Source organism: Nyctereutes procyonoides, unplaced genomic scaffold, assembly GCF_905146905.1.
Source record: "Nyctereutes procyonoides isolate TBG_1078 unplaced genomic scaffold, NYPRO_anot_genome, whole genome shotgun sequence".
NCBI lineage: Eukaryota > Metazoa > Chordata > Mammalia > Carnivora > Canidae > Nyctereutes > Nyctereutes procyonoides.
The window spans coordinates 11,190,154-11,262,242 of record NW_026575121.1 but is presented as its reverse complement, the minus strand read 5'-3'; the positions used below and the strand labels follow the sequence as shown (position 1 = coordinate 11,262,242).

Below are 72,089 nucleotides of genomic sequence, written 5' to 3'. Positions count from 1 at the left end.
GAGCATATCATTGTTGTAATATGTTCACTCATAATCAAATCAATCAACAGCAACTATAAAATAAAGTGTTCTCTCTTGTAGGAATTATAAACAATGTACATTTTCAATTTTGGCACCTTTGTGTTTTCTGAATACCAAAACACATTTTTCAGGGACAGGTAAACATTTATTTGTGTTTTTTATCTATACATATGCATCTTTGGACACATACTAAAAGGGAATGTATCTTTTTACTTATTTTTGTCATTTCATCATTGCTTGATGGAATTTGCACACTACTTTATTATAAAAGTTCATGCTTAGGCTAATGTTCTAAGACAGCTCTTCTTTTTTTTTTTTTTAAGATTTTATTTATCCATTCATAGAGACAGAGAGAGGCAGAGACACAGGCAGAAGGAGAGGCAGGCTCCACATGCAGGGAGGCCAACGTGGGACTCTGGGACTCAGTCCCAGGTCTCCAGGATCAGGCCGCGGGCTGCAGGCGGCGCTAAACCGCTGAGCCATCAGGGCTGCCCTTAGGGTGATGTTCTGATCCGGCATTCAAAGACAACATGTGTAAGTGGCTCAATTCATTAGAAGAACTGAAAAACACATTGAGGTGGAACTTGGAGAAACCAGTTTCTCTAGATGGTGTCCATTCTTCAAAATATGAAATCCCAGTAGATGGAAGCAACAGGAAGCGCTGTAAATGCTTAGGAAAATGATGCATTCCTAAAATGATTCCTAACTGGAAGGAAAATGATGAGAGTAAAGAAAAGTTTGAATGGAAAAATGTACATACACTATTGTTTTTACCAATGTCAAGGACTGTTTCAACCTTTGACTCTTAAAAACAGCAGTATTACAAGGGATTTTGGGAAAATGTTTTGCATTTTGGAAAAAAAAAAAACTCAGTTTGGCAAATAAAGGAGACATAAACTAAAAAATTCATATCTAAATACCCTGAAGTCTTGCTATAACATGACCTTCTATAAGATGAATTTCTGTGTGAGGTATTTCTAGCTCATACTTGCTCCAAGGGAATTCATTAGAGTAAGAAGAAAAAGAACCTAGTGGTAACATTTTTTAACCTATAACAGAGTAATGTGGTGTTGACCATGTTGTAAACTCCAGCATCCTTTTTTAAAAAGAGAATAAGATCCAGGGACTTTTTTTTTTTTTTTTTACAATATAGTCAAAAAAGGTATTTATAAGATGACCAGATAAGGTTTATTTGTTCATTTATTTGTTCCTTATCAATTAGTCATGTCAAACATTTTTAGTCATGACAGGGGATTTACAAAACATAAAAAATAAAATTCTAATGGAAATACTTAAGAAAGCCATCTTTAAATCTTTATTTTTTTAAGATTTTATTTATTTATTTATTTAATCTTTATTTTTTTTAAGATTTTATTTATTTATGAAAGCCATCTTTAGAAACAAAGCAAAATAGAAAATAAAGAAAACAACCTACCTTTTATGGGCACAGACCTAATGTTCTCAATTATGCTCAAATCTTCAATGAATAAGATGAATTCAGCATGTGTAGGTGGGCTCCCATCCCAGAAATATGAGGAATGAACAAAAATCTTTCCTTAAAGAAAAATCCTCATACTGAGTTCTTAATACCTGAAATAGTTACAGGAATGGAACACAAGGAGAAAAGTGTCATTATCACATAGGATTAGGCTTTCTTTTCTGTAAAGGAAAATAAACTTATTTACATTGCTAAATAATAAACAGACAAAGGCACATGTAGATTATGTAGGCGACTTGCCTAAATCCATAAGCAAATACACTAAATAATTTTGTAGGAAAAATGTTATTTTTCCATTGTCTTATTATGTAACCAAAATCAGAGATCATGAGTTCTTTCCTGACGACAATTTCTTAGATTCGCCATCATCTGGGCCCAGTGATGCCCTCCTCTCTTTTACTGTACTCTCTTTACATTTGTAACTAGTTCAGGTCATCTCTGTATCCAAAATTATGTGACTATTTTCAAATTTCTCACTACATGAAAAAAGTCACTTTTTCTGTGCCTGTACCCTAGTTTTTATATTTTTTCATTCTTCTACAGAAATTGAGTGAAATGTTATCTACTTTATTTATCTGCAAGAGTCTCCATTACTGGGGAAAAAAGTGTCATACCATGGTTTGTATTATTATTCTTTCAGGATGAGATGCATAAATTGGGAGTTTTTTTTTTTTTTTTTAAATGTATTTCCTACCTGAGACACTACCAGATGGTACTGTGCTAGTCTCAGGTTGATCATTATGTGAGAGACCTGGGCTCACAGCCAGACCAACACACCATTGACTGAGAGAAAACAATGTAATGCTGAACTGTACATAAAAATCACAAGTGAAGCTTTTGTAATTTAAACAGACATCTGCCTTCACATGTCATGTTTATCTGAAATATATACACATTTCTGATTTGATCTTGTTATGAAAGTGAACTTAAGAGGATAATTTAAAAAAATTTAAAAAGAGGGTTTTAAAAAATACGTGTATTTGAGATACAGATACATCATATATATATATATACATGTATTTGAGATACAGATATATCTTATATCTTTTTTTTTGTACAGTGGGTGAGTACCTGTTGATACCTATATATTTATCTCAAATCTTTACTGTAAAATCATTTTTAATTTAGATTCTCCCCAAACAGAGCCTGAAATACAGACTTGGATTCAAGTAGTTTATTTGGGAGGTGATCCCAGGGAGCAGGAGGGAGGGGGTCTGAGAAAAAAAAGGTCAACATGAGCATGTGTTGTCAATATCACCATTCTGGATAATGGGGCTCAATTCCTTATATATTCTATATATATATAGAGAGAATATATATTCATATATATATATGAATACCTGTAGGATACAGATATCTGCCAACGTAGGTATCATCTGCTCCTTTATATGTGCATATGTTGTATGCAAATATACACATACATATACAGTAGAATAATAAAATTTTACTCATTTCTCTGAGCTCTCCCTGATGTTATGTGAAAGTTAGGTTAGTTAGGTTATTGCATTTACCTAGTAAGATCCTTACATAGCAAAGTCATCAATGAGACACAGAGCATGAGTGGATACCCTGTTTTCTGATTGGGAGTGCTTTAATTGCTCTGGCAACAAATTTTCCAAAGAAGCTCTTCGTATGAAATTTTATAAAAGTCTAAATATTTGTATTTTAGTAAGCAAAATGAAAACTTGTTTTCTTTCCTTTTCTTTCTTTCTTTCTTTCTTTTTCTCTTTCTTTTTTCTTTCTTTCTTCTTTCTTTCTTTCTTTCTTTCTTTCTTTCTTTCTTTCTTTTTTCTTTCTTTCTTTCTTCTCCCTTCTTCTTCTTCTTCTTCTTCTTCTTCTTCTTCTTCTTCTTCTTTCTTTCTTCTTCTTCCTTCTTCTTTTGGTTTGGCAATAGGCTCAATAGCATCTTTGATTCTTCCCTTGTACATATAGTTGTGTGATTACCCCATTCATCATAATCATTATCCAAACCTCGAGAGAGACAAACCTTGGGGATTTTGGGTTGCATCTTCCTCTTCTTCCATCACTTCCTTTTTCAGTCACTTTTGAATTTTTGACCACCAATAATATAGCTGTGAGAACACTGTTAATGTTTTACACAACAACTGCTAGCAGATTTAATAGCTCATGGAAGATATTTAACGAGAACAAAAGCATCACAGGAGAATTTTAGCTTTATGTTGACTAGTTCATTAAGTAGAGTTCCTTGACTTTGAAAATCTCACATAAATGATTTATTTAACCCGGTAAAACCTACCTCTTTCAAGTATACATATTTTTAATTACCCTCCTAAATTCACTTTCATGACTAGATCAAATCAGGAAAAATGTATTGCTGAAGCTTTGCAGAGGGCACAAAATCATTTGCAGTAATAACGACTTAATATTTACATGGTAATAAAAATGCAACTTAACAAGGTAATGAATCTTTAGGTAAGCACAATCCATTCCAAAGACTTCTAGCTTACAAAGGCTGATTGCAAGACAGATACGCTGGGCTTCTTTTTTAGAACCACTTCTATTACCAGTTGCAGCTTGTGATAGGTTAAATTAATAGGTGTTTTATATATAAACACATATCCCATCATACATATTATATCATACATATTGTATGCACTGAATTATCTATGGATCTGTATACTTATGTGTGAGGTGTATACAGTGAGTCACAACTCAGCTCCCAGTCATGTGATCATGAGTGTAAGCAACCAACGCACGAACTGCCATTCTGTACCCATACAACTACTCTATTCTTCACTTTCAGTACACTATTCAACATATTACATGAGATATTCAATGCTTCACTATAAAACAAAACTTATGTTAGATTATTTTGCCCAAGTGCAGGCTAATGTAAGTGTTCTGATCATGTTTTTGGTAGGTTGAACTTTAATACTCGATGAGTGAGGTGTATGCATTTTTAAATTATGATATTTTCAATTCTCAATGGATTTATCAGATGTAACCCCATCATAAGTTAGAAAAGATTTATCTGTATAATCTTGCTTCTTACTTTGCTCCAGTTCCTTGAAGTTTTAGGTTATATGATAGAGAGAAAGCATAGTATTATATATTAAAATATCTTTATACTTTTAACTAGATTAATTTTTATGTAGGTAGGTTTTTTTAAGAGTCTTTAAAAAGTGCACATTGTATAAAGCACTTTCATGTATTATAGTTAAGGTTTAAGGTTATATAATAAACTAATGAGTTTCTTTATAGTAAATGAAAGATTATATGACCTTCAGGATATAAAATTGGAATAGTAAACCCTATAATACAGAAACAAATGAAATATACTCATATTTTTGTTAAATATTAGTTAATAGCTTCATTATCTGCTACTTGAAAGACCTGGCATGCATTTTCTAGGATTATTGTTTCCATGTATTCTTTTATTTTATTTTTTAAATTTTATTTACTTATTCATGTGAGACACAGAGAGAGAGGCAGAGACATGGGCAGAGAGAGAAGCAGGATCCATGCAGGGAGCCGGATGTGGGACTTGATCTCTGGACTTGATCTCTGAACTCCAGGATCACGGCCTAGGCTGAAGGCAGATGCTCAACTGCTGAGCCACCCAGGTGTCCCTCCATGATTCCTTTAAAAGCATGCATTACTATAAAGCAGAAAAAGCTATTTTGGAAATATTATTTTGACATATTGAAACTGATTAACAGGAAATTGAGATATGGTGAGAAATTACTTTTGCTCTTTCATTTCTGTTTAAGAGAAAAACAAGGCCCAAACGTAGTTGTCCAATAAATATTCCAAGCAGACAAATAGAAAAATCCAGCATTGTTATCTTAGACAAGGCCACGAAGGTATGTTCATGCTTATTTATGTTAATTTATGCAATAAAAAACCCTCCACAAAGGCTACAATACACTATGGAAGAAGAACATTAAAAAAACAACAACAACAACAACAACAACAAAAAACTGACTTGGGCCTTTTGGGAAATTAGAAGAACATCATATTAACTTCTACTATGACATGTTTTCTCATGGCTTGGGTAACTGATATATGAATATAACTAGTATCCCAAAGTAAAATACTGTGTGGTTGGTAAAGTTATTGTTATCAGAATTTAATGGATGAGAAAACCTGAAATTGAAAGGTCATAATTCTCAGAATCCTTTAGCTAGGCAACTGATATAGCCATAATGAGAACATGGTTTATTTTTTCCTTATTCAAAAACCCAACATTCTTTCACTCTTCAATAAGGCATTTACAGCTTTCACTTGAATTTATAAATAATCTTAAATATTTATTTTGTTTTTAAAACAGCATGGCAAATATGTTATAAATGAAGATGTAAAACTACTTAAATATTGGCTTATCTCTAAGTTCTCCTAAATACTGTATATAGATGCTCAATTTTTGCATGATCAATTCTTTATTTGATGCTATTTTATTTGACTAAAATCTCCATGAAGGAAATTATTAGGTTTAATCTTTATTAGATACTCTTTAAAAAATATTTTATTTATGTATTAGAGAGAGAGCACACAGGCAAGGGAGGCAGCAGAGGAAGAGGGAGAAGAAGACAGGGAGCCTGACAAGGGACTATACCCCAGGACTCTGGGATCATGAGCTGAGCTGAAGGCAGATGCTCAACCAACTGAGCCACCCGGGTGCCCTTTTATTAGATACTCTTAAGTATTTAAAATATTTATCTTTTTAATAGTAACCAATAAATATATTTGAATGAATATGAATGGTAAAAAGCATAAAACATTTTATAATCCCCTTTTATCTATTAGAATTGATACTGTAATAATCCATAATAGTGTATATGTGTGTGTGTGTGTATATATATATCTCCTATATAGAGCATATATATATATATATATATATATATATATATTAGTTGGTTTCTCAGAAATATAAGTACTATTTTATAATATATAATGACCAAACCAAAGAAGATAAACAATAATAACAAAAATCTTAAATTTATTTTGATCATAAAGACAAAGAACAAAATAAAACAAGTTTCACCACAATTATCATAGAACTATGAGCTTTTTCACTGTGCAGAAATTTGGTCTTCGGTGATAAAATTGGTCAGCATTCCCAGACCTCTTTTACTGTTCTTTCTATAAAATCTGAAAAGTACTTCCTAATTATTTAGATTAGGAAGTGAAGGAATAAGAGTAGAATTTAATAACTAGTAATAAAAGAAATATGTTACATTTTGTTAAGAGGACTGCAAATCTCTCAAAGGTAGCATAATACCCTTACCACCAACCAGAGCACTCAAAATGACAGGGATCCACTGTCTTGACAATCAGAACCGGACATGCATGATTCTATCCAGGGCAACTTTCCTCCATAGGTTACCAACTCTTCTGATTCTAAGACACTCATCCCTTACCCACTTTTCCCAGTTTCAGCTGAATTTTCTTTTCTTTTCTTTTTTCTTTTCTTTTCTTTTCTTTTCTTTTCTTTTCTTTTCTTTTCTTTTCTTTTCTTTCTTTCTTTTCTTTTCTTTTCTTTTTTTAGCTGAATTTCCAATGTCTTTTCATAGCTGCTTTCTTTCTTCTCACTACTTCCTATACTAATAAATGAGGTTCCTACTTCCTAAACTAATAAATGAGGTTACTACTGCTGGACTTTACATATGCACATCATGTATTTGGGTTAGTTCTTATACTCAGTTGATCTACGTGTGGTTATTTCTGCAACAATAACTCATTTCCTAAACAAATATCGAGCTGGATGTTTCCAGCATAGTTGTTTCTGAGGAAACACTCAAAATTCAACTTCAGGTGACATACCCTTTTCAGACTCTTAATATACATATATTTATGTATATTATGTATATATACATATTTATGCATATATAAATATATAAGAATATACATATATTTATGTATTATATATATAAAACAAGAAAAAAGAATGATCATAATGATAGAAAAGAAATGCATATTAAAGTAACAGTTACACATTTTAGGAATTAGTTTCCCTGAAAATCATCTATTAGAGTTTGTGGTAAATTGTTTTCCCATCAGTTTATAGTAACTGCTAAAAAATGAGTATTTGATAGTGACTCATAGCTATGAGAAAGGGAGTTATCTTAGTAATTCTATCACTATTATATAATTGTGGGAATACAACAGTGAAATGATTTTGCATTTATTTTATGGTGAGATGGTGAAGAAAATTCATGTAGAATCATAAGTGTTATTGGGTACAGGAAAATGGACAAGTTGATCCCTAATGGAAAATAACAGAAATATAAGGGCAACTTGAGAATCTAATCGGCAAGTATCATTGAAGAAAGGTACTTACAAAAATGCATAGCTTAAAAAAAAAAGAGTACTATTCAGCTGGATCTCTTGGGCATATAATCAAGTTTTCATTCACATATTGAATTTGATATCAAATTACTTATAACAGACTTTGAAGATGGTATATTTATCTAATTTTTCTGTTGATCATCTGTGCATTGTTTAAAGAGGGTAAATATTCACTTGCATTTGCAAGGAAAAGATTTGTGTGAAATTTTAAAAGGTAAACCAGAAAAGCTTATCTTTAAGTATTTAGACAATGAGAAATTTTGCCACCCATACCCTAAATCAGTCACAAATTATTATATTATTTTCCATTCCAATCTGACATTTACCAAAAATCCAATATTCTAAGATCAAACATTTATTTTAGTATACTTGATGTATATAGCATTTTACAAAGCAATATCACAAAAGTCCATCTCTATGCTGAAAGAAATTTACCTGTGCCCAATGAAAGAAAATACTCATCTCTAATGGACATAGTTGTTTGCAGGCAATAAGCTTTGGTTTCAACTTTTGGAAAGTAAATGAAAGATTTAAAACTTAGAAATACTTGATGGAGAATAAAAGAAAATAACGCAGAAAACTTATATTACTCTAAATACCAAGGAATAAATTTACAGAGGAATTATGGGTGGTATTAAATATAATTAATGGAAAATTGAGAAACACGTGATGAGAAGACATGAAAAAATCTCTTGGAAATAAAATCTGAGAATTTTAGTTAACTATGAATAGTGTAATATGAACTAAAAAAAATATTAAAAAGTTAGGTGGGTTAGAAGATGGTACAGTAGGAGGACCATATGCTTGACTCATCCCTCAAACACATCTGGGTAAATATCAAGTCATTCTGAACACCCAAGAAATCGATCTGAAGACTGAGGGAACAAACTGCATAACTAGTAGAAGAGAAGAGGCCACGTGGTGGAAGGTAGGAGGTGCAGAGACATGATTTGGGGGAGGAAAGGATCATGAGTGTTGCAGAGGGAAGGATGCCTGGATCATGCAGAGAGGAGAGAGAGAGAGGGAGGGGAGAGGGAGGGAGCAAGTGCACAGTACACAGGGATCGCACAAGAAAAACACTTCCCTGAAATCATTTACTGAGAAAATGAAAAGGGCTGATTATTGTGTTTACAACCAACAGAGCTCAAAGACTGAAGTTTTAGAAGTCTGTGGGGTCATTTGGTGTGGATCCTGGTGTAGCTGTGCTCCCGGTTGAGGGCAGGACACAGGGGGGCAGATTGTGGTGTAAGTGGTTCAGGCCTCCGTTGTTGGTGCTGTTCTGCTCACTGAAGTCAGTAGATCCTGATGAACGGGGGAGGAAAAAAAATGGTGCCAGTACTCTCCCTTTTCCCTGGAGAGGGGAGTTCATGCCCGCTGCTCCCAGGAAGCCCTCACAGAAAAGCAAACAATCTCCCCTTGTGTCCCAGGCATCCCTCAATCCTTCACTCTGTCTGTGTCTGGGCTGTTTGCCTAGCAGTGCAGTGCACCTGTGTTTTATCTCTAGCAACCAGCTGAGATTCAAAACTTCAGACTTTAGGGACCTGGAGTGGAATGGACCCGTGCTGTTCATCTGGTAAATGGTCTTACTGCACTGGGACTGGGGCTGGTTTTTCCCAGAAGGGAAGTCACTCTTACGCATAGGAGCTTGGGGTTTAAAGTAAAGCACAGCAAAAGTCTGACTTCAGATTAGCCTCATTCAGCCCTTTATCCAATGGAAAAAATATAGTCTCTTCATCAAATGGTGTTAGGAAAATTGGACAGCAGGATACAGAAGAATGAAACTGGACCACTCTCTTAACATCATATACAAAAAAAAAAAAATCAAAATGGATGAAAGACCTAAATATGGTACAGGAAACCATCAAAATCCTAGAGAACACAGGGAGAAACCTCTTTGACTTTGGCCATAGCAACTTCTTACTAGGCATGTCTCCAAAGACAAAGGAAACAAAAGCAAAACTGAATTACTGGTGTGCAGAAGTTTTATCAAATAAACAAAGGAAATAAAGGAAAGCAAAAGAAGCAAAGGAAACAACAAAACTAAAAGGTAGCGTAAAGAATGAGAGAAAATATTTGTTAATAATATATCTGATAAAGGGTTAGTATCCAAAATCTCTAAAGAATTTACCAAACTCAACACTCAAAAACAAATAGTGCATTGAAAAAATGTGCAAAGACACGAATAGACATTTTTCCAAAGAAGGCATCCAAATGGCTAACCGACACATGAAAAGATGCTCAACATTACTCATTATCAGGGAAATACAAATTAAAACCACAATGACATTTCCTCACACCTGTTGGAAATGGCTAAATTTAATAACACATGAAGCAACAGATATTGGTGAGGATGTGAAGAAAGTGGAATCCTCCCGCACTGTTGGTGGGAATGCAAACTGGTATAGCCACTCTGGTTAACAGTATGACCCAGCAATCACAGTACTGGGTATTTACCCAAAGGATATAAAAATATTGATTTTGATTTGAAGGGGCACATTGCACCCTGATATTCATAGCAGCATTATCAACAACAGTCAGATTATGGAAAGACCCCGAATGTCCATCAACTGATGAATTCACAAAAAGAAGTGGTATATATCTACAATGGAATATTACTTAGCCATACAATGACATGGATGGAGCTAAAGAGTATTATGCTAAGTGAAATAAGCCTGTCAGAGAAAGACAAATACCAACGATTTCATTCATATGTGGAATTTAACAAACAAAACATATGAACATAGGGGAAAGAAAGAGAGAAAGAGAGAGAGTGAGGCAAACTATAAAAGAGACTTTTAACTATATATAGAGAACAAACTGAGGGTTGCTTCAGGGGAAGTCGGTGGGGATGGGCTAAACAGGTGATGGGTGTTAAGAAAGGCACTTTTGTCATGAACTCTGGATGTTAGACGTAGATGATGACCCACTAGGTTCTACTCCTGAAACTAACATTATAAAATATGGTAACTAGTTAGAATTTAAATGAAAATTTGAAATATTAAAAAAAAATAATAAAAAGAAAATACTGAAAATACTATACATGGATATTACTCTTATGACAGTGAAACAAAATATGTATTTGAGGTTTTTAAAGGGAGAAAATGATCCAATAATATCATGTAGTGGTCAGATCTCACATGAAGTTATATGTCCACTTCTGGGCAACAGACTTTTAAAATGACTTTAAGTAATACAAAAGCATTAAAAAATTAAATGCAATAATTTGATTTAAAATTACTGCTTTTCAAAAAAATAAACATAAAAAAAATAAAATTACTGCTTTTCACTTAGCTAGAGTCACTTGACTAGTTACAAAGATATATGAAATAGAATCTTTATCCTTAAGGAACTTTGATAATGTAGGATAACAGATCCATAGACAAACAACTCTCAAGCATGTGACAAATGGTATAAAGGACACATATACCAAGAATGAATGCAGTTGACTCGGGGAAACATACTAACATAGGGTAACTGAAAGTATTATTATTATCTGGACTCATCCCTCAATCCACTATATTCTTGACTTCCCTAACGTCCTGGGGTAATGCAGTGAGGACAAAGGTCAGTCAGTACTACAATCTTAGTAATTGCAGTGATTCCAGAATGCTCATAGCATCAAGCGAGCAGACAATGCCAGCACCTACTTACTCAAAGTAATAACTTTCACAGACAACTAGCTCGTATATTGGTTTTATGAGCACACTGCATTATTCCCAATTTAAAACAACTTTTCTTCAGTCAAAAGGAAAACCCACTTATTTTTAAAAAAATCATCAAAGTGATTAGAAGTATGGTCCTACAAATGCAACCTTTTCCCCAGTTTGGAACAGTTTATTTTCAATCATTTCATCCAGTCAGTACTGTATAATCTGTGGGATCTTAATATCTGAGGCATACTGCCTCAACTTAATCAGCCTGGCCCTAACTCTTGGTTGCCTCTCAAACCTTTGTGATTGTCCAAGCAGCCTTCTTTACTTTTAGTGGCTCCCAGTAATCGAGAATGTGTCAAGACCCATTCTGCTGTTTTTTGTTTTGTTTTGTTTTTTCTTGTACATTCACCTGATGTATAGGAGTTTCTCAGCTAGTTTCTGGATTTATTTCAAAGGAAATTGTTCCATACACAGCTGTAGATTCAATTTGTCCATGAAAACTCCTATGTTATAATCTTGAATGGGAACTCCTGTGTCCCTGCATTCTTTGATTTGTGGCCTCTTCACTCCACCTTCAAGGCCATTAGCAGTGGGCTGGGTTCTTCTCACGCTTTAAGTATCTCTGACTTCTCATTCTGCCACATATCTCTAACTCATGGGTAATCTACAAGGCCTCACTTTTCAAATCTTATCATGAAAAATATTGCCTCCCTAATGTACAATTTCAGCAAAATATAACCCTTTCTAAAAATATATAAATCTCAGTTTTATAGACCTATATGCAAAGTATAAAGGCATATAAAATCTTTAAAAATAAATATAAGTGATAAAAGCATTCTGTTAGAGGAATAGGGAGACCTAGAGTAGAGGTGAAATAGATGTAATTCATAATGCTGTCCTCTTAGTCGGATGCCCAGCATAGTTTAATCACCATCCCCATTTGCATATATTCTATTTTAGAATCTTTACCAATGGAGAGAATGGTGTATTTAAATTATGAAACAGTCACAACTTGATGCTTTTCTTCAAATATTTGAAGATGTTCATCTTAGAAGAAAATGGTGACATATTCTGTGATGGCATATAGACCAAACCAAACCAGACCAAATCTTATCTTTAATAATACATATATACATATATTGTTGGAGACAGTCCTTTAAAACGTAGTATATAATAATGTCTATAATTATCATACCAAAATTCTCTCTTTTCTTCTTAAAAATAATGAGCACCTATCACTAGAAGTATTCAAACACAATGTATTTCAGAATGGTTCACAAGATACTTATAAATTGGGACAAAAGTACAGATAAGCTTTATGATAGCTCCTTATGCAGAAAATCCATGACTCCTTAGATACTGGATGAAATAACAGTAGACACTTTTTTTCTTTACCGGCGCCTCATTACTTCTAGAGACATGTATATATATTTACATCATCTATTATTCTTTTTAAAATATGTCAAAACAGTAAATGTTTATTAATTCAGTCTGATTAGAATTTGTTTCAACTCAGTAAGGTTGATCTAAACATTATGTACAACAGATAAAGAAAGAGGTGTTAAAGAAAAATAACTGCAAAGGAATAGTATCATTTGAGAGGCTTATTTCTCTCAAGGGCACTGTTGTCACTATTGGCATCATGGTCATAGGAAAAGCCCTTGACTCTACCCATTAACCAGCTAAGAGACCTTAGACAAGCTTCATAGTCCCTCCAGGGCTTGGTTCTTTCATCTGTGGCTGAAAAGATTTAGTCAAGATGATCTCTAAGATTACTCCCATTTCTATGGCTTTATTATTTCAGGTACCACACAGAACCATATCAAGAAGAGAGTATCATTTATTGATTTGGATAACTTTATCCTAAGTAACAAATTGCATTTAAAACTTCCCTGGCAATAATCTTTTACATATTATCAAAATAGCTGAAAATACAACTTTAAGAATGAAATGTTTTGATTTTGTTTATAGGCTTTAGTGGAGAAAACCATTTCATGACAAGAGGTAATAAGCAATGTAGCCGTTTTTTATAGAAACATAGATATAAAGTTATATATTTTTAGATATTTTCCATCCAATCTCAGCTATAAATGTCTTTATCACCTACAGTTATCTTTGGAATTAAATCTTTTGAGAGATGAATGCTGTAGACTATTTAATGCTTCAGCAGGTTTAGATGCTTATAACTTGTGAAAAGTTAAAATGTTTTCCCTTTTATTTCAGATCTATTCTAAACTTTTATTGTTGCTTTTGAAACAAATATTTTAGAAACGAAAAGGATGTGAGTGATCATCTTGCCTAATATTGGCATTTTTAAACCAGGACCACACATTCTTTTCACTCTTCCCATCAAGAGGTGGTAGCTAGAGCCCTTGCTGTTGAAGCTCTGAGATACTCCCCGTGAGAAGCTCCACACACTGAGGTGGTTGCATGCTGGAGAAGCCACCATTGGAGGCTGAGTTTAGCCTCCTGCCATTCCCAATGAAGCATCACATGACCAGAATTGTTTTGGATCCTCCACTCCAGCACATCTGCCAACTGAGTGACTTCCATCAAAACTTCATGCAAGAGGAGACTCGTCCAGTTCAGTGCAGGTGCATTACCAATTCATAAAATTATGAGATATAATAAAATAATTATTGGTTTAAGCAACTAACTTTTTAAAAGATTTTATTTTTATTCATTTGACAGAGAAAGAAAAAGAGCACAAGGCAGGAGGGGTGGCAGGCAGAGGGAGAGGGAGAAGCAGACTCCCTACCGAGCTGTGAGACTGATGTGGGGCTTGATTCCAGAATGCTCAGATCATGACCTAAGTCAGAGGCAGATGCTTAACTGATTGAGCCACTCAGGTGCCCCAAACAACTAACTTTTGGATAGGTTTTTTTGTCTTGTTTTGATTTTTACGACACTAGTAGGTAAAGAGAATTTGGTCCATGGAAGCACTGTGCTAACATTACAAAATCTAAAATATGTGGCTTTTGTCTGGGGGCCAGCAACAGGCAAAAGTCTGACAAGCCTTAAAAGGATTAGAGGACTTAAAGGAGATTGAAAAAAAAATTTAAAAACTACTAAGAGGTGGTAGAAAGTTTGGCACTACTTCTACCCAGGTAATCTAGAAAATATATAATATACTTAATAAACTAGATAATCTAGTTAAGATGATCTCTGGACTAAGTGTTGAAAGTGCTACCTTTTTTCTTCCAGTTGTCTTTTTAAAAATGAGAGAAAAGAGAGATGAAATAATCTACTACTAATTGAACATGGAGGGGATGTAAAGGGCTTAGGACAACTGTTCCAACCAGCGAGTGGTCCTCTAAGAGATGGTCTTAGGGTAGAGTTAAAAGCTAATGCACTGTCAGTAGAACACACCCTGTGGTTGTAAGATCCTTTAAGACTTTCAGAAGGATTTAAGGCCGCATCAAATGTACCCTCTCAGAAATAAAAAGAAATAGGGCATACCATATTATATACTCTAAGACAGACCACAGTGCTTAGTGCACCAACAACAGCTTTACAGGGAAATCAAGATAGAGAAAGATTTACCTCAAAAAGATTTATGTGTTTAGTTTTGTCTAATGGAGCAGATTAGAAATTGACACACAAAACATTCATGAGATTTCAAAGGAATTATATTAGCATTGAACAGGACAGAAAGAGGGAATACAAAGTTAAGGCCTTGAGATAATCAAAATTCTATATACAACAAGCATTCTAAGAATGCTAGATTTTATGAAAAACAGATTTTATAGAAAAGGAAGTGTTTAGAGGGTAGGACCAAAGCCAAAAGCTACATAGAATTATACCCAAAGACCAAGACTAAACTTCAATTGGGAAGTGAAAACATCTGCCAGATTCTATTTAAGAATTGCTACATGATAGTGATTTGCTATGTCTTATTTTCTCCTTTCTGGAAAAAGAATATTTACTACGGTTACCCTGTGCCCGTTTCTTCTTGGGACATTAGGTGGCTGGGGGACAGATCAATTGTCTCTTCATTTCACAGATCTACAATCTAAGAGTATCAGTTATCCAAGCGGGGGGAAAAAACACAAAACCAAGATATATTTATAGCTAGATATGATTTAAATGGTGATTCTGGACCTTGAACCTGAGCTTCGGAACACAACAGAATGAGACGTTTGGTGGTTCTTGCATCATGGAGGAAGATCAACACTGTTATAAGCAGGGCAGGTACTAAGTGGTTTAAGTGGTTTAAGTGTGGAAGCAAATTATTTATTTGAAACTTCTCTTACGGGTATGCGGGTTAATGATCCCTCTCCTTGAATACGTATGTGGTTGAGATTGCTTCAACCACTAGAGCATGGTAGGAGTGGTGTTAGATTGTCAAATATCACTCAACTTCCACCTTCTTCACTTGACACCCTGACCTACCATATAAGAAATCTAACTAGAGGGTGCAGCTGCCATACTGAAGAGGCCACATTTAGGCATTTTGCTGATAATTCCAGTTGAGCTCAGCCTTTCACATATACCCTCCAAATGATGATATGGGACTTTGCAATTTGCACCTTTCAATCAGACTAATAGTTGAATATCATCAAGTGGCCTCTATTACGCCACATGGAACAGTGGAGTTATGCAGTCGATCTCTGCTGGAAGTTCTGACCCACAAAATTTGTGTGACACAGTTGAATGGTTGAGGGAGTTTTACCACTAAGTTTTGTGGTCCTTTGTGCCACAGCAATGGATACCTGGAACATACACCTTCGCCTTTAAAGGTCTATCTTTAATAGATACAATTATGGCAAGGAGAAGTGAAGTGATTTGTCCAAGTTTATGCAGTAATGTAGGGGGAGAATTGTGGTATAAAACCAGAGACCATATCTTCCTCTTATTCCCGCTGTACCTTATTGTCCTAACAAAGTGAATTTTCTGTATAACGCTAACTTACAATGTTTAGAAATCAAATAATTGACTTTATGAAAGTCAAGCATGCTTCTTTTTAATCCCTCTGTTTCTTTCCTTTTACCGGATTGTCTTCTGTTATTTAATACTTTGAGACACTGCCCACATATGGAGATAATAAATATAGGTGAATTCTAATTTTCAGTGGACTTCAAAATAGAAATGCTGGGTAGCCTGAAGACAGTAATTTTGAATCACGGGCATCTGAGATTACATCTTTTTCTGTTTTAACAACAGCTGTGCTACCCGAAATGAGACTCATTGTCTAACTTCTCTTGATAAGACTGTGAGAAATTAGCAACTATGTTTCCTGAAACCATCAAGAAGAAAAATGTCAGTGACACTGCATACAGATGTGAGTGATATTAAAATAGAAGGCTTCTGTGAGAGGACACCCAAAACTTGTGAGAAATTTTTTGGCTCTTAGTACCAGTAATTACTACAATGGCTGCATATTTCATAGACATATCAAGGGTTTTACAGTTGAAACAGGAGATCTGACAGGTACAGGAAGAGGTGGTAACAGTATCTGGGGCAAGGAATTTGAGGATGAATATAGCAACTTTCTTAAGCACAGTATTAGAGGTGTTGTACCTACGGCTAACAATGGCCCAAACACCAGTGGATTTCAGTTCTTCACCTATGGCAAGCGGTCACATTTGGACATGAAATATACAGTATTTGGAAAAGTAATAGATGTTCTGAAGACTCTAAGTGAATTAGAGTAGTTACCAGTGTGTGAGAAGACATGGCAACTTCTCGATGGTGTGCACATTAAGGACATAACCACTCATGCCAATCCATTCACGCAGTAGCTGTAGTAGCCCTAGAAAGATACTTGGCAAACTATTTGAGGAGCACATCTATGGTGGTTTACACAGTTTTAATCATGGCAAGAGACTGTATCACTTCTGCTTGTTTAGAACCAAAATCTCCCAAGTTGGTGGTACCATGGAGATCCAAACAGCTTTTACTCCATTATTAGAGCATCCGCTTTGCTGTAACTATTATCCACGTATTTCTTTAAGTTTATTTTTTTAATTTTCTAATTTTTTGTTATGTATAAACATTCATTTAAAAAATAGAAATACAAAAAAAATAGAAATACATTATTTCTATAATAAAGACTTAATGCCAGGGCAACCTGGGTGGCTCAGCAGTTTAGCGCCACCTTCAGCCCAGGGCCTGATCCTGGAGACCCAGGATCGAGTCCCAAGTCATGCTCCCTGCATGGAGCCTGCTTCTCCCTCTCTGCCTGTGTCTCTGCCTCTCTCTCTCTCTCTCTCTCTCTCTCTCTCGTCTCTCGTGGACAAATAAATCAAAATTAAAAAAAATTAAAAGACTTAATGCCCTATTTCTCTGCCCCCATTCACTGTCATCCCTTACAAATAGAACTGGAAGCACTTAATTTCAGGCTGCCTTCTGAGCTAGAGTTAATCCAACCCCAGGATCAAGAAAGATTTTAGTCAGAGAAATTTACAAGTTCCAAGTCAGCAGGTCCTTTCCACACCGAGGCAACTTTTTGATAACTGCACTTTTTTCTTGTGGTGACTTCTCCTTCCACATTTGGTTTTTGAGATGAAGCCATCCTATATTCTGTATCAAGTAACTGAGTTTCTGTCCCTTGTTTAATCTCATGTTGGGTCCTGGTTTGGATTTCCTGTACATTTCCCCTATTCACCCAGGACTGTGTATAACTCCGTCCTTGAAGATTCTATATTCCAATCTTGTTATGAAAATTTTAGCCCTGCAGTGGGAATTATGCTACCTCTCTCCAATTTCTTTGGTGTCCCTGTAATCCTCTCTAGAATCTTTGCTTTAGCACTTAGCTGACTTAGCTTAGTTTTAAATTACTTAAACCTAACCCTTACACTCTTGCTGGTATTCCTGGACACTAGTGTGACGGCCTGCCTGTCTGTCCACCTGTCATGACCCATTATTGTTTAGTACTCACCATTGTAATCTCCAGATAAAATGCTTTGCCTGTCTGGCTGGATTTCCATCGCTCGATTCTTGTTCAATTTGCAAGAACTGATTTTATCTCAATGTTGGCTTTTAGTCTCCCACATGTATCCAACTTAAGGTCTTTCTGCCACTACCAAGTCCTATATTGGCTAGAGAACAGCTCCTGGACGATAGCTAATAGAGAGGCAGTTATATTGCTCCAATAACTAAAAGTGCATTATAAATCCATTGTTTTAATACAGTTTCAATAAAAATTTACCCCTTTAAATATCTTATAAGAAAATACTTGTGTTGTTCTTTCTCCTTGGTCTTTGATAAGAATAATAAGTAAGGGCCACAGATTCAGAAATTGAATCTCAATGTTTTTAATATGTGTCTATTCACAAAGTCACTATTTAAGTGAAAGGGGTAGTTTTTATATTTGTCTCTAAATAATATAATTCTCACAGTGAAAAAAAAATATGACACACCTATTCATATATAAAGCCATAGCTTTTCTCTTTGATGCAGTGAAATAAAGCATATGACCATGATGTGTGTAATATTTTTATTTACAAGCTAGTAATTCTGACCTGGATCTTTGATCGAGAACTTAATATGACTATATATATATATATATATATATATATATATATATATATATATCATTTACAGGTAAAAAAAGTTGCAAGTTTTTAAGATGTTCTTCATTATATTGTATGGACTAAGTATTTGTCTTGGTCCAATTAGGAGATAAAGCCACACAGCAATTCAAATAAAGAAAATTTTATATTAGGAATTATTAAGCTATGATAAAGTCATAACTAAAAAGATGAGAAGAGTATGTTCTAAAGGCTTTTTCACCTTCTCCTAGAACTAAGGAAATGTACAAAAAAAAAAAAATACATACTTAGGACATATTTCACCCCTGCCAGGATGGTGTTCAGACCTAGTTTGAACAGTGAAGTTTGTTGAATTGCCTGAGTTAAAGCTAGTTTACAGATATAAAGCAAGTGGAAAATTAAAAAAAAAAAAGAAAAAAGAAAAAAGGAACCTCTGGACTTGGGTTGCATGGTCACCAAGGAACTGTGTGTGCTCTGGGTGCACAGACGGAGCAGAGCAACACCAAATGTCCCTACACACCTACCCTTTGTCTGGCAGTGTGGCAAGAGCAAGAGAAAACAAAATACCATTTATTCTAACCAGGAAAGAGAAGCTGCCTTACCCCCACAGTGTCTCTCCAGTGTCCTCTATCAACAAAGTTTAAAATCATATTCCATACTCACCGTAAGGTAGAAGATGCGGAAGTGTCACCTTATCATTGGGAACAAATATACTGAAGCAAGAATTTGAATTTGTGAGGTGACACTGATAACTGCCACAGATATCACATAAGCTATGTCACTATGTTGTAAATGTACATTAAACACAAAATAAAACAACTCTTTTGTCCCATGTATTTGTCCTGTATTATCATAACCAGTATGCAATAAAAATTAGTAATAATTATAAATATTTTAACATTTTAAAACATTTAAGTGGATACCATTAATAGTCTAGATTTAAAAAAAATATATTTTATTTATTTATTCAAGAGAGACTCAGAGAGAGACAAGCAGAGACATAGGCAGAGGGAGAAGCAGGCTCCTTGCAGGGAGCCCAATGTGGGACTCCATCCCCAGACTCGGGACACACCCCCAGACGAGGGCAGATGCTCAACTGCTGACCCATCCATGTGTCCCATTGCTCTAAGTGTTTTGAGAAGTTTCTCTCCAACTGAAACTGATGATAAAACCTTTGTTCTAAATAAGCTACCCTGTGCTGTCAGAAACAGTTAAAATTATTCCATGGACTTAACATCAATCTTTTTTTTTTTTTAAGTAATCTGTTTGCCCAATGTGGGCCTTGAACTCATGAGTCCAAGATCAAAGTCACATCTACCACTGAGCATGCCTACATCAATCTTCATATCTTTGTATTTTGCTTTATTATATATAAAAAAACAGACTTTTGTATCTTTCTTGTTTCATTTGGTATGTTAGTCTTCATATACATGGCAGTGGCAGTAATTCGTACAAATAAATGCTAACCTGGGATGTAGCATACAGTCAATGTCTGTCCACACACTGGTTTCATGGGGAGCCACAGCAACCATATTGACCTGAGTGGTTAGAGTCACATGTAATCTTTCCAGGCACCAGAGAAATATGTTTCTTGTTCCAACATTGGCAAATGAAGACCATATAGGACAGTAGGCATTTGTTCAACTATACAAAATGAAGATAATTTTAAAGAATCTGACCCCAGATTTTGGGTTATATAAAGTTTTTCTGAATGGGAGATTGAATCTCTGCTGGAAGAGTATTGTCAGGCTGAATGCGAACCCCTTTGGCCTTCTTTCTGGTAGTAATAATGGTGCATTGACTAATTTAATGTAGTTTTTGTCTCACCAAAAACAATTATACTGGTGATCATTAACATAAAGATATTTTGAAATCAAAGCTTTGTTCCTAGTACTTTAATCTCCCGGAAGCAATTAGAACTCAGCCTAGAATTAGATACTGCTTCTTAAATCCATATGAGCTAAGTGGTTTTGTTCTAGAAGTTGGCCCAGTTTACCAGTTAAAGGTATACAGTCTGGAGTCAAAACTTTGAACTTTGCGATTGAATTTTAGATTACCTATTTATTTATTCATCTACTTACTCTTTCAGCCAACATGAGGCCCTGTGCTACATAATGAAGATACAGCAGTGAACAAGATAGACTCAATCCCTGTCCTCATAGAACTTACATTTTAGCCCAGAATAGGCACACATTAAATAAATAAATATCAACTGAGTTACTGAAAATTTTGGTAAGTCATTTGAAGAAGTGTATAGCATACTATGAAAGGTGGAAGGGAGGTCTAATCCCTCTGGCAGGTTAGGGAAGTCTTACCTGATGAAATTACACTTGATTTAGGAATGATGGAACTAAGAATTAACTAGGAATAGGGATAGGGACTAGAACAATGATAGGAATTGATAAAAGTGGGAGGAGGCTGGAGTTGTGGAGTTGGAAGAGCTGCTGTCCTGGTGGAGGGAGAGGCCCCTGCGAAGGCCCTGGAGGAGTGGAACAACCTGAAGTGACAGAGGAGCTACAAGGAAAATAGCGTTCATTAGCAAATGAGGACCAGATAAGACAGTAGGCATTTGTTGAACTATACAAAATAAAGAAAATTCTAAAGAATCTGACCCTTTCTTGTTTATATAAGATTTGTCTGAACGGGAGATTGACTCTCTGCTGGAAGAGTGTTTGTTGCCATGCTGAATGCCAACAGCGTTCTCAAGAGGACAGGCTGTACAAAGATTTTGGTGAGGAGGCAGGGGATTCAACACATATTATTTAAAATTATTTTAGAATTTATTAGGTATAACAAAGCTCACTGGATTTCATGTCCTCCTTCTGTAAAATTGAAAAAAATAATGCCTCTGTTTCAGAAATGTTACAAAGGTTAAATAATAAAATGTTTACAAGGTCTTTGACACATAGTCTTACCAGACTAAGCAGTCTGAAGTATTTACAACAGCAGACAATGTAGTGACTTTCTGTTCATTTTTCTAATCTATAGTTTCTGCATAATTTCACCTCTAATCATACATTTTTTAAGGTTAGTATTTTTACATCTTAGATTTTTAAAATCAATCTTGTAATTATTTATATATTTAGAAGTGACTACATATTAGAGATAAAGACACTATAGAAGTTTAAATATATACATAAAATTATATAATTATAATTATATTACATAATTATATAATATTTTTATATTTTATATTACAAATATAATATAATTATATTTATATTATATATTATGTAATATCAATGTATATATGTATATTTATTATGTGATAAATGTAAGTACATATGTATATATAATATAAATGCATATATTATGTAATATAAATGTTTATATGTATATTCAAATATACATATTTATAAAACTAGAATGCATATATTTTGGAACATAGATGCTCAAATATTTTGTAAATGAGTAATTTAGACTTTAGTTTAAAAAATTGCAATATTAGCCATCTTCCTATTAACAACATATTTCTACTTTTTCCTAAAACCATGGTAAACACAATTAACACAATTATGTGGTATCTGTTGTAACTTTCCTCATTGGACTAGCAAAATTGCTTGAGTTTTAAAGTGATCTCCCATATTCAATTAAATAACCTCTGAGGTATGAGAAGAAAAACAATAGGCTCTCTTGCACCTCTTTTGGAAGAACGCTGCGCCTAGTTGTCAAGGTAACTTGACCTCATTTTCAAGGTGAATGAGACCACTATAGGAAAGTGTGCAGGTGCTCAATAATTCCTCAGTAAGCATTTTATTCTTTAAGTGTTGTCAGAAACAAGCTTGAGGTGGACATATTGTTTTTCACTTTTACCTTTTTTAAATAAAAGTTATAAAAAGCTCTTTGAACATCATTTTTTTTTTTTTGCCTTTGTATTTATATTTTTCCCTCAGGGAGCATTTTAAATGGTATGTTCTTATTATTCCCTCTCTACCATTAGGTTTGTTTCTCTAGAGTATTATTCTTTTACTTTATGTTTTACACAAGAAACTGACAGTTCTGGCCCTGCTAAAAGGATCCATTGTCTGCTTTTTTTCTGATGAAAACACTTGCCCAATGTTCCATTGACCTTTTGAATTTTCCCTCTTTACTTCTTCTGTATCCTGGTTGCAACATGAGCTTTCTTTTCCCAATAACCCACAAGAAAATACACGAATGATAATAGAGAAAAATGTCAGAAACATGAAAACCAGATCCTAAGAGTTGGGCCTGTACCACTGTGAAAGTCTAACCCCTGGTGCTCTGAGAGTAAAAATATCTATCATGCCTTCCAAGAAAATTGAAAAGGAAAACATTTCAGAGATATTTATTAAGATATTAAGATGGTGACAGCAATGTCTTTAGAGATACTAGAGGAAGGTTAGCATGTATGTGTATTTGGGCAGCAAAACCTATTAAGGAACCAAATGTCAAAAATAATCTGATCAAGCCTATGTTTTATAGCTTTTGAACAATTTGAACAAGGGTACTCTAGTGGTGGAACTGGAAAAATGCCAGGCCCATGACTCTGGAGAAGTCTCTTGCAGAGCATGGTATAGCTGCCTCATTTAAGAAAATGGCTACCCTGTTTGCCTTTCTCTTTTTTTTTTTTTTTTTTTTGTTAATTTTGTGTTCATTTTTACAGTGGCACCCTTGGTGGTAGTACTTAAGGAAAATTAGTGAATTTTGAAAGGAACACTAAGTTATAATTAATTGATAAAAACTACGCCTTTTCCTATTTGAGTATTACGGGCTGCCATGGAAATGACTGTACTGACGAGTAAAGATTAAAAGTGGTTTAATTCTGCACCATGCAAATAAAGGAAAAGATTACTCCTTCTCCTCCAATGTTCTTATAGCATTTAAATTAGAAAACATGTAATTAAATACCTCTCATTTTTTTGAAATGTGTGTAAACCTTTAGAAACCTAGACAGGTTTTGTTTGTTTTGTTTGTTTGTTTTTTTTTTTTTTTTTTGGTCAACTTTATGACCTAGTAATGTTTTTCTCAAAGATCTAGGAGCCAGCTTTTTGAAATGTAAACATCAAGGGAGAAATGTCACTATTTCCCAGTTTCTATGGGAAGGTAGGGGTTTAATTTTTGTGGGTATCTTGCTCCATGTTGGAAAACTACCTCCTGCACTGAAGATATGATATACTTGTTTTCCTTTTAGTAGTCAATTAGTTAACACTGATGGTCACCACAATTACCAGGTAAAGTTAGGATGTATTTGTTTAATAAATTGTACTGTTGAATCCTCTTATTTGAGGACTTGTTACTATCTTTCTTGAAACCATATATGTAATAAATTATACCCGCTTGCCTATGTAAGGGGATGGACATTCTTTCTCAATTTGTGGTCTCTTAATGGACTACTTGTTTTGCACATCACATTCTTATTTAATATTTATTCATTAACAAAATATTCTCTTTCTCCACTACCTTTGTGGAGAGGCTTTCTGAGTTAGGATATTTAATTTTTAATTATATTTCTCTAACACAATATTATTTAAGATAAATATGTACCTTTTAAAGTGGTTATGTGCTGCAATCAACCAGCAAAAATATAATAAGCCCAATGTCTCCTGTATGAAATAAGTTTACTTCAGTCTTTTCAAGGCCTTATGTATGGATAAGAAGAGTTTGTATGAAAGTGGAAAATAGGGGCAGCCCACGTGGCTCAGTGGTTTAGCACTGCCTTCAGCCCAGGGCCTGATCCTGGAGTCCAGGGATCGGGTCCCACGTCTGGCTCCCTGCGTGGAGCCTGCTTCTCCCTCTACCTGTGTCTCTTCCTCTCTCTCTCTGTTTTTCATGAATAAATAAATAAAATCTTTTAAAAAAAGAAAGTGGAAAATATAATCTCCAGCATCAAGAAATTTGCTGAGACAAAGACCCAACTTATCTTCATCCTTATGATTTTCTTCCTAAACCTATCATAATTAGATTAGTTGTAAATTAAAAAAAAATAATAAGCACAATTGGTAAAGATATAAAAAGATTTTCAGGGTATAATTCAATGATATATTTCAAGAGGTTCATTAAATTACATCCTCTTGACTTATAAAGCTTCTGAGAAATGAGAACTGTATCAGTAAGTAGAATCTAACAAAAGTTTTGTTAAAATTTTTTCATATGATGCCTTTTGCAAATCAATGCTTTCATCATGAAATAATACACATGCCTCCTCACTAGGTAGAACTCACTGGTGGGTTTCATCAAAACTCTGGTGTGGTGTTTATTCGGCTATGTTTTTACTATTGGTATAAATAAACACAAATTATTTAATTTGATTAAATAGGAACTTATGAAATGGTAATTATGAAATGTTGAATAGTGATAATCCATAGTCATAATGCAGTCTTGAGAATGAGGAATGGGAGATACAAGGATGGCTAAAGGTGTTGTATGTATCTAACATGGATTTATTTCCAGTGAGAACTTTTCATGTTGGACTTTCCTGAGGAAAGTTTACCTTCTCACCAAAACTAAAGTGGAATAATGATCTATAATTCCCTGAATGATAAGAATTGGAAAAATCAGAAGGATGCAAATATAACTGTACTTCTTTTTATAATCAGGATTTAATTAAATAATATATTTCCAGAGGATCACCTAAAGCTTGTCTATCACATATTCCTGATTACATAGTCTGTGAAATGGGGATTATGAGGAGTCTTCCTGTCTCAGCCTGCCATTTGTAGACATTGAGCGAATAGATCTTGAACATTGACTAGGCTTGCTGGCACTATGGAGAATCTTGGAGGAATCACAGACTGAGAATTTTAATCATAAATGAATTCTCTGAAATGAGAGGTCTTCCGTTTTATGGCAGACAGGCCATGGGACTAACTGCAGAGGTTCTGTTGAAACTGAGAAGACAAAAGAAAAGATTACTTGGAATTAGACATAGTTACTTCAAAGTATACTGAAAGACTGCATTGTCTGCCTCATTACCCATCCAGAACCTCTGATCTGGTTGAAAGTCCAGGACCTCAGGCTGGACATCTGTGTCTAGAGTCCTAACCATCCAAATCAGTTACAGAGCTGCCTCTTCTCCCTCAGGCAGAAATGTGATTCTAGATTTTCTTTTAGTAGTTAGTAAAGGTCTTCTCCAGGTCCTGGTCTTGCTGATAGCTTTAGAGAGCATTTAAGAGTAGCTGGAATTATATATTTGAATAGCACTCAGTACAGTTGCCCAGTGAAATGTCCGGGTGATTCCACTTTCTAAGCAGTGCTAGGGTTGATGTCATTGCTGCCTGCCTCACATCCATCTTGCTCAGGACTGACATTCAATTCTGAGTGTCATTTTGCTTCTTAGCCCAATTTTTCTATGAATTTAGTGGCCATAAGTCACAGGGAGGATGCAGGGAGATGGGGGCAGAGATGCACCCCGGCTCATATATAGGATCTAGGGCTTGGCTCATATATGGTTAGGACCCATTGGACACCACATTAAAGTTCAGAGATTCTTGATGATATCAGAAAATATGACATGGATGACAGATCCCTTGTATTTCTGTCTCTCATGGCACATCTCCAGCACTTACCAGAGGGATCAACCTGTTTTTAGCCTGGTTGGCTTCTGTGGCTCACTGTGACACAACAAATGTTTCTCAAATGGCTCTGGTGACAGGAAGTGTTGGGCACCTTTGTTCTTGCCCTATTTTAGATACTTCCCCACCTATTATTCTCCAATGAAATTGTACTTTACTCTGACAACAGCCCAAATATTAGATAAGACCCATGGAATTTCTTCCCTACAACTAATTTTGTGTGATTCAACTTATAGTTCTTCATAGAAGCATTCAGGTAAATATCACAGAGCCTTGTAGATTTGGGGAAAAGGGAAGAAATCATGACCTTTGGTAAAAAAAAAAAAAAGTGAACATGAATGAGAGCTATAGTTGGCAATAGCTGGTCCTCTCTTACACAATATCTGAAATCCATTAAACATACTTGCCATAGCAAAGCAATACCATGTTTTTGAAAAGATACACATCCAATATGTGTGATATATTTCTTTATCTTTTATTGTTAAACTCCAACCCATTTCCTACAAATAAACTTGGCCTTAGAATGTATATGTCTTATCCTTGCTCTATATTACATTATAAATCTTATAGGAAAAGATATCAAGTGGCGTCATGTCCAAAATGCTTTTATTTTATCCATGTTTCTTCTTTCGTTAAGGAGGGAAGGTTGGAAGTTTCCATTTTCCAACATTCATGCACTATGCTTATACCCATTAGTTCATGCTTATGTTACCTCAGTTATTTGTGTTTTTTCTTAGGACAAAGTTAGATTGACTCTATTTCTAGATAAAGTTATACTTTGAATCTTTTAATTATAATGAAAGCAATATTCCAGGATACTAAGGAACATAAACCTGTTAAAAGGATTATATTTGCCCTTTTCTTTCAATTTCAATAGACAGAATATATTTAACTAAAATCCACACTGTATTCACCACTCTGTATGAGAGGAGAATATTTCTGGTTGAAAATCCTGAGCCCCCAACCTGGCATTGTTCCTTTGTAATTAGGAGCCAACTCAGAGGAAGCACCAAAGCATTGGCAGAGACTATCTGGCTATTGCCTTAGCAAACTGGAGAGGGTTTCTTAGCAACTTTTATTTTGTATCTCAGGGAGAAATATGGCCATCATGTAACTCTATCCACAACTTCAACCAATGGACTAATTCTATTGACCATTCTCTGGCAAATGTCATTGTCTTAGTAAAGGACACATCTCCCTAAGTAGATTACAGAAATAAATATTTGAGGAGGGCATTTGTATGAATTATTTATTTTTCTTCAGTTCCTATATCCTATAAGGAGGGATGTGATAACTTTAATTGGAACAATAACCACAGTTTAGTGGTAATTTCTATTCCCTTAAAAAGGACACATCTTTGCATGGTGAGTACAGGGAGATTGTCTCAGGAACAATCCTCTAAGGATCTACCATAATCACATTAATAAACTCCATTTTTAGCTATGTAATATAAATTGGGTATTGTCATTAATTATTTGATTGAATCTTTATAATATTCTGAGATTTTTAAAAATGACATTAGTATTATTCTAGACAAAATCCTCAAAGAGGTAGATCTCTACTAACAATTAGTCCCATAATTCTAAGCCTATATGCTACCAGTTTAGCATGATCCCTCAGAGAACAATAATTTCTGTGTAGTGGTATTATATTATTCCTAAAACCCTATGCTAACCACTGCAAAATTATAAAATGACCAAAACACAGTCATTGTGCTCACCTAGCTCTAAACCTAAGAAAAACTACGTAAGTATAAAAATGACTTCAATAATATTTGGAGTGAATGTGAGTCAGTATCAAAGATCTGTGTGTGTTTTATAAGCAAAAAGGATCTATGTAAAGGAAAATAAATTGTTGTTCTGTTATTATTTAAGTGAGGGAGAAATAACATCCCATATACATTTGAGGGGACAATAAAATTTCCTGGTGGGAGGATAATTAGTAAATTAATTTGTTAAATTGTCTGTGTTTGGAGGCTAAAAGAATTATAGATATTTTTTTAGTAAGAGTGATTTGATAGGTCTTGCATTCTAGTCAAAAGAAGGAATGACCAAAAGACAGAAGGCAGGAAAGCATAGTGTTTGTTTTGAGAAAGGAAGTAAGCTACTTTAGCTCAAGTTTAGAGTTATAGAAGAAAACACAGAGAAAGAAAGGATGGATCCTGAAGTAATGGAGAACTATTAAGTAGCAAGAAAAGGTGTTTATGCCCTTTGCTAGGAGCTTAAATTATGAATATGGGTGAGCAGTGAAGTAACAAGACTGGAACTCAGCATAATGAAGATATTCTGGCGACGCAATAATGGAGTGAGAAGTGTAGTAGGTTGAATGGTGTCTCACAAAAAAATCATGTCTATTCAGTTGTGTTTGGATGTAAGGTTCTGTAAATATCTGTGAAATCTATTTGGTCCAGTGTATCATTTAAAGCTCTTGTTTCTTTGGAGATGTTGTGCTTAGAATATCTGTCAATTGTAGAAAGTGCTACATTCAAGTCACCAAGTATAAGTGTATTATTATCTAAGTATGTCTTAACTTTGGTTACTAATTGATTGATATACTTGGCAGCTCCCACATTTGGGGCATAAATATTGATGATTGCTAGGTCCTCTTGTTGGATAGATCCTTTAAGTATGATATAGTGTCCCTCTTCATCTCTTACTATAGTTTGTTCCGCATCACTGGCCATCAGAAAAATACAAATCAAAACCACAATGAGATACCACTTCACACCAGTGAGAATAGGGAAAATTAACAAGTCAGGAAACAACAAATGTTGGAGAGGATGTGGAGAAAGGGGAACCCTCTTGCACTGTTGGTGGGAATGTGAACTGGTGCAGCCACTCTGGAAAACTGTGTGGAGGTTCCTCAAAGAGTTAAAAATAGACCTGCCCTACGACCCAGCAATTGCACTGCTGGGGATTTACCCCTAAGATACAGATGCAGTGAAATGCCGGGACACCTGCACCCCGATGTTTATAGCAGCAATGTCCACAATAGCCAAACTGTGGAAGGAGCCTCGTGTCCATCGAAAGATGAATGGATAAAGAAGTTGTGGTCTATGTATACAATGGAATATTCCTCAGACATTAGAAACGACAAATACCCACCATTTGCTTTGACGTGGATGGAACTGGAGGGTATTATACTGAGTGAAATAAGTCAACGGAGAAGGACAAACATTATATGGTCTCATTCATTTGGGGAATATAAAAAATAGTGAAAGGGAATAAAGGGGAAAGGAGAGAAAATGAGTGGGAACTATCAGAGAAGGAGACAGAACATGAGAGACTCCTAACTCTGGGAAAAGAACAAGGGGTGTGGAAAGGGAGGTGGGTGGGGAGGTGGGGGTGACTGGGTGATGGGCACTGAGGGGGGACTTGATGGGATGAGCACTGGGTGTTATGCTATATGTTGGCAAATTGAACTCCAGTAAAATAAAATAAAATAATAAAATAAAAATAAAATAAATTGTATTTGGGAGATGAAAAAAAAATCATGTCTACCCAGAACCTCAGAATGTGAATGCAGATGATGTTGTTAGTTAAGGATCTCAAGATGAAATCATCTTGGATTTACGGTAGGCCCTAAATGCTCTTACCAGAGTCCTTATAGAAGAGGAGAAGACAGAGGACACAAATACAGTGATATGAAGATGGAAGCAGATTGTTATAATGTATCTATAAGCCAGAGAATGTGAAAGATTGCCTACAACCACCAGACATGGGAGAAGGGCATGGGATGGTTCTTCCCTTAGAGTCTCCAGAAGGAACCAACCCTGCTGACACTTTGATTTCAAGCTTCTGTCCTCCTTAACTAATGGAGAATAAATTCTGTTTTAAGCCACCCAATTTACAGTGATTTGTTATGTCAGCCTCAGAAAATCAATATAAGAGACAATAGTAGACAACCAAATGAGGCATAATAAAGGTCTGAACTAGAGAGGGAGGAAGTAGAAATAGAAAGGAGCATGTGGACATAGGATTTACCATAAAGGCTATGTGTCAGAGATTCTCACTTGTACATCCCCTCCAAGGCTTATACTGAATAATGCATGGAAATTGGAAATTCTTTACTTAAGTAAATCCCACACACCATATAAATTACTAAGTGTACAAAGCTTAGACTAGCCCCTATCTATATGACATTGCAAGTAAACAATTTAAGTCAGTTGCAACGTAAGAGAGAATCCTATGTTTTTAGTTTGGCCATCACAGAGGGTAGTGATATTATTTATCAGAAACAATAAATTCAGGTGAGGAGCTTTTTCGCAAGTAAGTAAAAATCAGGTTTTCTAACAACTTGTAAACTACCAACCCCTCATGATCCAGTCCACTGCTGGATTTAGCCTGTAGTCTGTAGTTTGCTGACTCCTGGTACAAAGAAACAACTCTAATGGAATGTGCTAAATGGTATAATAAGAGAGTGTGTATGGTACAAAATGGTCACAAAGCAGGGGAAGCAGTTTACTGCCACTGTGTATTGGAAAAGCCTTTCTGACTCCTATTGTGAATTAGGCTTATTTGGTCTTTTCCAAAAAAAAAAAAAAAAAAAAAAAAGTAATCAACCTATGGTTTAGACAAGCTCTCCTACAAAGTGGTTCCACTGTTCTTTCATCTTTGTATCTACAGAGTTAAATACAGAGCACATCAAATAGTAGATGCTAATTCATCTTGAAAAATGGAGAACCCGAGTCTTGGGTACTGATAGGCTATTCAAATAGATATAAAGTAGGTATTAAAGTAGGTATTAAAAATATGGATCTTGGGGCACCTGGGTAGCTCAGTTGGTTAGGCATCTGATTCTTGATTTCAGCTCAGGTTATGATTTCAGGGTTGTGAGATTGAGTCCATGTTGAGCTCAGACTCTGTGCGCTCAACATGGAGTCTGCTTGAGATTTTTTCTCTCACTCTCTCAGACTTTCCCCCACCCTTGCACTAAATAAATAAATGAATCTTGAATTCAGGAAACATTGGGACTGGCAACATGCATTTAGGTAACCAACACAGTGTAATTGCTGAAACTCTGTAATTGACTGAGAGCTCTGAGGGGGAGGCTATTACAAGACAAAAGACACAAGGATGAAAACTGATAAATACAAGTACCATATTGGGTATTGTCGGGCACTTTGGATATACTAACTGTAGAACCAAAGAGATACTTTAAATAAATATATTCCATAAATTGGTGAAATGGAACTTTATTGTAACTCTTGACTTTCTCTGGCTTTTTTCTTGTTTGGCCCAGTCACTTATGGGAAATGTCAAGTGATTCTGAAGACCACCTGGAGTTGCTTTAACTTCAATCCCCTGAGAAGCCTCAAAAGGTCAAGTATCATCTCCTACTGCTTCTCAGATGCCTTTACATCATACCGAGTTCCTAGTTAATCTTCCCAGTCCTGTAAAATTCACATGTGCCAGTGCTCTAGATAGAAATGACACACATTCTTTCAATTTTGGAAACTGAGCTTTTTCTCATAGACTCAAGGGGATAATCCCACATTTTAAAGATAGATTTTAAAATATTGAAAGCTATAAAGATTAGAGTAGCTCTTCAAAAATTCCCTAAAAAGCACATTATGCAGTAATAATGTACACTGTCTTAAAAAATATATGCTTTAAATTTCAAAGATAAAGTCAAGAATAATTTTAAGTGAATTTATAGATACATATTAATCATGATACTAGAGTTATCTTAAAATACGTGCACAGATATGAATGTATACGTATAGAAACCAAAATGTACACATATAAACAGAAGTACCATTACTTGTGGGTTCATTACTGATAATAGCTCACCAAAAGTAATAAACACTTTGAGATCTTACTGCATGCCAGAGATGAACTAAGTCATTGCAAATATTAGCTTCTTTATCCTTCCAGCAACTCTGAGGTAGATCATATTTTTTTACATTTTGCAATTACTTTATATAACCAACACAAATAAAATCCCAAAGGCTTCTCAAAATAAACCAAAAGCTTACTGTTCAATTTAAGTCAAGAAATTGTTTATTTAGCACCTTCTATCTGCTAATCAGTATGCCACATGCTTAAACACAATGCTTTACTTCTGCATAAGAAAAGATATATTCATGCAGTCATGGATATCAAAGGAGCTGTTTGGCCTCAAGGTAAATACCAGTTTCATGCTAGAAGACAGAAACCAAACTATAAAAAATAATCCAAAAGGGAGATTTTTCAGGTTTAAAAAAAAAAAATAGCCAGTTACCAATGGAGCATTGTTAATTGATTTATTCTTCTCCTTTTCTGACTTGCTTTCACTTAGAACTTGGATCTTTTTTTTTTTTTTTTTTTTTTTATTTCAAAAAATCCTCCATTCACTTCAAACTGGAATGGAGAGACATGGAACTGTTCAAACTTCTTCCTTGCTATTTCCCAAGACCTGCTCTTAAACTCATGTTTAATTAAACTAAATTAATTAATGATTTATATATTGAGAGAGAGAGTACACATGGGCATGCAAGTGGGAGGGCAGGGCAGATGGAGAGGGAGAGGGAGAGAGAGAATCTCAAGCTGACTCCCTGCTGAGTGCAGAGCTGAATGCAGAGCCCCACACAGGACTCAACTGCAGAACCTTGAGATCATGATTTAAGCTGAAATCAAGAGTCTGACATCTAACCAACTGAGCCATCCAGGTACCCCAAAATTCTTATTTAATTTTAAAAGCCTGGCTAATTTCTTTGAGAGAAAGAGAGAGAAAGGGAGAAGAAATAATGGGGGTGCAAGGCCCCAGGTCCTGGTGGATGCCAATGTGTCCTATGCCTGTGGGAAATTGGACTGCTCACCTTCCCAGGGCCGCTCTTACCTGGTTCCTCCATCTGACCTGGGCTAAGGTGGAGAGGAAGGGTGCCACGGCCAGAGTCTCTGAAGGCCTAATCCTGGGCTGCTGGTTTTCAGAGTCATACTGTATCCTTTTGGGGTCTTCAACATGAGGACCACATGGGCTACCTAGAGGTAAAGCCCACAGAAAGTATACCCACTCCCACCCCCAAATGCATCTGGGAGATTCTCACTCTCACATTGGTCCACAATCAGCCTTCAGCCCTTGTTTCTGGCTCCAGCAGCTTCTGCTCCAAGAAATTGAAAAAGTCCTTTCAGCTGTGCTAGATATACAACACTAAGTGTAACTGTTCAATATTTCTGTTCAGGTGCCTTTTTACATCTGTGACCTGGATGGCTTTGCTTTTTGTTTATTTCAACTTCAGTCAAATGATTCAGTTCCTTAAGAATGTGCCTATAAAGGGGTCTGGGCCCTATGGATAATTCCCTAAAATATTCTATCCCTATTTCATGCAAGTGCCAAGTCCAGTGTTAGAGTCATAGTTCAAAGCAGACAAAACTGTGATATGATAATCATGTTGAAGATACAGTAAAAATGTTAAATTCTCTTCTAAATTGGATATAATTTTTGGGGTGCCTGGGTGGCTCAGTCAGTTGTGCATCTGCCTTCAGCTTAGGTCATGATCTCAGGGTCCTGAGATTGAGCCCCACATCGGGCTCCCTGCTCAGTGGGGAGCCTGTTTCTCCCTCTTCTTCTGCCCCTCCCCCCATCATGCTCATACTTGCATGTGCTCTCCCTCTCTCTCTGTCTCTTAAATAAATAAATAAAATTTTAAAAGATTAAAAAAAAACTAAGTTGGATATAATTTTTAATGAAAGTAATCACAAATTGAGAGACTTAGGTTCTCAGATACATACTTTAATATGTAACTGCGTGGCCTACCATGAAGGTTTGCCAGACTTAAGGAATGCAGTATGTAAAGAAAAGTCTATCTGGTCAAGTAGACTGTGCAAGACAGTGCACATAGATAGCATACCAGCATGTCATCTTCATGAAATCGCCTCCATGAATAATGATAGTGACTTTGATGATTTGAAAGGAGAGCTGGATAAATATGTCCCCAAATACCTTGTTGGAAATGTTAAAGTAGTAAGAAATACAAAGTGTGAGGGATTGATTCGAGGAAGAATGATTGGAGCAACCCATGCTATAGTAAAAGTTCTGGTCTTGTTAGATAGCTACTGTGAAATGAATGTGCTATAATTGCAACCCTTGCTTGCTGTCATCTAGGAGTACTGGCAGACCATGGCTTGCCCACCAACTGATATTATCAGTGCAGATATTTTTGTCTACAGCTTGTTGTCCTGTCTGGTACAGGGAGGATTCAGCTGGGGCTCCACTTCAGATGGGATGTGATTCCTCTTTCTGAGCTCCAAGGACCAGATGGAAATAATGTACCAGTAAAGTCTCCCACTATGACTGGAGGATTGTTTGCCATGAATAGACACTATTTCAAATATTGGGCAGTATGACAGGAGCATGTAAATATGGGGATGAGAAGAGTAAGAAATATCACTTAGGATCTGAATGTGTGGTGGTAAGCTCCTCATTGTTCCTTGCTCTACAGTAGCACATGTTTTCTAAAAAATGCAACCATATGCATCTTCTAAAGGTTAGGACACTAGGATATATAACTCTTTGAGGCTGGCACATGCTTGGTTGAATGAATATAAGGAGCATTATTTTTCCGTAAGACCCGATATGAAGACCAATTGGTATTGGTATTGTGGAAATACCAATGAGTTTATTGAAATGAAGAAGAAATTGGGTTATAAATCAATTAAATGGTATCCAGATAATAATTATTCAGAAGTGCAGATATCTACATAAGAACAATGTGGAAGGAGGCACAATTAAGAAGAAAAAACAGTTAAAAAACTATTACATAGGGCAGCCCCGGTGGCTCAGCAGTTTAGCGCCAATTTCAACACAGGGTGTGATCCTGGAGACCTGAGATCAAGTCCCACATCAGGCTCCCTGCATGGAGCCTGCTTCTCTCTCTGCCTCTCTCTCTCTCTCTCTCTGTGTGTGTGTCTGTGTGTGTGTCTCTAATAAATAAATAAAATCTTTAAAAAAAAAAAAGAAAGAAAATAAACTATTTACATAGCCCAGAGGAAAACCACAAGAGACCTGAGGAAGGTTTGAACTAAGGCAGGGTTTGATTGATTATCTTACATATTACATATTGGATTTTTTTGTTAGGAAAGTAGTATATAAATGCATTAAAAATAAATAAATAACAGATTCTAGTTTCATCCATTGCTTCATACTCATTAGTGCTTTATTTATCATGTGTAAAAAAGTTTAGCAAACCCTAAATTTATTTATTCAAAGATAAATAAGACTGACCTTATTTCCCCCAAAGAGCATATAGTATACCATAGGAAACAAACAAATGTTAATGCTGCTATTCATTCATTCATTCATTAGAAGTCAAGGTGAAGGAGAGAAGTTAAAGGATGACTCCGAAAGGATGGGAAGAAATATGGACTTCACCAAAGCAGACAGGAGGGTTGGGAGCACAGCTGGCAAGGAAGATAAATTAAAAGAATGAAAAACAAAACACAAATTCTGTGACACATTAAAAATGTTTTTATGAAGAAATAAATATCCCTTCCCTTAGAAGATTATTCTAATTTACAGCTATGGAAGCTATCAAAGCTGAAGATAAAGGTTTCCATATTATCTCAATGTGATATGAAGACATTTTACCACAAGACAGAATGAAATAAAATTATGTACTTTGAGTTTGTGATGTAATGAGGGACTGATTTAGACTTCATTGTGTATGACCTTGCATAAATCACTTCACTTTTGGTTCCCAATTTGTTCTTCAATAAAATTAGGAAATAAAGTGAATTTTCAGCAAAACTAATATGTGTTCTGAGTGAATTCCATCTTTTTCTTGGTGCCAATCTCCCTGTCTCCACCAAACTTTGAGAATATTCATGTAACAAACAACAAGATAATTGGCAAGGTCAATACACATTTTTTTTTTTTTTTAATGCCCATTTGCTATGGAGTCACTCACTGATGGGATCATGTTACACTGGAAAAAGATCATCCCTAAACAACCCCAAAGGGGTTCTTCCTCTAAGCTGGCAGAGCCATCTTATTTCCATTTCACCTATAACTGGGTGACATCTGTGTTGTTGGAAATCCAAGGGACAGCCCCATGAAAGTCTCCATCGGTCATTGCATTGGAATCTGCTCTGCATTCCCATGACAATGTCTACCATGTTTGGTGTTCTTAATAAGAGTTGCGGTCAGTTTCTAATATGTGGAACAGCAGTAAGTGCTGAAGATGCAATACTCTGCCTTACACAGAATAGGTGCTGATATATATTTTTTTAAATTTAAATTCATTTGTTTATACTAAATGTTAAGGATTATTTTAGCAGTGCCTAGCATGTGAATCTGTGTTAAAGAATGCTAAAGATCCTCTGGTTGTTGCTCACACAATTTCTGATTTGAACAACAAACACTCTAAGATTGAATAAGAACTTTCGTAAACATGAAAAAGAAAAATGACAGCGGGTTTTTAGCATCTTTTGATCAAACTAAAAAAAAAAAGTAAAGCAGCATGGGTCACTGACTATAAATGCGTGTTAAATTAACATGACTCTCATCTTCTAATTAGGTAATACTGCAGTAGTGTAAGTCCTGGTTACCGATTCAGAAGAATGCATTTTAGGGCATGGTGGTAGATTATAATAGAAAAAGATGGGCCAAATCAAATTTGAAAATAAGGAAAGTGAAATCGAATATAGGTGAACTTTTTTGAATGAGACGGATGAACATCTCTGAATGAAATATTCAAGACTGTAGCAAACTGCTTCCCGAGGGAAACAAGAAAATTCAATTTCATGAGAAAATTAAAATGAGAATCAAAAGTCTCTACAAGACACACACATGTACACACCCAAATACATACTAATATTTGTGTTTAGCAAAAACAAGTAGATTACTAGCTAAGCTGATAGATCTTTTACATCTGTATGTCTTTTTCTTCATTTTCATAAATCACTTTAATTTTATAATCATTGTCCCAATCATTATTTCTGAACTAAGTTTGCATTTTTCTCTTTTAAAATCATCTGCCTTATTTCCTTATCTCCTCCAAACCTAAAGTAAGTGTAGATGTTGTATATTTTTGAATAATTTATCATGTTGAGGAGCTGCACAAGTATAAGTAGCAGATTTAAAACCATAATTGACAGAGAGGGCACTCTGCAATGACAGGCTCTAGAGTCCAGAATTTTAAAGAGTTCTATTCAATTCTAAAAACCTTGTTTCCCTTCATTTCCAATTAAATAGAATTATTTAAATAAATCTACTCATCTTTGTTTTGAATATTGGCATTAATTATATGGTGAGACAGCCACATACCTAATTTTTCTGTCATCCTCTAACATTCTTTTATGATATGATATCTGTGTTTGATATTAAAGGGACCGAGGTATTGAAAATGAGGAAATAACTTGTCCAAGTTTATACAACTAGCAAACAATGGAGTCAAGATGGAAAATTTTGACTCTAAAGCCTGCCTCTCAACCATTACTCCAAAAACTTGTAGTCAATTCTTAAATGCTTCAACCATGCAATGTAAACTTTAGATAAATACGTAGCTTTCTCCAAAATGGTACTAGACTTTCACAGAAGATGCCTATAGGTCTCAGAAAATTATGGTAGTTGTCAGTTAATTTCAGGGTGATACTTTATGACAAGAAAGATAGCAGAGAAAAAAATTAAAATTGACATACCCCATATACTTATGGCCAATGAAGAACAGTCTTTTACTCTTCATGAAGACTATCTACTTGACCAAACTTGAGTCAAGCAGCTTTGAGTTTTCTTCTTGATAAGGCCTCAGTCTCAGCCCCATCCTTGCCAGGCCTGCATAGCCCAGTTCCAGCAAGAATTCTACTAAGTCAGTTTAGAAAGAAGCCTCCACTCTTGAATACCTGATCATTCTCAATATCTGATCAAGTTCCTCGTGTCTACCATCTCCGCCCTACACAAAGCCCCCACCAACCTATATCTGTTCACTCTGGCCTGTCCTCAGCAAGAATCCTGCTAGGTCAGATTAGCAAGAATGCCCCTAACTTTTGATGCCTCTTCTCAGTAGTTTTCCATCCACCAACCACCTCCCCCCACAAACATCCACCCACCTACAAATCATCTCTTGCCTTTAAATTCAGAATTGAGCCCAGTTCTATACTGAGGTCTCTTTCCCTTATTATAACAGTCCCTGAATCAAGTCTGTTTTTACTGCTTTAACTACTTTCAGGCTCTGTTTTTTTTTTTTTTTTTTTTTTTTTTTTTTTACTTTGATACCATACACATGCCAGACAGAGAAGCATGAGGAAGGAAAGGAATGAGTTTTGAAGATATCGGCAATTTTTAAAAACCCACACTTTTTCTGCCTGTATTTAAAGGACTCTTTGCAAAGAAGTTTTTTAGAATATGATCATTTGGTTCAAATACTAGCATAGAAGCTGTGTTTATTTGCTTTGGCAATATTTCTAAACTCAAGGGAGGAATGTGAGAGTTAACTTCTTCAAAATATCAACTTTGCCAGGCGGTGATGGACTACATCTTTTAATCTAGAAGTGGGCGCTTTCCTACTGAAAAATTAGAGAATCAACCTGAAGCATGCTTTGCAGCTATTCCTTCCCACCAGTACTCCGGTACTTTGATTAAGATTTACTGTGGCTAAAATAATGCCCTTATCGTCTTGTTTACTAGCTGTTTCTGAGTAGGAAATATCTTTGGAGAAGAAGAAAAAAAAAAACAGTTTGATCCACAATCCCTTCTCCACGGGGTAAACCAGTTATCAGTGATAGCATTCTTATGGAGTGAGATCGTATTGTTCGAAACTGCATTTCATGAAGCAGTCATAAAGGACTCTGAAATATTATCAAGTGAGCACTTTGAATACTGGAATAACAAAAGCAGAGTTTATTTTTCATTTAATAAAAGTCTTTTTGCTTTCTCTTGTGTACTAAAGAAATCATTTACATCAACTGCAGTAAGACAATCACAACAAAACACCACTTAACAGCAGGTACCGGATGGACAAATTTCCACCATCAAAGTTAGCCCTTTTGTAAAGGAAAATGTATATAACTTGTAACTTTATAGTTTTTGGATTCTTGTAATGTATGACTCAATTATAAGTTTTGCAGGTCAAGAAAAGCCCCTTCCCTTCACTCCTACTAAAATGCTCTTAAAATAAGTCTCTGTGTTTTTCCAATGACATGATTATGAAATGTATTCCACTGCCCCAGGTCCCACAACAGAAGATTTCCCATTATTTTCTACAAGATCCAATAGAGCATTCTTGATTTCAATCAGGTCAGACACCCTGTCACAATCCAATCCTGACACATCAATGACAAGGCATATCAGAGCAGTCAAAAGTTTACAACATGTAATAAAAACCGAACTAAAGTCAAGCATGCTATCCTCTTGTAGGCCCAGGGAGACTCTAGGCAACTAGTGATTTGTAGGCTCCATTACATCCCAAATGTTCGATGTATCTAGCCCTTGGCAGGGTGTCAAGGACAAGAAATAATCAGTCTTTAGAGATCACTTTTGAAATGCTATGCCCTCTGCTTCCTTCAGGTGAATCATTCCTTCCATGTTGTCAGGATCCACTGATGAAAGCTGACGACTTTCAATAGCCTCTGACAAGTGAGGTATCCCCTTTGCCATATGTGGAGGAAATGATACTGTGCAATCAGCTTTCACCAGGCGTGCTGTGAGTGATGAGCTACTGCACAACATCATCCTCATGAGCTCCTTTCCAGAGTCAAAAGTAAAAAGCAGGATGTATATGATCTTGTACACAAGAGCAGAATGATCACAAGGGAAACAGACACGAGGGTATTTTAAAATTTATTTACACTGCTTTCTGGCCCTCTGGCCCTCTCATGCTGAGTGAAGTAAGTCAATCAGAGAAGGACAATCATATGGTTTCACTCATATGGGGAATATAAAAAATAGTGAAAGGGATTATAGGGGAAAGGAGAGAAAATGAGTGAGAAAAATTAGAGAGGGAGACAAACCATGAGAGACTCCTAACTCTGGGAAATGAACAAGGGGTAGTGGAAGGGGAGGTGGGCGAGGGGGATGGGGTGACTGGATGACAGGCACTGAGCGGGGCACTTGACCGGATGAGCACTGGATGCTCAAATCGAACTCCAATAAAAAATATACAAAAAATAAAATAAAATTTATTTACAGACGTTTCATGTCTAGAAGTCAAATTTTGTCTTTACATTGGATCTTTAGATTCAAAAGAGTAGACTAATATCAGGGATCTGAAAATGACATGGAAGTGATGCAAATTGGTGGCACTGCTCACATAGCAATAAGTATTAAGTAGGCTTTCTGGTCTGAATATGAGTTTTAGTCCAGCTTATATCTGATCATTTATCTGCAAAGAGAATTCTTATTGATTTTCAAATAGCAATTTTTTTTCTCATGATAGCCTTACATTTTTTTTCCATTCACTAGAATTTCAGTTATTACAACCATAAAACCACAATTTAGTTTCTCCTATTAAAGCCTTATAGGTATCATATTTATTGTAAAAATACTAATTTTTAAAAACATTATTTATTTTCTAGTTAATTTAAATCTCTAGTTTCACCTTCTCTCTTCACATGTATTACAGTTTCAGTTAATTGTAACTGTAATTTGAGGTTAGAAACTATATAATGCAATTAAGGATAAAGAGAAATGTAAATGACACCCAAAATTTTCATTTTGTTTAGACAAATGTATAAACAATGTATAGAACTACGTGCTGATAGAGGAGATAGAAAACAAAGATTCAAATAACCAGTACCCAGATTTTGGCAAATGATTTCTGGCTTTACTTTAATGTAATTGTGGTAATGTAAGAATATGACACATTTGATGTATTTTCCAAGTAGCCTAGTTTTTAAAAATTGCATGGATGACAAAGTATTGATTATGAAACCTAATTAGTTCAAATCTTATGTATATTTCCAATAGTCCATGAAAAATATACATGTATATAGTAGATATGTACAACCTTATATAAAATTTTAACTAAAATATATTTTATAACATTACTATATAAAACTTTTTGTGAGAAAAAGAATAGAAGTTTATTAAGTAAAGATACAGGGAAAGCTCTTGGATGTGAGAGGGGTCTTGACAGGGTTGCCCTACTATATAAAATTTAGTAAGAATTTTATGAAACATTGCAAATTGTAGCATAGTACTCTATTCTTCATGGAAAAAAATTATTTTTCTGAAGCATAAAAGCCAATTTGAAAAGTAAAGAAACTTCAAATTACATTCTTTTGGCTAGCAAATCATCTTTGTTTTATTTTTTAATTTAAAAAATGTAAAATATATCTTTTATTGCTAAATGTTCAATGTTCTCTTTATATTTCCTCCTGCCTTTTAATATTCCCATTCAAGTACAATAACATTGTGCCTTCATGTTACAGTTGTTTAAGATATGTATGAACTATAACTGTAGAAATTTTGATACTATATGCCATTCCTTTATAAATCTTATATAACTATATAAAGAGTATATGTATGTATATAAAAATAATTATAGTTTAGTGTGTACTTTATATATAGTGAGAGATAGGTATAGATACAGTTACCTATACTATAAAACTTTTCAAAAATATGAAATGAGATTAATTACCATATTTATGTTTACCATTGTAAAGAGGAAATTTTTCAAGTATTCTACTAAAGACTTTTAAAATGCTACCTATGAAAAAATAAAATAGATAAAATAAAATGCTACCTATACTTATTGTCTAGTTCCAGTCTCACATATTCATTTTTTCCTGTTTTTTCCCTCTTATATATGGCTCACACCAACACATAATGGGAATATCTCAATCTCCCCACTACTTGAAATACTTTTTAAAACTCCTACAATTATATTTTCTACCTGAAATATTAAAAAAAAATCTAATAATTACATCCTGAGCCAAAAAACTCTCAAACAAATCAATATAGTCTAAATAGACTTTGTGGTAGATATCTCAATTCACAACCTACTACAATCTGAAAAGCAAATGGGTAATGTGTTTTGAGTGTGTTATAAAACTAATGTCTCTCTGAAATGAAACATCACAGACTGAATACATGTGCTTATGTACAATTTTTCTTCAAATATACAGGAAAAATATATTTTTTTTTTGTAGAAAAACTAACATTAAGTAAACAGAAAAGAGTGGAAAACAGATGTCGAACATATTTGGAAGATGGCAAACTGACAGACAAGTGATACCTTACTTGGCAAAAAAATGAAACAATGGGTATCTACAGGACCACAGAGGAGAATCAACAAGAAGCAAACCTGAAAAAGTCTCACTAATTGAAGCAACAGCTAGCTCTAAATGAAAGTCTTTAGAGGGAATCAGACCTCCAAAAGCCTGGAGGACTTACATGTAGGCAACTGCCTCTACTATCAATGAAGACAAATAAGAGTTTATGCATCTGAAGAGTAAACTGGAGAGGCCCTTGAGTCTGGAGTATGGGGCAGACTTAAGAGTAGAGATGAGATGCAGTATTCAATATAGTAAGTCAAGGTCAAGTCACTATATTCACTTATAACCCACTGCCCCAACCAAGAATATTGGAGAGTCCAATAGAAGAAGTCCCAGTAGGTCTGCTAAGTCTCCAGATTATCACCTTTAGTGAGTCCCAATATAAACAAAGCTTACTCATGCACAAAAAGATGAGTATCACCTTTTCAGTGCCTCGCACTTAAATATAAATGGCAGAGAATAATCAGCAAACACTTGAGGAAAGCCAATGATATGAAAGAATGAGACAAAACAAAAAGCAACAAGCATGTGGATAAAAATAGGTAAAAAAGAAAATAATTTAGAAGAAAACACGGAGTATGTAGGAAGTAGTAGGAAACTTCAAAATGTCTATTAATCTTGAGACAGCTAAGAGATACCATCGTATATTTAGTACTCAAAAAAGCGCGATGGGAAAAAAAAATTCAGACAACAAGAAAGAACTCTTGGAATTTACAAAAAGAAGGGAACAACCTAAAAAAATAGACACCACCTTTACAACCACCACAAAATAAGGGAAGAATGGTAGCTAAAGTTGAGAATAGATATCACAAAGTTAGAAAAACAACAGTAAAATTGAAATGTACATTTAGAAAGAAAAACGATTTAAAAAAATAATTCACAAGTTTTAACATTCAAGTAATATAGAAATAAATAGGAAAAACTATAGGGGAAATCATCAAAGAAATTATGTAAGAACATTTCCTTAATCTAAAGGATGTAATTTTTCATCATAAAAACCACAGTTTACCTGGCGTAATGAGTTAAATGGGGCTTACACAAAAACATATTTTTGAATGAAAATTCAGAATCACAGGAGCAAAAATAAGACCAAAACTTACAGAAAGAAAGAAAAAAAATATACTTGTATTAAGGATCTAAAGTGAGAATAGCTTATAATACTGTGTTAATAGTATCGAAACTAATCGACAATGAAACGCCTTCTTAGGAGTTAAGGACTTTCAATCTAGAATTCTACATCAAAACAAACTGTCACTTAAGTGGGAGACACATAATATTTCAAAAGAGTTTCAAAAATGTTTCAAAAGACCAACCAAGTCCCTCTGTAAGGCAACTAAGAAGACCCTACCATCTCCCCCAAGCAACACTAGAATTTAGACAAGCTTCTTCCTTACTCTAGGTCCCTGACCTCCTTTCTTAAAGCATTGGCTTTAGAAAACTTGGAATTGTAAATTATTTCTCTGCTTCTTTGAGATGTAAATCCTTTCAAAAGACTCTTGGCAGTTTTACAAGCGAGTCATATCTTTTTCTAGAACCTGGGAGCCATCTCTTTGACATGTAATCACCATTTCCCTGGCAGAGTAGCAGCCTATCTTAGGCAGGCACCTTCCTCCAAGTTGTAAAACTACCTTCTGTCATAAAGATATTGGAAGTCTCTTTTTCTTTGTGTAACACCAATTAGCCATCACCGATGGCTAGTAATTCCCCACCAACCCCACCAATTAAAAGCTTTTCAGCTCTTTATCTCAGTGGAATTTAGCTCAAAATTTTGGTCTCACCCTACTATTATAGTCGCTTTGAATTAAACCTTCCTGCTTGTTTAAATTTGTTGGGTGTAATTTTTGCTTTGACCCAACTATAGGTTGTGTTCCAATAGAAGGTGTAAGAGACGGCAGCCAAAGTAGAATATATAACAGAAAAGAGATAAATAGAATCTCCAAGTTGATGTTGAAAGAAACGTCAACTGAGAGCTGTCAGAGTTTGAGATTCTCAGCATACATTGGGAGAGAAAGATGGACAGTTTGAGAAAGGCAATAGTACACAAACGGAACTAGCAAATTACCAGATGGGTTTTACCATCCTGAGAGGAAATGTATGCTCATCTCAGAAATTTGGTGCTGAGTTAGTGCTAGGGTACATGGAAAATTCAGCCAAAGATTATCTAGGTAATTATTAACAGTGAAATTTTAAAAAGTTGGACAAGGGGGAAAAAGTTGTTTCTGCCCAGAAAAATATTCAGATAATCAACATCTTAGAAATCCTAAATAAAATTCGATGTAATCAATATTGTGATAGAATTATGTCAGCAGGAGGAGGAGTGGGGTCCCAAGAGATTTAAATCCTCGATTGCTATATTAGTAGAAGAAAGTTAACATCTAAACTTTAAATAAATAAATACCAGAAGCAGTGATTCAAACGAGGTGAAGCATTTGATTGTCAAGAAACTTGGGGTAGTAGTAAGTCTAGAAGTTAATTGCTTTTCTTTGTAAGCTTGAATGCATTACCTGACTTTTTTAAATGTCAAATATGTAAATCTGAAACATAATAAAAGTAAAGTCTACAAGAGGTAAAAAAAAAAAAAAACATATGCTTGCTGAAAATAACAATGAAGGGAAAGAAAAACATTAAAACGTGAAGGACAAAAAGAGAAAAAGGAAGAGAAACAATTTAAGGGAGGAATTTAAAGGAAAAGAGCAACAAAAGCAAACAACGAAAAGCTGCAGTTTTCGTACTGAATCATTTCATGGGCTATCGTTTCTGAACAACTATGTGAGTGATTATTGGCCTTGACCAGCAGTGTAATTTGCAAGTAGTAATCAGAACTGCGAAGGACTCCACTCATTTGCTGAATCACAAACTAAACCCAAACTATTCAGTGTTTTGTAATACACAACCTCTTTCCACCAACTACTACAGTTCTGATCAAATACAATAGGGAATTATTATGGGGTCTTCAAAATTGCACTGCAGTGTTCTACATGTCTTTTTTTTTTTTTTTTTTTTTTTTTTTTTTGGTTCCAAATGACCTATTTTGAGAATTCACCATCCTCCACCCATGGACCGCTACTGCCACTGTCATTCTCCGCCACTAACCTTACCTCTTACCTTACAGAGAAATTTGACACCATCAGATCCCATCTCTCTTTCTCATGCAAATCCTACACCTTCAAATATATCCCAGTATTCACTTGTGTATTCTCTCTTCGCAGGATATGTTTAAACACTGGAATCTGTGCCTCACTTCCATGCCCCTGGTGATCTCTGTAAAGTTCCTGGATGAAGTAGTGAGTACCAAAGCCAGTCCAGCTCTATTGACTGTGTAAAGCCTGCTAGTGGCCAGGAATATGTGATTAAAACACCACAAACCCAGCTGTTAGAAAAGCTATTATGAAGATTTATACAGGTATTTCTATTATTTAAGCATCTTTCCAGGTTGCAAATTTTTTCCAACCCTCACAGTCCAGTATCATCCTTCACCTCCACTATTAAGTGATGCTCCTAAAGAGAAAAATGGGACAGCTTTTGATTTTGCACATGAAGATATAGTCTTCTTGAGGGTGCCTGCCATCTTTTATATACACAGTCAGTGAGCAGATCCTTGCTGTTTCTTAGTTCAAGAATCATCGAGGATTCCTCATTGGCTCATAATTATTCTTTACAACAAACCTGTTTTTTGAATCCGATTCCCTTAATTCTCATGGATCTCACTCAGCTTTGTTTTTAATCTGCCCATGTTTACTGGTTCTTTCCTCCTAACGTACATATAAAACATAATATTTCCACACCTCCTTCTAGAAATATTCTTCTTTCCCGGAAGTCCTGTATATTTCACCTCATTAATATGTCTTTAATCTCTGCTCTCACCTAAGTCCTCATCACTGCTACTCTTTTCCACTAATCATTTAGTTTCCACTAATCATTAGCACTGAGCTGAATTTGTTTCCCTGATCAATTCTTCCCTTCCAACTCTCTTTCACAAATATCTCTCCTTTGAGCATCAGACCCACATACTCAGAAGCTCGTTAGATATATTCACTTGTGTATCTCAGGGACACCTCAACTCAATATTTCCAAGCCTGAAGTCAGCTCTCCCTCCTACACTTGCTCATTCTCCTCTTTGTTCTAAATCAGTGAATAGCACAGCACGTAGCGGTCCAAGCAGATAGCTGATCACCCTTGACTGCTTTATTTTCCTTATTCTTTACACTTTAACAGTCATCCGATTATAAAAATTCCAGTTCATAAATGTCTCTCAGAAAATCTACCCACATCTTTCCATTCCCACTGGCACCTTCCTTATTTAATGATTACTTTCTACCTGGACTTCTAAAATAACCTCATGGCTGGTGTTTCTGCCATCAGATTTCCCCCTTTCCTGTCTATTCCCCTGTGGAGAATATAATGTCCTCTAGTGATTTTTATAAACTTCAAGTATGATTCTGTGTTTTCCCTGTTTAAGATCATTTGATGACTCCCTACTGCCCCAAAGATAAATTTCTCACATACTGAACTTGACTTATAAGGAAAGAGCACCTTTATTAGATAGTCCCTTTATTATTCCCTAGCTTAGGTCTCTTAACTCCACACTTCAGGCTTTCATCTTAGAAAAAAAAAACAAAAAAACAAAAACATTTGTGTTATTCAAGAGCAAAATTGTCTCCCTCTTTTGGATAGTTATACACCTCGCTTCATTTTGCTTGAAAGATTCCCTCCAAATACCAACCATCCTCTTCAACTATCTTCAGGTTTGAGTTAGATCCCCTGTTAGAATCCGAGAGCCAACCTAACAAAATATCACAAATGGATGGCTTAAAACAACTGACATTCACTCTCTCGTAAAAAGATTATGTCGAGAATTACTGATTTGTCTTTTCCCCAGTTGCGCAGGGACAGCAAACATTTTATCTTTAGAACCTAGTACAAGGTCTGATGCAGAGAGGAGGGAGGCTCAATACATATTTGGGAAAAAAAGGAAATAATGCATGAAGGATTAAAAGAAGAGCTCTTTCTAAAATTCTCACAGTCTTCTCATAGTTTTCAGGATACCCAGCTAAAACAGAATCTGAAAGAAAGGCCTGTGTTAAAATTTAAAGTATTCATTCCTTTTTCTATCTACCTTTTTCAGAGCAAGCTCAAGAACAGAAAGAAGCAAAGTTTCAAATAAACTACCATCTTCTGAAGGTGGCATGCTGCACTTTGACTGTTTTTGGTGTTTTGTTTGTTTGTTTTTGGCATATTTCCCTACATCACACTTGCTAAATCCAACTTAACTTTTGGAAGTTGGATCATTTAATTTCATCTTGGAAGGAACATCCAGTTCTCCCCCCATCGCATTCTTCTTTTGGGGCACGTGCATTTTGGTACACTTCTGTAACAGACTCTGATATTGTCCTGTCCGTGTCCTTACCTCTCTCCTGAGCCTCATACCATCTAGCTATGTGTGATTGCAAGCACTCAGAAGTGCTGGCCTGGCTGAAATGCCACAGATCTGAAGTCCTTGAGAAACCCTAACCAAGGACAAGTAATGTCACTGGGGTGAACAACCTAAGATGTACCATAGAATCTCTTAGTTGACCCGAACAGTGCCCTGCTCTTTGGCACTGGCTGTGTGGTCTTTTCTCCCCTCTCTGTTTCACTTACTCCCTGACCTATGGATATTTCTTATGATCACTAACCAAATAAGCTACTAGTACTCCAGTCCCCTTGTAGGAATCGTCTGTGGTTAGACCCGGTGTGATAGATTTTCTAATACTCTTCTAATACCACTTTTCATACACTGTAGTCTACTTGTCTTCTGCTCCTACTACTATCTAACATCCCAGTGGTATAAATACTACCTTATTACTCCCTGTCTAGCAGAGTGCTCGGGGTATGGTAAGGAAGGTACCAATAAACATCTCTGGTTCTTTTTTTTCCTTTAATGTATGAATAATTTCATGATTTCATTATCATGTGGCAATATTGAACAGGAAGATAGAGACATTAAAGTAAGGCATTTGTTATTAATAATATATAATTTGTAACTTTATTTTAAAATATAATCATTTTTATAAGCAGAACACTTCAAGTATAACTTTAAAAATTTTAAATATAGTCTACATTTCTCTTCAGTTCTGCAAATACTTGTCACTTGTACTGAATTTCTTCCGGATTCATTTTTAAGCTTGCTTTAAACTGTTGAACATGCTTTTCAAACGTGATTCCATGTCTATGGCTAAGTAATTCATTACTTGATAAACTATTCATAATTGACATAACGATCCTATCACAGATTCTAGCTTGAAATAATGTCAAAGGCACTTTTCAAAGTTACTAGTTTTATAAAAGTGCAATCAAGCCCACAGATGTACCCTACTGATGGATTTCATACCATTGTTTTGACAAGAAAACATATAGCTGTGTTTAGCTTACTTGTTTTCTGAACATCCAAAAATGCAGTCTGAACAGGTTTCTTATTTAAACCATAAACCACATCTTATTTTTTATCTCTTTGATATTTACTCCTTTCGTTGCTTTCCACTTTTATTGCTGAATTGCTTTCCCCTACTAGAGTAGCTAGCATTGCATATCAAAAGTTTGCATTGTTCTGAGATCAGATTTACCTGGTTTTATACACAGTGAGATGCACAGCCTTGTGTTTTGTTCCTCCCTATTGTCTCCTGTTTTCTTACTATGTCTACTGCTGTGAGGAAGAGTGAGGCTCACAGCCTGATTCAGTCTTAGCAACATGAAGCAACATATTCAAGTTTGTATTGTGAGCATATTTACGTAAATGTCCCACCTGAAATATTCTAATGTACCTGCTGCTAAAATTAGATCATACTTTGAAGAGAAACAATGTTTTCTTGTGAGAAAAAAAACCTAGAAAATGAAAAACATTGCTTTAATCTCCAGTTCATTAAAACATAGAAAGATTCCTTTTTAAAAAAAATTTCCTCTAAATTTGCATTTTGAATAACATTTGAAAAATGTTCCGTACTACACCATCTCTTGTGGAAAGTGAGCCCAAAACACAAAAGGTTTAAATTCTGGAAAATGTTTAAATCTGTGCCCATTGTTAGCTTTCTGCTTCTCCAGTTACAGGAAAACATAGATAGAAGGAAGTGTGTATATTTATTCTTATGCCATATAGATTGGAAATAATCAATAATTACCAATAAGTACCAGGCAATATGATACATTTTTCTATTGCAAAAATAATGAAGAATTTTTATGTATACCTAAATTTATTTATAGCTGCAATTAATGGTTAACTTTCTAAGATGATTTGATCTTGCCTATAAGAAGGTGAGATATTTTAATGATATTATATGAACTTCTTTCTAGTTGATCATCTCTGCCTGTTTCTTGTCCATAGAATTTGGGGAAGTCAGCCTTTGTTTTAACTATATTAAAAAAACAACAACAACAACAACAATGATTTTAGGGCCATTTATCCAATTCTCTCAAAAAGTTAATTCTTTTCATATCTATTTGACTGCTGTGAGTCTCATGTGTCAATAGACGCACTAATTCTTCTGTAGCCATGTCTCTTTCCTGGGATTTAATTTGGACAACTTAAGCCTATTGTGCTTCCATCGGAGAGGAATGCTGTTTTTCTCTTTTCTCTAAACTGTACTTTTCCAACTGAATGAATTTGCTGGGAACATTATATCCATTAAGAGTTTTTTTTTTTTTTTTAATGGGCATGATAACTACACCCTGATATTGAGATTGATCCTTAAGCCTGAGTTTTAACTGGTCTTTTTTTATTCAATTGCTTTGTGAGTAATATATATAATAAGTAAAGATGAGTAACAGCTAAACTTGCAACCTGGAAAGTCATTTGATTCTGTATTCTCTCTGTTTTCTTTAAATTCTCCTTGCACAATAGTTAAGTCTTTTTTGAGTTCATCTCTCTTGCATTATCCTAACAGGTGCCACTAACAAGACAGCACTCTACTACCACTGGTTTTTCACCTCCTCATTTAAAGATGAAGCTTAGTAGGTACAGTATCTCCTTCCTAAGTTATCACATATGATACTTTTTCTAAATACTGAGCCATTGCAGGACATGCATCAGCATATTTCTAGCCTCTAGAAATTTCCTTGCCGCCAAACAACCAGCTTCAAACCTAATGCTACATATTGTAGGTTGTCTGTTAAGGAAGCACCTCTGATCTTTTTTTAATCACTCAATATAGCCAGTTATTCTGTGAAAAAAAAACTTGAAAATCCTTATGTTTATGTCTCATACATGAGACGTATTATATCATGTGTCACTGCAGGGGCTCTTTTCTGCACTGATGGAAATTCCATTTTAATACATTTGGCAGAGTCAGAAGAAAAGTAAGAGCATGGTAAACAAAGTGTTAGCACTTAAAACTTAAATCCAGAATACACAAAATGCTTAAATAACAAACCTACCCCAGCCCCGGTTAAACTTTAATCCTACCTGTTAGTAGATCAGAAACTATTAATTTAGGGGAAAAAATGTTCTTATGAACATTATTTCTCTGGAACAGCTTCTCCAAAACAAACACAGTATCATAATATATCCATATTTAAGTTTGGAAAATGATGTTTAGAAAAGTACTATATTTATCCTTCCATTGCTTATTAGTTGGGGTCGATATTATTTACCACAATGGAAGTACCACTTAGAAAATGCAATTGTAGAATATAAAATTTCCCATTAATGTCAGTACCCAGTACACAACCCAGTAAACCAGTCACTGTAATCATAAATGTCCCACTGTATCATATAGACCTTGATAACAGGAAATGAACAGGAAAAACTTCAGTGATACAGTGAAAATTTCTTTTTTAACTTGTCTACAGGTGGGAGTAAAAGATTGGTGCACTGAGTCATGTCCTAGAACATGAAACTGTATAAGGAGGACAGGAGGGGTATTATGTATTGGATAAACAGTATTTTACCAGGAAGAAAAAAAGACTTGGGCAAAAATATTTGACCCAGATGCTGGGAAATGTTTTTAAAATAACAATCAAAATTGGGTAAGGCATGTACATTCGTGAAGCAAATAAAGGTTATTCAAAGACCATGTACTAGGGTCCACCAAATGTTATATTTGTGAAAAGGTGCATTCAATTGGAGAATCTTAGGACATGGCATAGAAGAATTATAGGTAGAAGATGGGAATCACTTAGAAATGGAACACAGGACTGAGAAGCAGGGCTGAAGGAAACAGGGAAACACCTTCCTGAGCCATGGAAAGGGGTAGCTGTAGTGCTCTCTCCACTGTTGTCCACGATGTAGACAGGCTGGGAATATCCATGTCCGTATGAGTTGCTGGCTTTGGTTTTTATTGGCTTGAGTTACTTTTGGTGACACCTGCTCTCCTTTTAATTTGTGTTCCAAGAGAAGATGCTCAGCTGGTTGGGCTTGATTAGGCTAAATTTTAGTTAATAAGAAAAGATTTGGGGGAATTTTTCTGTAAGATATTTTTGGGAGGGAAGGAGAAATCAAATGGCCTGAATAAATGGAGAATGACAGCATTTTAAAAAGCCATCTTAGATTCAAATCATTTCTGTTAGTATTGCTCCCATGACTTGCTTTATGTTTTTTTTAGTTCACACTTCTTAATGTTGGTATGACTTAATTTTGTTGATCATAAGGTTTTTGTTTACATAAAATATAAATGTTTCTCAAATGTATTTAATATCTGTAGTATATTTATACATATTTATATATGTATTTATAATATTTGTACAAATACACAAATAAGTGTAGTAATATTTCAACTATCTGAATTGATTTCATGAAAGATCCTACTCATGAAATAAAAGACTTAAAATGAAGATATGATTAAATAAGGCTTATAAATTAAATCATATTCATGTTTGCAGGGAGATCATGGTCTCTGTAGGGTGAAGAAAAACTTAAAAGATGGGAGAACAAAACTGGATAATGGTGGCTGGGTGCTGAGATTTTTGCTGAAATTCAGGTAAAAGAAAACAATGTCTTGAACTAGAGTGATGGATTGGAGAGAATGGAGAATCCTATTTCCAGGATACCAAAGTTGAAACTGGGAAGCTCAATCATTGAAGAGAGAAGGTGAAATAGGGGTCCATTGTTATGTATGGGTTTCTGTTTAGGTTGTTGAATTTATGTAATTTTTGTAGCAACATAAGAAGGTAACAGAAAATAAGGAACAAAGTTGATAAGTTTGTTTGGGACAAGGGTCATAGAGAAGATGAATTAGTATGTAGACAAGTAAACTACCCAGAAAAGGGGGGAAAATATTATATTGAACCAGGAGTAATGTCAGCAATCACAGGTGTTGGAGGTTATCCAGATAACATGACCTCAGATTGACCTGTGAGTTGGACCCTGCAATCAGGGGTTCCTCACCCTTTCTCCCATCTTTGAAATGTATAGTCAGCTTGCCTGCTCCATGCTATATGCTGCCCCATAGACACAGCTTTGAGATAGTAATGTACTGTTGAGACTGTCTGGACAGTATTTAGGTAGAGCTGAACCCAGTTAAGGCCCTTTTAAGATTCTGGGGGGCGGGGCAGGGATCTTGTCTTGCTGCTGTGGAAGAATGAATTCCCTGGCTTATTAAAGTTGCCACCTACCAGCCTGGAGAGGTCTTCCTTTTCTGTTTGTCCATGCCGTCTATGCACTGAGACTAGTTTGTGAACCAACAAGACAGATGGAAGTAAAAGACCTCTCAAAGAAATCCAAGAAGAAATGAGATATCATATCATGGAACAAAGGCAAAAAAACGTCAGGATATAGAGATGGGTCAGTGACACCAAATGTTTCCAAATGTTCCAGTAAGGTAAGGACACTCAAGTGCTCAATGAATTTTGTAACCAAGAGATAACTATTCTCTTCCACACAGTGGAATTGAAGTGACAAGGGAAGAATCTAGACTACAGTTGGGTGGTAGAGGAAACAGAAGGTGAGGAAATGGAGAAATCAGTTGAAACAAGTGTCTTTGATAAAATTTGCTTCTGAGAGGAAGCAGCTGGCAACTGCATGGGAATGAATGCTCAAGGAAGGAGGTTTGAGGTTTTTCAGGAAGAGGAGGCTCAGAGTAAATGCTAACAAAACATTGCAGCACGGAGGAGGGAGGATTAAAGAAGCAATATGGGGGAACTAGAAGTCCCTAAGAAAATGAGCAGAAAGGAAAAAAAGAGCTCACTGGAGAAATGACCAAAGGAATTTCATCTGTTTCTCTGTTACCCTTGCTCGCTCTTTTTTTTCTTACAGATCCTAATGACTGGGACATAGAGATGAATAGTCATAAAGGTATCAAAAGCTATTCTGATATTTATTCATGAGGTGCCAGTCATCTTGGGACCATTTTGAATGCTATCTTTTAAAGCACTTTTTGTAGCTTATTGTAAGGTTTCTTATTTTTCTTAAATGCATTTCTTTCATTCACTAAGAACTTTTCACAAATCCATGTCTATAAATGCCCTTGTTACGTTAAATCTCATGTTGGTAGAGTTGCTACTACTTTTGTCAGCTCCTTCCTGTCCCAGTGCCATTTGGAGCCCCAGATTCTATAGTCAAACTTGGGTCAATTCATGCCCTCAAATTCTCTCTTTCCATGTTTATTTATTTAGTCGTAGGCTTCAAAATAGTTCATTTAGAAATATTTTGAAAACTTAATGCTTTATTTTATCCATTTAGAAAATGACTGGTATAAAAGGTAACCATTATGCTTGTAGTTACTAATCATGATAAATTAATTGATGATAATAAAAAATCTCTATTATGTTTGTTGAAGTCAGACAATCAGATGTGGGCATGGGATGGTCTGGGAATAATGAAGAATCCCTAAAATCCTTAGAAACAATTTGATGTAGATATTTTAGGCATCAGAGTTCCTGGACCCTGGCAGAAGATGAGTCCATTCTCAAGGCATTTGAATTTGGGCTTGAGAGTCCGATTTATCCCAGCATAGACAAATGGTAAATCATGCTCTCTCTCTTTCTCTCTCTCTCTTTTTTTTTTTTTTTTTTGCTCTACAAAATTCTTACTCATTTTAGCTTTTACTTACATGTGTGTCAAAAGAACAACAAAAATAATAATAATGTGTTACAACATATAGATTTGAATTGAACTAAATGACGTCAGGGTTTTTCTGCTCTTCAATTCATGATTTTAAGGCATATCTGTCAGGGTCTAACTAAGAAAACAAAAATCAATTTGTTTACAACATAAAGAATTCAATTAAAGAATTAGTTTCACAGGTGAAAAGTATCTGTGAGTCAAACAGGACAGAGAGTAACAACAGCAGGAGAGCACTACTATTTTAGGCTCAAGAGCAATAAAAATAGGGGGCCTAGTGTCCAATGTCACCCAAAGTACACAGAGGGAACTATAATCAAGAAGGGACACAGGAGCAGGGTTGGCTGGAGAAACCACCTAAGTCAGGGAGGGAGGAAGAATTTCCTTAGTGTCTTTCCCCCTCCCACGTCAATTCCCACCAGTGATTTTGATTGGCTGAACTAAGCCAAAGCAATGTGACATGAGTATACCTCCTGTGATATGGTCAGAATGTGGAAGAGGGTTTGAGGGGCCAGGATTGATTGAGAAATAAAATACATTTTTTTTTTTTAGAAATGAAGACAATTACAAAACCTCTGAAACACAAAGATGAATATGCAGTTCATTATCATTATCATATTATTCTTGACAGTTGTTGACTTATATACCTCATTTCCCTATTTATTCTGCACCAAACTGTGTTGTCTACAAATGTCTTTCCAATCTCTCAGTCAATGGGTAATGTTTTGGAGTTCTAGTGGAGTCTTCAGTTAGATTTCTGGCTCATTCAGTTCTTCCTGAGAAACAAGAAATCCAAAGTTCTATTTTTTGGTGATTTATTGGAGGCAAATAAATAAGCTCCATTCTTAGGATATCTCTTATAACATCTACAAAGAGATATTTCTAGTTTTCAAACCTAATCCTATCCTCTAAATTTGCACTATGCAATGCCTTTAAAATAATGCCTCTACCCTTCTATGTTTCATACCATAATTAGCTGTAATTTCTTATATCGATCCATTTCCCTTTCGGTTGTTTTTTCCTGACACTTCAAGATTATTTCATCATTTTATCATTTCCTTTCCATGAGAGGAACATCCTTCACTTTTTTTTTTAAATAGGGTAGATCTACTAGTAACAATTTGTTTTACTTTTCTTCTAAAAATTTATTTTCATCTTTATTTCATCTTTATTTCTCGAAATGCCCAAAGGACACTTTCCCAAATATAGAATTAAGTGTTCACTGTTCTTTAAGCACTTGAAAATTGTTATGGCACAGCTTCATGGTCTCTTTGATTTTTGGTTTGGTTTTATTTTTCTTTCTTAATTCCAGTATAATTAGTGTACAGTGTTATATTAGTTTTGGGTGCACAATACAGTGATTCAACAATTCTATATATTACTCAGAGGTCATCATGATAAGTGACTCTTGATTCCCTTTACCTGTTTCACCCACGTGTTATTGTTCTTCCAGTTCTGGAATCCTTAAACAGTGTCCTTTCCTCTTACTACATTTCCAAGATCTCCTTCAGTTATCTGTTGTCTTTAAAAAGGTTTATAGTTGTACTTAGAGGGCAGAAGCAGGCAGAGACAATTCTGCACCATCGTATACAGCAGACTAGAAGTCCTTCGTCTCTAATTGAAACTAGTGATTCTTAATCAACTTTTCCCCTGATGACAATTTACAATGGCTAGAGACATTCTTGATTATCACAATGGGGGTGAGTACTACTGGTATTTAGTGAGAAGACTTCAGGGATGCTGCTTACTATCTTCCAATGCACAGGGACACCCTCCACAACAAAGAATTATCTAGCCCAAATGTCAATACTTACAAGGTTGAAATATCTTGATTTAAACATTCTCCTTAATTAAGATGAAACACATTGACTACTTTTCAAATCTGTTTTAGGATTAGACACTGGTATCACTTCTTTCCTTCTTCATCATAACCATTAATCCTGTTGTAGAACTTCAGCTCTCTAACATACAAAGAGACTCTCCAAATACATACTTGAGGATTCATAATTTTTAACTTTGAAAAAATGTCATTTAAAAAAAATTCAAACCTATAAATGAAAAAGGCCATTTATCACATGGCCTCAAGATTGTCTACATTATATTCAGTCAAGGAAATTTTTAAAAAGCGACTAACATTTGTCCCTCCCAATACATTTCACACATTTATATGCACAAAAGCGATCTGGGACTCTGGGCTTTATTAACATTTATCTTTCCTTTTGCATGCTAAATATAATTTGGCAAACTCTTTAACATTTATTAATCTAGTATCATTTGATGTTCTAATTTACTTTCTATGTCAGCATCTAATTTACTACTAATCTTTTCAAGAGTTGAGTTAAGATACAGGAAACCTTGCTTCTTTAAACACTGCTACCGATTTGGGAACTCCCAGAATCAAAGGAGTTGGTGTGGCAGCTCATTACTGAACTGTGAGCTCTAGATCTATTGAGTTACTGCCAGAAAATATTTGCACTCTATAGTCATAGACTTTATCCTTTCGTCAGTAAGATCTAAAGTAGACTAGCTAAACATGGTTAGTGCCTCCTGATGATCTTCTTTCTTGGAACTGAGGAATCCTTGTCAATCGCACTATAGCTCTGCCCTTTAAAAGTGGTGTGCTGGGGCCAATAAAGCAGGCAGGTATTGCTCCTGAATAAACAGCTCATCAAAAGTCTGAGAACAGAAGGTTTTGAATGTATCAAAGCAATTGGCACAGTTGTTCACTAGTTAATTAGGAACACAAAGGCACTTTCGTCAAGCTGCCCAGACCAGGGGGCCATCTGCATGACAGCATTGCCTCTCTGATGATATGTACAAATAGAGCTTAGCTGGTGCTCTCGAGGGAAGTCTCATTGACCTTCCTGCTTTAAAATATATATAAAGCATATGGAAGAGATGAAAAATTGAATATAATCATAGAATGAGCCCCATTTTTAGTGTTTAGTCTTCTGAAGGATTTCCTAGGGACTTCTGTCCTATTTATGTTAGTTTTGATAATTGCTTTATTTTACTGCTGCATATTTTAGTAATATTATAATTATTCCCAGTCTATGGAGGTCAGGGCACTTCTAATGCAATAATACATAATGTATTATAATTGCTTTTTAAGTTTTCTGCTTCCTCCATTATGTGTGATTTTGTGAAGATAGGAACCATATCTATTTTGTTTAATTTTGTGTTCCCTCTACCTAGTATAATTTTAGAATGTGGTAAAATAATGTGATGGCAAAGTTTTATTTTTTTTAAATGATGTTTCTAATTTACTCTGACTTTCTGGGAACCATATGCCCATACTTGGCTTTATAAAGAAGTATATTCGTATCTAGATTTGCTTTTTGTAATAATATTTTTGTTCCTCATGGTCTTAGACCTGCAGGAAGGGAGAAAGCCATTGAAATATTTTCTCTACCATATTGATATATAAATTTGAATATCACTACTATTTGTTAATTCTATCCTCTTAATATCTAAGTTGCCATCATTATAAACACTACAAATTTATGCCAGAAAGATACTGTAGGAGGCCACTTTATTTGGTATGATTTCCTTGTTAACAGGTCAGTCGTTGATAATGAATGGGTCTCATTCCTAGGACTCCTAGTGGTTCTCCCATACTTTATCAAGAAACAAATAGAACCAATGTACATGCATCATCACCTATTTTTCTAGTAACTTTTCTAGTAACTCTGCTTTCTTGGTAGAAGTAGATGCTTCTTTGTGTTATCAAAGTTCCTGATACTTCAGTTATAGACCTATGTAGTAGTAGGTCTATTTGCTCAAATAAATAGTGAATCTTGAAAGCAGGAGCCATATCTTATTTTTCCCTGCATGCATCAACTGAGCGCACTAAGTTGAGCACACTTAATGACATGACAAAATAACACCTAAGTGATAAGTGCTTGGCGAGAGAACGTTTCTAATTCCTCAGAAACTAAACATGAGATGACAAAGATACATGTATTTTTAGCTGGTAATTTTGAAAACTAAGTAGACTTTTATTCTGTTCCTAGTAGGAACAAAGCAGGCTTTCTATAAGTAAAGGCTGATAGTCAAAGAAACTCTAAATAAAAAAAAAAATTAAAAAAAGCAAAGAAACTCTAAATCTATCTCTTCAATCATGACTATTATTGATATTTGTACTTTAGAAATCATTTATTTCTTTCTAAATTACTTCAGTACATGGCTCACACCTTTCCCTATCATAAGCCTTTTGCAAAGGCCTATTAGAACTGTAGACAGCACAGATCTTGAATTCTTCCTTGCTTTAGTAATTCTTTAAGGACATAAATAAATAAATTGCTTTTCTTTTATGTTTAAATTCTAGTTAGTTAACATATAGTGTAATATTATTTTCAGATGTACAATATATTAATTCCACCCTTCCATAAAACACCCGGTGCTCCTCACAACAAGTGCATTCTTTAATCCCCATCACTTACTTCACCAATTCCCCCACCTATTTCTCCTCTGGCAACTATCAGCTTATTCTCTGTAGTTGAATCTCTTCTTCTTAATTTTCTTACTTCTTCTTTTAAAACTATTTACTTCTTTTCTTCATTATATCTTTTCTCTTTTTTTCACCTTTCTATTGAAAAGGCCAACCACAACCTTGATATGTAAGAAGATACACAATACTCAGAAAAAACCCATTATACTCATGGTTACAGTTTATTACCATAGAAGTTAGAAAGAGTCTAAGTCCTAGAGTGACTCTTCCTTAGTGGGGTGTTGAAATCCCCAATGATAATTATGGATGTGTCTGTTTCTCTTTTTACCTCTAGTAATTTTGGCTCCATATGTTTTGAGCCACTGATGTTTGCTTGGTACACATTTAGTATTGTACATTACTGTGCAATGATTTTATCCTTTTACCTTTTAAATGTTATGCAATGTCCATCATGTCTATTAATTTGCTTTGTGGTCTTCATCAATATAACCACTCACTCCTACTTGTTTGCTTAACATTTGCATGGTACAGCTTTTTCCATCCTTTTATTTAAACCTACTTCTGTCCTCTAATTTGAAGTGAGTTTCTTATAAGACACAGAGTTAGATCATTCTTTTTGTCGACTCTGCTAATCCTTGTCTTTTGATTGGTATATTTAGACCACTTATGTTTAAGATAATTGTTGTTATGTTAGCACTTAAGTCTGATATTTTGTTTGCTGTTTTTTGTTCTGGTACCTTATTTTATATTGTCTTCCTGTAGGTTACTAGAACATGTCTTAGGATTCCATTATAACTTATAGTGTTTCTGAGTGTATCTCTTTGTAAAGTTATTTATAGAGGTTGTTTTTGGTTTTATACTAAACAAAAATGCACAAAAGTTGGGATAAAGAAAAATAATATGTGTTAATAGTAAACCAAAAGTATTAGGTAGATGTTAATGATTATTATGGCCCTTGATTTTTCACCTAGAAATCATCGTGGTTTGACTTAAGCCAATTTTCACATTCCTCTATTTTTCTTAGGAAGACAAAACAAAATGGAGCTTAGATGCATTTAAAAGCTTCCATTTTACCTCAATTTGGGGAAAGATGGATTTCTGGTCAAAAATCTACATTTCATTAGTCTAAGGCAAAGATGACCAGGGATTCTGCTGCTGTTAAAGCAATGATGTAGTTGACTATTTAACACTCAGCCGGGGATTGTATTTACCAGCTCCTACCTTTGCATGTAGATGATGTTATGTGACTTGTTCTGGTTGATAGAATGTGAACTAAAGTGGTGTGTCACTTCCATGTCAAGATGGTTAAATAATCTGAAGGCTTTTGGCAAAAGCTTTTCTTCTTTTCTTCTCCCCTTCTAGGCTGCAAGATGGATGACAGAAGGATAAACTTGAAAATGAGAACAGCCTGAATACCAAAATCACTGCTTGGATGAGAGCCACCCAGAAAGCCAACGGATCAGGAACATTCACACTTGATTCTGAGTGAGTGAGAAATAAGCTATATATTTTTTTAAGCCACTGAGATTCTGAGATCATATGTTGCAGAAATTAGCCTATTTTTCATTACAGAGCACCCTTCATTCCTGGTATTCCCCCTCTCCCCTCCCTTATGCTGTTTATTCCATATTGCATTATTATTATGATGGGGTGTTTGTGAATTGGATTATTATTCTCAGTTCTCCATTCACTGCTGCCATGTGATATTACCGTGTAACAGAGGGGGTGTAGTATATTTGCCTCCTCTGTGGATAGTGGGCTTGCAATATAGTTTTTTTTTCCACCCTGATTATATTTGAGCAAAAGTGAAGATGTGCTAGTCTGGAGCCAAGACCTTAAGAAAGAGCATGCATTTCTATTTATAATCTTGAATCACCATGATCTCTCAACAAGGAGAACTGGCCCTGGTTAGACTGGTCTGTGTTATTCACTGGTTAAAGATAAATGAAAATGACATATAAGGTCAAAGAGAACCCAGCCTAAAGCTTGAGCCAAGCACAGTGATCCTCAGCTAAGAAAGAATAATAAATGATTATTTTCAGGAGTTACAGATTTTGGAATTTGGACATTTTATTTAAAACATCACTGCTAAAAAAAAAAAATAAAACATCACTGCTTGGCAATAACTGATGAATATAATGTATATTTAAATAGAAGGGAGATATCTTTCAAGTTGCCAATAATTGACAAAAGGAAAAAAAAAACAGCAACAACAAAAAGAACTGGCTAAAAAGGAAATTAAGAAAGTCTCCTGTTCTTGGTTTGCTTAGAGTTTATATCATGAAAGAGTGTTTCATTTGTTTAAGTGCTTTTCTGTATTTATTGAGATCATCGTATCATTTTTTTCCCTTCATGCTATTAATGTGATGTGTTACATTAACTGATTCTCTTATTTTAGACAATCCTTGCATTCCTGGGATAAATCCCAGGATAAATCTCATTGGTCATAGAGTCTAATCCTTATGCTACTGAATTTGGTTTGCCAGTATTTTGTGGAGGACATCTCTGTCCCTATTAATAAGGATATTTGTCTGTAGTTTCCTTGTGGTATTTTTTTCTGGGTTTGGTTCAGAGTAATGCTGGCATCCTAGAATGTGTTAGGAAATGCGTCTCCTTTTCTATTTTTTGGAAGAGTTTAAGTAGGATTGGTGTGAATTTTTTTTTTAATGTTTGGTTAGAACTCAACAGTGAAGCCATATGGTACTGAACCTATTCTTTATTGGGAGGTTTTTGGTTACTGATTCACTTTCTTTACTTGTTATAGGTCTCTTGAGATTTTCTATTTCTTCTTGAGCCAGTTTTTTTTCTGATTTAAATTATTTTGTTTTTTGTTTATCTAAATTCATTTAGGCAACAGATAGTCTCAGATGTAGCATTCAATAATTTATCAATTATGTATAACACCCAGAGCTCATTATATCACATGCCCTCCTTAATGCCCATCACCCAATTACCCCATCCCCCTTCCTGCCTCCCATCCAGCAATCCTCAGTTTAGAGTTTATAGTCAATAGTCTCTCATGGTTTTTCCTCCTCACTGATGACTTGCATTCACTTTTCCCTCCATTCCCCTATGATCCTCTGCACTGTTTCTTATATTCCACATATGAGTGAAACCATATGATAGTTGTCTTTCTCTGATTAACTTATTTCACTCAGCATAATACCCTCCAGTTCCATCCATGTTGATGCAAGTGGTAGGTATTTATCCTTTCTGATGGTTGAATAATAGTCCATCATATTATGAGCCAGTTTTGAAGATTTGTGTGTTTCTAGGAGTTTTTCCATTTCATCTAGGTTATCTAATTTGGTGAATAGTTGCTTGTATTTTTATCACATAATCCTTTTTATTCCTCCAGGTTCAGTAGTGATTTTGTTTCTGACATTAGTTACTTGTGTCTTCTTTCCTTTTTTCCTACTCTGACTCAAGGCTTGTAAATTTTGTTGTCTTTTCAAAGAAATAAGTTTTTTTTTCCTTCTATTGTTTGTTCCATTCTCTATTTTAGTTATCTTCATGCTAATCTCTATTATTTTCGTCCTTCTGCTGCTTTTGTGTTTAGTTTGCTCTTTTGCTACTTTCTTAAGATACAAAGTCAGGTCATTTTGAAAGTTCTTCTCTTTTGATTTATACCTACAAAGTTACAAAATGATAAGGGTTAGTTATATCAATATTTGATGTGTATTGACTTTGGTAAGGATGTGGAGAAATATGAAACTTCATACACTGTGGTGGGAATATAAAATGGTGCAGCCACAGTGGAAAATAGTTTTGTGGTTCCACAAGAGGTTAAATATAGCATTACCATATGACCCAGCAATTCACTCCCAACTGGATAACTGTGAGAAATTATATGTCCACAAGGGAACTTACAAATATTTATAGCAGCATTATGCATAAGAGCCAAAAGGTAGGAAAAATCCAAATGTCCATTAGTGGATGAATGGATAAAGATATTGTGGCATATATATACACAATGGAATACTATTGAGCTATAAAAAGGAACAAAGTACTGATACATACTACAACTTGGATAAGCCTTGAAAACATTATGCTAAGTCGAAGAAGCCAAAAACAGAAGCTATACTGTATGATTTCTTTAAATACCAACACTGTATATTTAGTACAAGGAAATCCATTGAGAGAGAAAGTAGATTAGGGGTTACAAGGGAATAAGGGGTTTAGAGAGTGATTATTTAATGGGTCCTGGGCATTTGAATGGGGAGATGAAATAGTTTTGAAGCTAGAGAGAGCTGGCTGCTGTACATTATGAATATCACTGAATATCATGGAAACATGTACTTTAAAGCAGTTGAGTGTATTTCATGTGAATTTTACCTTAATGAAAAAATGTTTTAAAAACAGTTAAGAAACAATAACTTGACTCAAAGGCCCTTGAGGGAAATACTTTCATATCTTGCATAAGATCTCAACAAAATGCTAGAAACTGGGCAGTTGAACATAAGTCCTTATTGACTGTAAAAAGCCATAGTAAACAATGTCACTAGGACAAGGACAATTTAAAATTACAACTTGCTAAAGTAATAACAAATTCATAGTATCCATTCATTTAAGTTGCATATGTCTGTGAAGTACAATTTGAATATTCAAAAATCAGTAGGGATTCTCAAAAGAATGCTGGCAACTTTTGCTGTCTGTATTGGAGCTGCCCTCCAGATCCCTGTCAATGGCTGTGGCTATTCACCTGCAGTGACAGGCATTTGAGAGGAGCGCTAACTAGAAATGCTTGCTGCCACCTGGCACTGAATTCCCCTTAGGCTTTGCATGTTTTAGAAATTTTCTGTAGGTCAGCAGATGTAGCAGTGCTCCTACTCCCAAGAAAGCAGTACCCCATTTTCAGAATGTCATTACTATGGCAAAAAAAAAAAATCATAAAATTAGGATACCTAAGTATTTACTCTGCTACCTAATGCAAACCAAAATTGTTCCCTACAGCATATTCTCAACTACTTTGGTGCTGTCTAATTTTAAACGATTCAGTTTCGACATACTTCTTCTTTTTTTTTTTTTTTTTCTTTTTTAGTGCCTGGTATGGCACCCAGTGATTTAGAGTCTACAGCTCTGCTGCTTTGAATGTTTACTGGAGGACAAGGTTTGTCGGAATCTGAATAAAACAAATACTCTCATTTACATAGGAATAGGCTTCCAGAGAGGTGTGGGCACTCCACCTTTGCCAACTCTCTTTAAAAAGAGGAAGTATGTATTGTAGTCGGAAAAAAAGTGAGAAAATAAATATTGTAAAGTGACTCTAATTGGGATGAGGTTTCTGTTCTCATGACAGTACAATGTTTCAAACTGTCTGGGAACTGTAGATGCATTTGAGGTATAGCCTATTCTTCGCTGCTGCTATTTCAGTTAACAGGCTACCATAGGACTCAACTGTGCCGTTCTCTTCGGATGATCCTCAGTGTTTTTGGGCACAGCTTAGTTTTCCAAATCCATTTTAGTTATCAATATATTTCTCACTTGCTTAGGGAAGTGTTGAGAAAACACCAGTCAATGCTTATTTGTGACTATTTGATATAAATAATATAAGAATCAGGAAGATTATATAAATGAAAGTCTGTTCAAAATCATTTCAGTATGAGTGTAGCTGCTTTCTACTTATAGCACTAGGTTCTAGAGATACAAAATGTATAATACAGGCTTTTTATCCTTATACTGCTTCTGGAGCCCTCACCAGGAAAATGAAAAGGGCCACCTGTAGTACAAGGGGGTTACCAACAATTGAATAGAAGTCACTTGTGATAGAGAAATCTGACTATACTCTGGTAATGAGCTAAGATCAGGGGGTTCCAAACCAAAGGAGGACTGAGGGAATAAAGCAACTGTGCTAATGCCAGGGGAAGAGTTTTGCTGCTGTGGCTATTTCCCAGAAGGGGTGACAATTGGTGGATATGCAAATTAGCATTTACAAGAACATGCTTCACTGGGCCATATATTTTTAAGAGATGCTGATTTTTTTGTTTGTTTGTTTAACCAGTGTTACTTTTTTTTTTCCTGTGTGTGGTACATTATCCTTTGTTTTGAGGTCCACATATCATCAAGATCCCAGATGATTTTATTTATTAATTAAGAATATTTTTAGAGCGAAGAATCACACGTGTAGAAAGAACTCTTATCACAAACTTGTAGTATAAATTATAGTTATAATTTATTTTTATTTTTAAAAAGGCTTACAAAGTTTAACTAAGCATATCTTTTGTGGATGATGGTGATCCAGTAAAGTTATAGGATTTTGAAGGACCTTACCCATCAAACTCACAGTCTAGTAGGGGAGCATTGCCTGTCCCTAGGGTTCTTGATCAGCTCTCTCCGCCAATAGCTTGGCTTCTGTTGTCTGCCTTAGGGCACAGTTAATTGCTTTTGCCAAGCACATCTGTAGTATGGATGTCTAGTCTCTTTAGTATGACAATACTATATGACCTTTAATTAATCTTTGCTTACAGACCATGTGAGTTCCTCATGAAGCATTTGGAAAAATCCAAGTTGAGGATTTCCAAAATCTGGTTGCTATTGAATTTTAAGTAAACAAAAATTTATCACAGATTTTTATACAGTGCTTACAGTAGTTATCATAATCTGGTTAGCGTTAACATTTTTAATTTGCTGGCAATCTCTTAACTATGAAGATTGCAGAACAAGTGTGATGTCTTATCTGTTATATACACCTGAAGATCATAAAAATATACCTTGTTTATGTAATTAAAATACAGTTCTTGAATTAAAATGCTAGCAGTCATAAAACAATATAATGAATCACCCAAACCAAAATTAAGTTGATCAGACACATGGCCAACTTAGTATATTTAGGGATATATATCAAACTATTGATAAAGGTGGTGGAAAATCGATAGAAGTACAGCCAAGTCAGAGTCCAGCGTGCTGACTGTGTCTTGCACATTCACTAAAAATGATGATAGACCTTAGGAAACTTGAAACACAGAATTCAGTAATTATTTCATTTGCAATGAATTATTTCTTTTGCAATGGTCACGAAAATTTATTCAATTTGGATTTACACACTGTAAGCAGTGTGTAATCTCCACGGAAAGCAGAGGAGAGTACAGATAGGAGACACGAGTAAAACAGAAACTATGGGCATGCCAAGGACTCCTAGAAACTGTAGGAGCAACTCAGTTTATCAATCAATATCTTGATGCAATAAAAAGGATTAGTTTCTCTAAACATAATGGGCAGTTTAGCCTGTAAAAGAGAGGACTAAATGATTACTTACTAGATATTTGCAAGTATATGATGAGGATGTAAGGACACTGAATAAGAAAGAACGTGTAAGAAATGGTTGCTGATCACATCCTCCAGGGAAGATAAACAAAGCTAAATTACAGAGTAAGGGATTATAGAGGAATAAGATCATTACAGTTTAAATTCAAGAAGCACTTTCCATTTTCAGCTCTTAGAATACTATTCCCTATCCTTTTGATGCTTCCATGGTAGATCTGTGTGAGATGGGGCTTGAGTAGATGTTTGCTTGGAGTGGCTTCCAGCTCTGATTCCTTTTGTAGTCCTTCAGTGAGTTAATAGTGATTTAAATTTTAGAGTCGTTACGTCATCAGAAAATCAGATTCTGTGAGTGAACCAAGATAAACAGATGTACACCCAGATCCAGTGATGAAAATGGTTCACAGATGTGTGACTTCTTACAAAATAATTTCATTCTGGATATAAGGTTTATAATATGATTAGCTTCCCTTCCAACTGCAGACTTGCCACAGATATTTTGCAAATGCTGGTTCTATAGGTACCCAAAGGCAGTAGCAAATAGTAGCCTTTCTCTAGCTACTTTAGTGAGTACCTGAAACAAGGCAAATAGGATCCTCAGTAGTAGTTTGGCCTTTAGCTCTGAGCCTCATTTATTTGTGTTCTTGACCTCTTCAATATTTTTGAATCTGCACAAACCAAGTGAAACTAAGATACGAGGATTCCAAAGAGCTAGAATGAAGAGAAAGGAAAATCAGCTAGACTTGCCTCATATAGTGGGCATGGAATGAGAAGAGTATCAGTGGGGCCAAAGTCATGGCAGGGATGTTAACACCACACTTCATTGTTAACTGCCAAGGAAAAGAAAGGAAAGGGGAAATAAATAGTGGGATGGAAAGGCAGAGTCCAGAAAAGGGCAGCAGGATAGGTTTGTCATGGTATGAGGTGAACAGTCTGCACTAACCATGTGGTAGCTTGTGTTGGACGCTGGTACTTCTGTTTATCTGGTGTCAATACACATTTTAAGGTTATATGTAGCAACTCTAATTGGATCCTTTCCAGTAGTGGGTTTCAAAACTTTATTATTATAGTTATTGTTTTAGTAGCAAAATGTTTCTGTCAGGTTAAAGACTATGTAGACTACCAATATGGAATTCAATAAAAATTGGACCATTTTGAGTTGAAGCAGAATGGTTTACGTTCTTACCCAGGTTATCCTCCTCTGCTTTGGAGAAACCTCTATTCTGTAATACTACCATTGCACATTTTGGGAGGTGAATTCATTCATTCATTCCATTCAAGGAAAGAGTTAGTCATCTCCTTCACAAACAGTATTTTTGGCAAATTTCTCTTTGATTGAAAATGGCACTAATTTTTCACATTAATTTGTTTTCGAGATTATACTACTTCACTCTTTTTCTTTTCCTAATATACACTGTTTCATAATATCCCTTAAATTCCTGTGGTCACAATCAACAAACTTAGGTATATTTTGAATAGGAAGCATCTTCCCAAGACTATTAGTTCTGGCTGAAGAAGCTGCTTCGTTTGAAGTTGCCTGCCTCCTGCTACTTCAAATAATAATCAACTATCAAAAGACGCCCTCCAGGAATGTCACAGAGATGAACAGCTAGATGTAAAGAAAGCTTTCAGTACCCTTGGAATAACTGATAGACTCGAATTTTCCTCATAGACTGATGACTCATTAGCATTACAGATGTGAATAAATCATGAATTCTACTTCTCTAGATGAAGACTGTTCCTACGCCTGCAGAGTCCATAATCAAGGTGGTTTTCCAGATAATATAAGAAAGAGAAAAAATATATACTACTTTTTCTTCAATTAGCAAGATATTTAAAGTGTATGGTTGGAAAATCTTTTTTCCTTAAAATATCGACATAATAGCTTCCATCCTCCTTTCTGCTTAGTGTGTAGAAAGAGAAACGATTTGCAAAAAAGGTATTGTTTTTCCTCAGTGGACTTGCAAAAGAGACATCAGAGTAGCTTCTGGGTATGTTATAGAAATGCATAGGAACTATAAAAAATAATTGAAACTTGCAGAGTGATTTTCAGAGTTTTATTCACTGCTGAATTTTGCAACCTTGGTCTTGGCTCTGCTTGAACTTACAGAACTAAACAGTTTTCCCAGAATTTCTCAAGGACACCTTTGTTTCCAAAAATCATTTGGATCACAATCTTAGAGAAAATAATGACCTCTTAATGGTTTGTTTAGTCCAGTGGTCCTCAGCCTAGATGCATATTAGCATCACCAGGGGAGTCTTTACAAAGAGTGTTGCTGAAGCCTACCTGCAGAGAATCTGATTTACGAAGGTCCAGGAGTCAGTTTTTTGTTTTTTGCTTTTTGTTTTTTGTTTTTTTGTTTTTTCTTAAAGATCCTGGTGATCACAGCTAGGATTAAGAACCATTGAGCTTGTCAATATCCTGACTCAAATATTCAGTTCCTGATCATGAAATTCAACCTAGTGTACTTGTTGGCATATTGGGACTAAACTAATATCCAAACACACCTTAATTCAAAGCCTGAGAAAATAAACATTGTAGAGATTGATGGATTTTTCTTTTTTTGTCAGTCCCTACCTTCCCCAGCCCTTTCATCTGAAGTGAACTTGTGGACTTATTATAAAATAATGCTGATCTGGGTAGGAAATGTATTAGCCATCAAGTCTCAACTATATGGGAGGCAGGAATCATTGTCATTGACATAGACCTAATAATCTATTGTCTTGAATACTTAATATTCCCTTACCTCTATTATAATATGACAGTTCCCCTACTTAATGCTCTAATACTCTTCCCTACATCTAATTGCTGAGTTTTGGCAACCCCGAGTATCTCCTTCCTCTTTTCACCATAGTTTCACGGTAGTGCCTTGTTAGTGAATAGATTACCTAAAACTGATTTCACAGAGTCACATGCCTCTTGGTATTGCCTGGGAATCAATTCTTACTATCATGGTTCCCACCTGGTTTCCATCCACTTGAAGAACACCTGAGCCAACCACATCTTAGGGACATTTAAAATGATTTTTTTTTTAATTTTTAAAAAGATTTTTTATTTATTCATGAGAGACAGAGAGAGAGAGAGAGAGAGAGACAGAGACACAGGCGGAGGGAGAAGCAGGCTCCATGCAGGGAGCCTGGCACGGGACTCAATCCTGGGAGTCCAGGATCATGCCCTGGGCCAAAGGCAGGCGCTAAACCACTGAGCCACCCAGGGATCTCCTCTTTTTTAAAACTTTAAAGAAGATTTTATGTATTCATGAGAGACCCAGAGAGAGAGAGAGAGAGGTAGAGACATAGGCTGAGGGAGGAGCAGGCTCTCCACAGGTAGCCCAATGTGGGACTAGATCCTAAGACTCCAGGATCTCACCCTGAGCCAAAGACAGATGCTCAACCGCCGAGCCACCCAGGTGTCTCATTAACATAAATTTTTCTAATGTCCCTTAGCAAAGTAATACTTTCTCCCCCAGCCTATAATTAATGGTCTTGTCTTTCTTCTTAAACTGCTTTGTTTTGTAGAGATCTCATTTTACCTTATAATTGCCTTTATCATGAATCTAAGGCTCTATAACATTACTTTCAATACTAGTAGTTAACCTATCGTTTACTTTTATTTTCACTAATATCTACAAATCCATCTAAATTTTTTGGCCTACTGTTTGCATGCTGTCGATTACAAGATGTACCATATGTATTGACAACTTGTAATTTTAGAATCTTAAGAAAAATGAAAGTTTCCAAACAAAAGAAAAAGCCTACCAAAGGTAATACCCTAGAGATCAGACAGGGTTTATTCATTAGGTCTGAGCCTGGGGCATTTCAAATGCCTTCTAGCCATTTGTTTTTTTTTTCATGTTTAAAATTAATGGAACTTGCAAAAAGTTTTGCTTCGAAATTAAACACTGGATTGAATTATTAATTATATCACTGGGCTCTAAAAGGAAATTCAAGGAAGCAAGGAAAACACATGAATTTTAGCATTTGGCCCTACTTTTTATTTTGAGAAATACATTGTTTTGGTACATTATAAAAATGAATTTTATTTCACTTCTTCTTACAACAGTGTTAAAAAAAGAAGTAAAAGATTCTATGGATTATTATAATTGTTTACCATTCTTTTTCTAATAACACATAACAGTATTCCTTCTGGTGTAAAGCATGTATCAAATTAGAAAAAACAAAATTATCAAGATAAGTTAATAGATTTCAGTAAGGATGCAGATACTTAGATTGTAATGATGGCATACCAAAAACTTGGTACGTTTAATTTAGTAGTTTTATCAGAATTTTACCTTATGATGACCAATCTTCTCTTTCTCCCTGGAGTTTAATATTTCACTCTTCTTTCAAAATAAATAGCTTACACAATCAAATGCCAGATTGCGATTTTACAAACTAATACTACAGAATACTATGCTACCAAAATGAATCAGCATGAGACAAACAATGTGGCAGAAACTATGAATAGGGAGACATAAGAAAGTGTATGTTTTCATTAATTTCTATGCATAGTGAAACCTAGTTTTAAGTGATTGAACATATACCTTGACCTTCACTGTCTCTGGTAAACTCACTGAAATGATAATAAAGTGTTCGAAAATGGATAAGGCCAGAGAATAGCAGAGGAAATGAAAGCAATTGAGAAATATCAAGCAAATTTTGGAAGTTGGAAAGCAGATTTACAGTGCAACTCAACAGATGCGGGAAAGCTACAAGCTAAATGAATACAGACTGGTAGGTGTCAAGAATCTGGCATGGAAGACTTCAGAGTGCAGAATTGAAGAATAACACAATTGGTTCACAGTCCATATCTACTTTGTGTGGAGAGATGACTGCTTGCCCCTAAACCCTAAGAATACTTGCAGATTTGCTTTCTGCAGAGATTGCATGAGAAAGTCCCTGAACTCAAGTATACTGGGCACAAATGAAGGCCTCCCTCACTTTCCCACATTTGACTTCTCTAGAAAGCTGACAGACAGGCTTATATACAAAAAGGAGGAGAATTTAAAAAAAAAATCACTCAAATATCAAAGAATTACAACTACTAAAAGCTGTTTATCAACAGAACAGTTGGGTCTTTGCTTGATTTCCTTCTAATAGGTGGATTAATGGACTCCAAAGATTTCTAGATCCTCTTCCCTGGATAATGTCAATATGTTACCTTGCAAGACAAAGGGGACTTTGCAGATGTGGTTAAGGATCATAAGGATAAGAAAATTATTCTATATTATCCAGATGCCCCCAATTTTAAAAGCAGATTACCTCTCCTGGCAGCAGTCAGTAGGAGGTATGAGTATGGAAAGATGGTTCAAATGATAGAATATGAAAAGAACTGGATGCACTTAACCATTGATACCTTTGAAGATGGAGAAAGGGGTCTAGGAGCCAGGGGAATGTAGGTGGTTTCTTTCTAGAAGGTAGAAAAAAGAAGTAAATGGATTCTCCTTTAGAGCTTCTGGAAGGCAACATGGCCCTGCCAACACCTTGACATTAGTTGAGTGGGATTTGTGCTGGATTTCTGACCCACAGAAATGTAGAATAATACATTGGTAATATTTAAATCACTGAATTGGGGATAATTTGTTAATGGCAGCAGTTGGAATCCAGTACATCCCACTTTCAACCCATTACTCAGCAAGACCTGCCCATGTCCAG

The 72,089-nt window shown here is 35.3% G+C and overlaps 2 pseudogenes; both read left to right on the top strand.

The window, feature by feature from the left end:
* Positions 1-16,738: 16,738 nt before the first annotated feature.
* Positions 16,739-17,222, top strand: LOC129516669 (peptidyl-prolyl cis-trans isomerase-like 3; annotated as a pseudogene).
* Positions 17,223-32,599: 15,377 nt separating this feature from the next.
* Positions 32,600-35,191, top strand: LOC129516431 (polypeptide N-acetylgalactosaminyltransferase 11-like; annotated as a pseudogene).
* Positions 35,192-72,089: the final 36,898 nt, after the last annotated feature.